Here is a 72,089-nt window from a genome sequence, read left to right as displayed (position 1 = left end):
TCTTTGGAAAGTTGGAAGACAACAATGTTTACAACTAGGAATTCAAAGCAACAATTGAAAAGAAGAAAACGTTCAAGTTATGTCATGGAGATAACTTGTGACACAGGAAAGGTGGCAGGACAGGTCTACCCGGACTTCCGTCTAGTCGGGAATGGCGTAGCCTCCCAGTTTTGGAGTTGGGCGTTCGGCCCCATGTACAGCATCCCAGCAGTGTTTGTGCCTTCACCTGGTTGAACCATGTGGACCTCGTAGAGCATCTCTCTCATTGCCCCACATATCTCCTCGATTTCCTCAGCTGTGAAGACCTCATCATCTTCTTCTTCAGTGTACCTCGGCCTGATGAAGGTTGCATATAAATCCGGCAGTGGTTGAGGTAACTTCCAACCCTCATTTCTCCTTTTCTTTGCCCATTCTTCGTCTGCTGGAGTAGGTTTGAAACCTAGTCCAAAAGGTTTCTTGATGACTGGCAAAGTAATGGGTTCTGTTATTCCCTGAAGGGTTCGTCCAAGTCCCTTCCCTGGCCTAAATCCGTGTCGGATCATCTCTTTGGCCACCATAACCGAAGCGTTAGACAAGAAAGGCTGGGGGCAGGGTATTCCCTCTTCGTGCTGCTTTGCCAGTACAATCTCGAAAGCTTGATAGACCGTATGTTCGCTTCCTTCTCTCGATTCAAGGTACGGGATGGATGGATCCCGATAAATGGCATGCTCATCTTCCCCGTGGACCACGATCTCTCGGTCTTCGTACTCGAACTTCACCATCTGGTGAAGAGTGGAAGGAACGGCTCCTGCCGCATGGATCCAAGGTCTGCCAAGGAGAAAGTTGTAGGATGTGTCCATGTTGATCACCTGGAAGGTTACTCGAAATTCGACTGGTCCTATGACTAATAACAGGTCTATTTCTCCCATGGTATCTCTCTTGATGCCGTCGAAAGCTCTTACGCAGACATTGTTGGGTCGGATTCTTCCTGTCCCAATTTCCATTCTTTGTAGTGTGGAGAGCGGGCAAATGTCAACACCTGATCCCCCGTCCAACATTACCCGCTTGACATAGTAGTCCTCGCATTTAACTGTTAAATGCAAGGCCTTGTTGTGTGCTGCTCCTTCCGGGGGTAAATCGTTTTTGCTGAAAGAGATTTGGTTGACAGCGAAGAATCTTTCTGTCATCCGCTCTAGTTGTTCCACCGAGGTTTCAACTGGTACATATGCTTCATTCAGGGTTTTCAATAGGATCTTTTGATGCTCAGTCGACCTCATCAATAATGACAGCATGGATACTTGCTCAGGGTACTTGCGCAGCTGATCTATCACTTCGTAATCCGGCATCTTCATTTGTTGGAAGAACACTTCCGCTTCTTCAACACTCACATGCTTCTTTGGAGGGAAGCGCCTTTGTGTGGCGTTGTTCAGTTCTTGGGTATTTGAGTACCCTACATTGAAAGTATTTCCTGGAAGTTCTCCCATGACCTTTTTACCTTTGTACATTACCAAAGTCTTTTGATAATTCCACGGTACTGTGGACGGGTTGGTCATTGGCTTTTGTGGCACGCGTCCGATAACCACTGGCTCATTCAGCCGAGGTGGTTGAATCGTCCCCCGGACCACATAGGCCCCTTTCGGCACGTACATAGGTTTTGCCTTTTTGATCCCGAAGTTCTGCGTCTTTTCGGCTTGACCTCGTGGTATGTAAAGAACTCCACCCTTTGCTGGTACCACTTTCTTCTCCACCTTCTTTTCAGGCTTGCTCTTTACAGCCTTGGCCTCCTCCCCCTTTTCTGATTTCTGGTTTATTTCTGGCCTCTTCCCCGTGTCGACAATGGCAATTATGGCTTTCAAAGCAGGGTCGAACTCTTTGTCTTCACAAATCATGCCGATCAGCGGCCTATTATTGTGAGCGGGCAATGGATTGTTAGTCACATTTGGGATCTCTTCGTCCCTTAGCACTATTTTCCCCTGCTCTATCAAATTCTCAACCACTCTTTTCAATGACCAGCAGTCGTTTGTATCATGTCCCTCGGCTCCTGAATGATAGGCGCATCTGACTCCAGCTTTGTAAGAAGGCGATGTTGGGTTTTGCCTCGTTTGGGGAATTGGTTGCAAGAAACCCAACTGGACTAGCTTAGGGAACAAAGTAGAGTATTGTTCACCGATGGGCGTAAAAGTCTGCCGTCGATGTGGCTCCTGGGGGCGGTAGTTATTCTGCGGGGGTTGTGGGTTATAGTGGTTGCGGTAAAGAGGCTGATTTCTGGGAGGTGGAGCTGGGCCTCGGTTGGCTTGTTGTAGTGGATGGTTATAAGGTTGGGCATTCATGACCATACAAGGCTGATGAGCATATGCCAAATTTGAGTGGGGGTAATAGTGTTGTGGGGCTCTTTCCGGAAAATGGGGCCTGGGATGACGATACTCCCTTGCTTCAGAGGCTGCCATAGTCGTTTCTTCCTTCTTCTTCCCCCTCGTCGTTCCTCCAGACCCGCTTTGGACGGCCTGGGAAGTTGCCCTTATGGCTGCTTGACTCAGAATCCTACCCGTTTTCAACCCATTTTCCGCCATCTCTCCAATCTTGATCGCTTCCGCGAATGGCTTACCCATGGCCGACATCATGTTTTGGAAATAGTCAGACTCTTGAGCCTGGAGAAAGGTAGTGACCATTTCCACTTCATCCATGGGAGGCTTTACTCTCGACGCCTGTTCACGCCACTTAATAGCATATTCTCTAAAGCTTTCCGAAGGTTTCTTCTTCAAATTCGACAGAGAGTTTCGGTCTGGTGCAATGTCGATGTTATACTGGAATTGTTTTACAAAATCTCTGGCGAGATCATCCCATATATGCCATCGGGACATTTCCTGATCCATATACCATTCCGAAGCTATCCCTACTAGACTTTCCCCAAAATATGCCATTAGCAGTTCTTCTTTTCCGCCGGCTCCCCGCAATTGGTTGCAGTATTTCTTAAGATGTGCAATGGGGTCACCGTGCCCATCGTATTTCTCGAACTTTGGGGTCTTGAAACCCGTTGGCAGGTGCACGTGAGGGAACATGCACAGGTCGGCGTAAGAGACGCTCTTTTGTCCACTTAATCCTTGCATATTCTTCAAACTTTGTTCAAGGCTTCTCATTCTCTTGGCAATCTCATTTTGTTCTGCAATTCTGGGGTTCTGATCCTGCCCGGGTGCAAGCTCGCACTGAGGTAGTAGAGGATTAGTGTTGGTAGCGAACCTGGTTGGTTCCATTGAGAATGATGGTGCTTGGAATGTAAAAGAGGATGAGTCAAAGCTTGGCTTGTATGTGGTAGGTTGTGCCGTAACCGGGCAAGGCGATGCAGTAAAGACGTTCATGCTTGCATCGGTGGCCGACATTCGGGGATGAGGCTCAGAAGGTGATCCAGCAGAGAAGGCGGAGGTAGCTGGGTACCCAAATGGGGTAGCAGGATAATTTATGGGGACATTAGACGTTCCACTTGACCTGGAGAATAATTCAGGGAATCCGGGGACGACACTTGGCGGCTCTTTCCCATTATTCCAATCGTCCAGCATTTCCAGCATGCGGAGCCGTAGGATTCTATTTTCCTCCGCAGTTGCGGATTCAGGTGTGAGGACGGCTGAGATTGAGCTCTCCTCAGAAACAGGGATCGTTTGCAATGGAATTTCTGAAGACATTTCCACACTTCCTTTTGACCTGGTGAAGTAAGTGTGAGTACTGCTTCTGGCCCTAACAACAGGTAGTTGAACACTTCTCCTTGACCTCGTGAAATATGAGTGCGAGGCTAGACTTTCACCAAACCAACCGTTCTTTCAAAAACCCTGGAGAAATGCTCAATGACAAACGCACGGTTAATTTGTAGCAAATAACAGATAGTTAATCTCACGTTGGGCATGATGCACCTATACAGTTAAGTGGATTACTATATGTTTGCTACGAGAGCATGCGTCATTCCGACATTTTTATTAGTTTTCTTTTTTCTTCCTTTTCTTTTTCTTTTTCTCATTTGTTTTTCTTTTATGTTTTTTTTTATTTTGCAGTAAAAGAAATGCGACCGGATCCGATGAGGATTGCCTACGTATCACGATGCCTACGTGAATCAGATCATTACATAGTTCGAAAAACACAGATGATCGTAAAAGAAACAAACTCTTTATTGTTGAAATGCTCTATTACAAACTACATTTTGCAAAAGAAAAAGCGAACTTTGAAAATAAACCTAGATTCAAAATAGACTAAAAATCACCCTGATGGGAAAAATGAGCAGAAGATGCTAAGATACAGATTTGACCTATGAACGCATTATGGTTTTGAAAATTGGTGTCCGCGGGGCATCGTTCGGCCTCACCGCGGTCCTAGGCGTGAGATCCCTCTCAAGTTGCTCTAGCTCGTGCATAGTCTGCTTGACATAAACCATTACTGCCGAGAGGAGGGTAACACTGGACATGTTCTCACATCGTAGACATCGTCTGGTGATGGCATGGGCAATGACCTTGATCCTATCTCTGGTTTGCTTCTTCTCTACAAACAGGCGTTTTATCTGATCGATGCATATCTTGAAGGCTTGAGCATCTTGTACATGCTGATGCTTCAGTCGCCGTACTTCCAACTTCATCTGGGCTATTGAGTCGTACCAGTATCTGCTCTCGATTTGGAAATCCTTGGCTTGATTAGCTGCTTTGATCTCAAGTGCAGCCATCTCTTTCTTTATTTTAGCAACAGTTTTTTCGTGGTCGTCTTCCAATTGATTCAAGTATCGACGATGCTTATCTGCTCTTGTATCCCATTGTGATTTGAGCTCTGCTATGACGTTTTCAGATTTCTCCAAACCATCTTGCCATTCTCTGATCTCGCTTTTTAACCTTTTTATCAGCTGCTCGTCTGATCGACGCCTTGGTTGTCTATCCACATCCACCCTTATTTGTTTGATTTGGGCTCTGAGCATCTCATTTTCTTGAATTAACCTGTTCCGCTCTCCCAGATTGGTAGCAACTTGCACGTTGTGTTCATATTTCAAGTTTTCCACTTGTTGCTTTAACCTGCTGATTTCGGCGCAATAGCCTCTTTCTTTTGCTAACCAATCCCACTGCTTTTGTGATGATTCGGTAAAATTCCGGATGTGGGGTCTCTTAGCTGGCCTTTCATGCTCAAGTTCCCTTCTGTACCATGCAAGGTAACCTGACGCCGTTTCTCCTTTGGCTCGATCCCGCACGCAAGTATCTGACTTCAAATATTGACCCTCATTCCAGATTTGGCGAATCTTTGCTTCTGGGAACTGTCCGTTAGGACTTATCTCAACTGCTTGAGTGCTTAGATCTTCCTCATGGGGTATTGTCTGGCATCTTCCGAACTGTCTTAAAACTCGGCAGGGTGCATAAGGTTGAATGCTCTTAAGCCCCATCAGTAAGAAATGAACTTTAGCTGCGGACATATATAGGATCTCATCAATGGGCAACCATCCCAACGTCCATTGTATTCGGCTGGCGGTAAGAGATTGAAAGAACGAGGTCCATGCCAGGACTCCTTTGGGCAAACTGATCTCTTTGGTTCTCATGTAAGATTCTTCTATGCGGGTCTTTTCCGGGGAACCATGGCTCAAAATCTCGGAATGATGGCGGAGGTGCTCGGTCATCCATATCTGTAGGAGCAAGTTACAACCTTCGAAGAAATTTCCCCCGGCTTTACAAGCTGTGAGATCTCGAAAGATGTCGGATACCACCATAGGCGCGAGAGTACTGACACTTTGCGTGAGTAAAGTGCTGACGACCCCAGATATCTTCAAATCAATGTTTCCATCTTTCCTTGGAAATACCAGAAGGCCCAGGAACATCATCATGAATGCTACCCGTCTGTGCTTGTCCCACTTCTGACGAACTCCCTTGCTGCACAGTTTGTTGATTGGATTATTGAATCCCCCCTCATGACCGTACCTATCATATATGAAGCATGGAGTACAAAATCCGGCCGCTAGATCCGGGTTGTGGACTGTTCTAGGTATTTTCAATGAGTCTAGGAACCGATGTACCGTGACGACTCTCGGGGCGACCAAGTATTTTTCCCTCAACGGAAGTTCAGTATTCCCGATGTATCCGGCCATTTCTTCCAAAGTCGGGGTGAGCTCAAAATCAGAGAAATGGAAAACATTGTGCGCCGGGTCCCAATAGGTAACCAAAGCTCTTATGATATCTCCCCGAGGCTGGATTTCCAACAGACCCACAAGACCTTTCAGATATTTCTTAACCTCATTTTGTCCTTCAACACCTAGATCATTCCACCATAGCCGTAACTTGACAGGGATTTTGGTCATTATTGAAAAATGTTCATTTTGCATCGTGCTCATCCTGCACATTTATTAAGGTGATTTTAACAAAGATGACTGACTCAAAAAATATTTTTACAGAGGGGATCAAGTTTTGAACGCGGCCTTTAAACACTTCGGGGACGAAGATTTTAAGGCTGCGTGGGTCAACGGGACAAAATGCTAAACAAGACCCAAAGGTGGCTGTTTATGCAAAGTCAGCCTTCTGGCGTCCCTTTCGGGAACATTCGGCTATTTATGACAAAACAACGTCGCCTGATTTATTTTCGACTCTCTTTTTTTTTTAGTTTGAAACGCATTTTTTTATATTTTGGCTATTTTAGCAAAATGGGGGTTGAACCCGACGAGGGTTGCCTACGTATCTCACATCCGGTGAGAATCAAACCGGCGTAGTTCGGGCATATCGTGAATAGAGAAAATCAAATAAACCTAGAAATCAAGAATAAGTATTTTTTTATTATTTTTATTTTTTTTTAAAAAAAGATAAAGACTAAAGAAAAATATATTTTTTTTGGCAATATTTGGACTATTAGTCTGAATTTAAAAAGGGGTACTACAAAGAAACAACACATTTTTGAATTAGGAATTTTCCATTTTTTTTTATTATTATTTTTTTTTAAAGTAAATACCTTTTTTTTTTTTGATTTTGGACATGAAATAAAAAAAATTTTTTTTTTAATAATTCAAACTAAAAAGACCAATTTTGTTTTTATTCTCTTTTTTTTAGAAAAAATTCCGGCGAGGTTTTGACAATACTTGGACATTGGTTTTATTTTTTCAAAATAAGTAATTATCTCCCTACACTGCTATTTTCCCCCTCTTTTTTTAGGAACCGGTCGACATGCGGAACCGAAGCAAATAAATGCACAACACAGATAGGAATGCAGCATGATGGTCTTTTCATTTCAGGTTGCCTGTCCTAGACGGACCCAACCCCTGTGTTGAGTCCCCTAAGTCAAATGCAACATGATGCAAATAAGCGTTCCTACTAGGGATCCGGCATGAAGTCGAGTTATTCTAGGTTCGTAACCTGGGTATTTGTTCTAGACTGTGTACCCGAGCGGACAACTCGAGTCGAGGAGGGGGCTACGTACCGGGGACCCGCGAGATCGTCTGGCTTTATAACTTGTCCGGCCTCTTTCTTATTTAAGGTATTGACACTAACAGAATAGGGAGTCTCGACCAGCGAGCTTCTCCCAGAGGTAAGAAAAGAAGGGTTTCGACACAGTTTATATACAGTTCAGATAATATCAAAACGGTAAAAACAACATTTAGCACGTTATGCACAACATGTAATAAAGATCAGATAATAAAGCCAAATATAACAACTATTCTAAGCTCGAATTCTTGAACCCTGAACCAGTGGTTCTGGGTTACAATCCCCAGCAGAGTCGCCAGAGCTGTCACACCTCCTTTTTGCGCGCCCGGCCCCGAAGGGTTAAATGCGCGGGTGGAGTTTTTTCCAATTTAAGTGACAATATTCGAAATGGGATTATTTATTTAATTCAGAGTCGCCACTTGGGAAAGGTTTGGTTTTTGGTGTCCCAAGTCACCGGTTTATCTTGAATCCCAAATCGAGGAAATTTTTGACTTTTCCAAATGAAGTCTGCGAACCAGAAATTCTAAGTAAGGAATTCTGTTGACCCGAGGGAAGGTGTTAGGCACCCTCGAATCCCGTGGTTCTAGCACGGTCGCTTAAATTGTTATAATGGCTAAATATCTGATTTAAATACATGTTGTGACTTATGTGCTTTTATTAAGTTTAAACCGCTTTTATTATTATCATTTATTTTTATAGAATTGCAACGTCGTGAAAATGCATCTCGAACCACGTCACAATCAATGCACCCGTAGTTGTTAACACATTTCGACTCCGTTGAGATTTGAATTTGGGTCACATAAATGCGCACCCGAATTTAAGAATGTAATTTAATTAAGCCGCGCCTAAAGAGTCTAACGCGTTATTATTTTCTGAGAAGGCCATGAGGTTCGCTAAACGGCCTAGCCCGAATTCTAAATATTGTGATTAGTTGTTGAAGGCCCCCGCAATTTGCATTTTTTTTTCTTTTATTTGGCGAGGCTCGTCTCATTATTTTAAAGAAATGGATAAAACCTATAATGACTACATTTCTTATTGTTTTCGTTTCCAGAAATAGAAGAAGGAAAGATGTATGCTAATTGAAATATATGTTTTGACCAAAAATGGATTACTATCAATTTCTAATCACTTATAAAATGAAAAGACGCCATACCTTATGAAATATTTTTGGTTGAACAAAGAAGCTATATGGAGGTGGATGGAATGCAATACTTAATCCGAACATTTTCCCGAATCGAGCTTAACTAGACTTATTTAAGCTAGGTTAAGGAAATTGAATGCTAGGCATTGTTACTAATGGGGATTCGAACATGTACCTATATGTTGCCTAACGGTCCTGATAAATGGAAAGAAAATAACACAGAACATTATTGTGTAGGTGGAAATATTCTATCCTATACATGTCATTAGTTGACGGGAATCCAGTCGAAAGTTCTATGCCAATTATCCACACCTTCTATATATTATACCATTACATCTTGTACTTAGCAAACAACTAGAAACCACGATGCAAAAAGCTAAACTTGATTAAGTATTGTCTAACTAATCTTTCACTACTGAATCACACTAATCAATTTATACAACAGAAATCAGTATATCACAAGCAGTACAAAACAGACATCTGAATCTTCTTCAAGAACTTCTTTCATTTCATGCTTTTGAACTGTTACAGTTAACACCAAAGTTGGATTTGAAATGTGTACCTGGAAAACACTGAATACTGAAATGCAAAGAAGAAGTGAAGCAGAAAGGTCAGCAGCAGCAGGAAACCAAATAGCAGCAGCAACAGCAGGTAACCAAATAGAAAGCAAAATCCTAGTGCAAGATGCAGCTGGAACCAATGAAAGATGACAGAGTGTGGCAAGTTCCCAGTAATATGAATCAGAATTTAGGCGAAACAGATCTGGGGATGCACTGATGCTACACACAACTAAAAATCTCAAACAGAACTCAAAAGAAATCGATATGGAACAGGGAAATCCGGCCAGATGAGAATCAAGACAAAGAGGAAAGATGCAGTTCCTCTTTCCTGTGTTATCCTCCCTCTATCTATTTCTGTCTGTGTGTATATATCTGTATGTATTTCCACTCTCTCTTTCAAAAATTCCTCACAGTGTGTGTCTTTTCTCTTCTCAAATCTTCAGGGTTCTCTAGCCTCTAATCCTCCAGGTCCCCTCCAATTCTGTCCCCTTATATCTCTCAATGTGCCCCTCTTTTTCGTGTGTGTGTTTTTCTTTTTCAGCTCTCAAAGTCCAGTGTGTATCTCCCTCTCTGTATATCTATCTCCTCTCCGTATATCCTCTCAATGTGCCCCTTTTATCAGCCTTCACATTACTCCTTTTAACAGCCTGTTTAGAATATCACAGTACCCCTCCCATGTGCCCTTTTTCATTTTCAGATTCCAATTAGTTATTTAAGTATATAACCTCCATCAACATTCCCTGGCAGACTTAACTTTTAAAAGGTTTAATACTTTTTAAACTTAAAGCAAGGTATGGGCAGTAGAATATATCTGACAGCATATGCTGTCAAATTGTTTAAAACTTAACAAAGACCTTTATGCAGGCCACAGGCTGTGCACAAAGCACATGAGGTGCACCAATGCACATGCTGTGCACGAGTGCACATGCCTTCCAATTCAGAATTTAAACCAAACATCCCTTTTTTACATTACTGATCAATTCAACAGCTATAAGTAAACAAAAACTGGTTCTTAATTGACTCAACACATGCTTAGCAGAAGTAAGTCGATTTGTTATTGTTCAGATAGCTGAAACTAATTGACGACGCCTGTCGACTCGACTATATTAGCATTAACATACACAATCGTAGCCAAAAATCAGACATTTAAAAACATGGGACACATGACTCGACTGATACTGATTAAACAGAATTATACTTCGAGGAATCAGTTAGTCAGTACAAATTTGGAATACAACCAATGCACATGCCTTATCAGAATAGGAGGGGGGGATTCAGACAAACACAGAGGTTCAAGTAAAATGGACAAACAAAAGTTGATAAAATTAAAACAAATATGAACAGACTTTTAAAACAAATCACACGGACTAAAACAAATAAAGGAAAGAAAGCAGACTCACCTTAAAACTTGAAAAGTTAAAAGTTTGAACTCGGATTTGGACAGACCTTTCTTAAGGCTGAACGGACTTTAATCGAAGTGTTTCTCAGATGAGAAACACTTCGATTAAGGTCCATTAGACCTTAATCTCTTTGGCTCGGACGGACATGGGCCAGTGATGAAGAACTACAAAGTTCCAAAACTCAGATCCGGGATTCATGCTTCCCTGGTTAGATTCGGACCAAACCAAGTATGGTTTGGTCACGAGGGGGGTCTGGGGAGTGTCTGGTGTGAAGCTGGGGTTAAACTGTGTAGATCGAGTTTTGACTCGAATCTTCAAATGAAGATTCGAGAAGGTGGGGAGGGATTCGAACTACATGGTTAACAGATCCATGTTCAGGAAGGCAATGGGATTCTAGGGTGTTAAGGGGAAGGTCACCGGCGTTCATGCCGCCGGTTTTCATGGTGGGGGATGCAGGGGCGGCTAGGGTTTGAAGGGAAGGGTTTGTGGAGACGAAGGCTGGGGTTCGGATAGGGGGGCAGGGTAGGATTATGGGCTTATATAGTTAGTGGGTGGACGGATCTCGACCGTTAGATCAATTTAGATCTACGGTCTGGATCTGATGGTTAAGTGGGACGGTGTCGTTTCAAGTGTTGAGGGTTTGGGTTCGGTCCGGGTGTAAACGGGTCGGGTTCCTCAGTGGGTTGTGGGGAAGTGATCTTGGCCGTTGATCAATCTGAGATCAACGGCCCAGACCACACTGGATTGAAACGACGTCGTTTGGACTCTCTAAGCATCAGCTGGACTTGGACCGGGCAGGCCTGGTTTGGACGCTGTTTGTTTTGGGCCAATTTTAACAAATTGGCCCAATCCGGAAGATGATTATTTCTTTTTCTTTTCTTCTTTTTTTTATTTATTTTATTTTAAAAACAAAACTAAGCAAAAAAAATCAAATTAAAAATTAAATACACGCTCAATACAATTATTCACACACACTACAATATTTCAAAACAGGTAAAATCAAACAAATCAAAATCACGGACGAAGATGCCTAATTATGATTTCTTTTTTTTAACGACCGGATTACGGTTCGAAGTACGCCTGACACACACATTTTGTATTTTAAATAAATAAATAAGAAAAAATAAAAATGGGCAAAAGTCACAAATAAATCAACAAAGTGCCGCACAGAAATCCGAAAATCGTACAGCAGGGCCAATTATTATTATTTTTATTTCTTTTTGGAGCGATTGTCGTGCGAAACAAAAATCACGTGCTCACACTTAGCCATCCGAAATGACCCCGAGGCCCCCGGGACCTCAACCAAAAGCAACAACACCTGCTAAAACACCATCCAAACTTGTTCCAATCATCAAAACACCTCAAACAACACCAAAACCATCAAATTACATCGAATTCAAGCCTAAGTTCTTTTAAAACTTCCGAAACACACATTTGGTCAAAAATTCAATCAAATCACCTCCGAATGACTTGAAATTTTACACACACATCCCAAATCACATAACGAAGCTACATCAACTCTCGAAATTCCATTCAGACCCTCGAATCAAAATCTCACCTATCAACCGGCTTTCGCCAAAATACTAACTTCGCCAAATTAAGCTTATTTCTACACCGGACCTCCAAAACCACTTCCGATCACACTCCTAAGTCAAAAATCACCTTTCGAAGCTAATCGAACCATTGGAACTCACATCCGAGCCCTCTAACTCATAAGTCAACATCCGGTTGACTTTTCCAACTTAAGTCTTCTTAAAAGAGACTAAGTATCTCATTTCTTACCAAAACCACGCCAAACGCAAACCAACCGACTCGACCACATAAAATATGGATAACGAAGCATAAAGAAGCGGAAATGGGGAAAACGGAGCGGTAACTCATGAGACGACTGGTCGGGTCGTCACAGTAAGAGAAATATTTCTATCATTAGATTATAACGCAATTTATGCAAATTGCATGATAGAATTAAAAAGATATCTTAGCTATAAGATTTGAATATGTTGATCAATTAAATAAAAGGTTGATTGCAAAATTTTATAGTAAAAAGAAAATATTTTTCTGTTTTTGACTCAGCAGACAATGATACCAATAATTACTATCAAGAAGAATACTTAAATACTTTAATATTTTAATACCAAATGGCCTTCTATGATACATGTTTGTTGTCAAGTTTATTGTTTCTTACGTATATTAGTGCCACCATATATATATATAATAGACTAAGTTTAAATTGATCTTCCATTGTATATAGGTTGTTTTGAAGAAAAATATGCCCGTCATACTACTGAAAACCTTAGATACGCCGAATAGCTTATGTAATAGCACACATATGGTACATAGAAGTTTTGACAATAACGTCATATATGATACTGGTCAATGTGCTTCTAAGTATATTCTTATCCCTGAATTCAACTTTCGTCTTTCGAAACTAACGAATTTCCTTTTTAAATTTGTTTAAAATAATTTTTAGCATGTTCATATTTTGCAAATATAACAAAAAAAGCACATGGACAAACATCCTAAATATTGGACTATATACACCGCAATATATTTTCTTGCACGAACAACTGTATGTTGCACTTTCAAGAGGGATATCAAGATCGACAACAAGAGTTTTGGTTAAGACAGAAACATAAACAAAAAAATATTGTCCACAAAGAAGTGTTCGTTAAGATACCATCACATTAAATACTTTCAAATTATAATACATAATTATCTAACTAACATGATAAAATTAATCATTTGTGTAAGTTTGATGATGTCCTTTTATTTTAAAGTCATGTATTATGCTAATATAATAATATTTTTCGATATTTAGATGATTGTTATATTATTATACATAAACTTTTTTTATTAATTAAATTTTATTGTTCTTTCATATAAATAAATATTTAAATTATCACGTGTCATTATTAATGAATTTTCCATAATTAACGTACTTACTCGATACTTCCACTTGTATTGCTTTCTTGATCTGCTGAACCAAGGATTCTTGAAACGGAAAAGGGTCAAATATGTCCTTATACTATTGAAAAAGGTCTAATATTACCCTCCGTTATACTATCAGTCCAAATATATCCCTAACGTCATACTATCGGTCCAAATATATCCCTGACATCATGAAAGTGGTACAAACCTACCCTTCCTCCGTTAACTGCCTCCCCTATGAACACATTTTATTGTTACCTCAGAATAGCAAAATCAGAATTTTCTCGGTTCACATTGTTTCATATTATCTTTAGTTGTTAGCATTTCTTTTGATATAGTTTGTTTGTATATCTATGATATGTGATTTTCTTCAAATGAAAGGGAAAGAAAGGTTGTGGGGAAGGGATGAAAATGGGAGTATGATAGTGAGATAGCAATGAAATGTTGTCATAGGGAGACAGTTAACGGAGAAAAGGTAGGTTTGTACCACTTTTATAATGTCAGAGATATATTTGGACTGATAGTATAACGTAGGACAATATTAGACCTTTTTTAATAGTATAAGGACATATTTGACCCTTTTCCGGGAATTCAATTAGATTCGACCAAGGAAAAGAAAAACGAACAGATGCCTCTATGAGCTGAAGGCTAAATAAACACTGTGTTTCAAGGGCAAATTTGTAAAGGTATGTCTGAGGTCTGACCGGACCGACTCAGACAAAATCAAAACAAAGGAGAATTTATTTCTTTTAGTGTTATACTGGTCGCAAAAGGGAATCAAAATCTAGGGCTCTGTAAATGTGAAAGTGGAGGGCTCGACGTCTATGGCCAGAAGTTTGAGTAACCAATCCATGGAGAAAATATCAGACAGGCTTTCAGGACTTGATAACCTCTATTTCCCACGCGCTCAGCAATCATCCGCCTCCACTGCCTCCCAACGGAAATCCCTTCTTCTCGACCTTCTCACGCGCGACGTGCCGCTTTTTTTAGGTACTCTTCCCATGTCTATATACTCCATTAATATGCACTTTTGCTCGCCATATGTGTGTATTCTATGTGGCTGATAATATGCAGTTAACTTTAACTTCGTGGCCTAGCCAGAAATCTGCTTAAGTGGCTTTTAGTTCATACATTGTGATGGAGCATTTTTTTCTTTCTATGTAGTCTATACAATAGCCTTAATTTCGAAATTTCTCTTGGGATAATTACAAGTTTGAAGTAAATAGGATAATTTAGATTTTAGAACCCCTCCCCTCTAATCCAGCACTTTCAATTATCAAAGGAGACAACTTTGCTTATTTGAAATTAGAGAATTTCTTGTTGAAGTATGCTTTTCCTAGAATAAATCTTAGTAATGGCATTAGACCTTTACCCATATGGATGTTTACGTTTGTTAGCAGCGGCGGAGCCAAAATTTGATGCTTAGAGGTTCAGGATTCTAGCCTTTTTGAGTTGCGAGGTTCTAAATTTATATTTTTATACATATTAAATGGATTTTTAAAAACAAATCCCGAGTTTGGACCAAGGCTACTGTATTGGGAAAAAATTGAGTCTGAATATTGAAGATGACGTGTCATGACACGTGGACTGGTCAAAAGGTCAAAACGTAATAAATAGCCAAGAGGCACGGGCGACAACAGATATGGGGAGAAGAAAGCAACATAGGTGTGGACCGTTACTCAAATGGCACGAGTCTCGTACCTATTCGAGTCATTTAAAGACCGAAGATCGGAAGAAGTTGAAGATACGAATCTGATGATGTAAAAGAGTCTAAATACAACATTAAATATCAAATACGTTAGAAAATTTGAATTAAATAGAAATGATTGTGTAACGTTTCTTCTAATATTATTTATTGCTCATAATTGCCCCATTAAGACAAAGGCATTACACTTTCTCCTAGAATCAACTATAAAAAGAGAAGGACTCAACATCTGTAAGAACACGAAATATTATTGAGATTACACTGAAATACAAAACTACTTATTACTTTATTATTCTCAGAAATCTTCTATTATTTTCGTCTCCAAATTATCAGTAACCCAAATTTCTCTTTATTTCTAGCTTTGACCAAAGACTCAGATTTTTGGTTAAACAAATTGGTTCTGTTACCGGGAATCTGATAATCTATTCTTTTTACGTTACATTCTACCTGTTGTTATCATCATGTCAAACAACAACGAAAGCATTCATGAAAATCAAGCACATCAAGTGGATGGAGATCAACGTGATGATCTTTCCCCTCAAGGTTCTCCACGTGGATCTCGTGAGGGCACTCCTAATGATCAATCTGAGCATGTTGATGGAAAAGATGAGGTTTTACAGAAAATAATTGACGCACGGGTTGACAAAGCTTTAGAAGCTCTAATCCGTCGATTACCTGCTGCACCGTCAACACCAAATGACAACACGTTGGAAAATCCCCGTTCTGGGCTGATTAATTCGGGTAATGGAGCAACCCCCAGTGATTCACAGGAGGGGGAACCAGGTAATTCAACTACTTCTCATTGGCAAAATTTAGTACTAACCTTGCAGAAACAGCTTAAGGAACAAAACGAACGCATAGAGCAAATCCCCGGAGTTCCACCTGTGATTAGAGGAGTGGATATGGACAAATATTCACAACAACCTTGGAAGCCAAATGCTGCTCCCCTTCCAATTCCTAAAAAGTTCAAAATACCCGACATCCCAAAATACGATGGTACTACAGATCCACGTGACCACGTGACTGCATTTACAACAGGCGTGAAAGGCAATGACTTGACCAAACAAGAAATTGAATCAGTACTGGTCAAGAAATTTGGAGAAACACTAACCAAGGGCGCATTAACCTGGTATTCTCTTTTACCTGAAAATTCTATAAATTCTTTTGCTGAGCTTGCAGATTCTTTTATTAAAGCACACTCGAGAGCTCAAAAGGTTGAGAAAAGAATGGAGGATATTTTCAAAATCAAACAAGGGGACTCCGAGTTGCTCAGAGATTTTGTTCATAGATTCCAACGTGAAAGAATGACTTTGCCTCGCGTTCCTGATAATTGGGCTGCAATAGCTTTTGCAAGCAACTTAAATGACAAAAGTTCAGAAGCCACGAGAAGGCTTAAGGAAAGTCTTTGTGAATTTCCTGCAACTACTTGGAATGATGTTTATAACAGGTACAGTACGAAGCTGCGAATCGAGGAAGATACCGTTCCCCAATTTCATCATGAAGAAAGGAGCAGTTCCATGAGATCAGAGATCGAAAAGAGATCAGGTAAGAATAGGTATGATCCATATATGGGACCTGCAGGGAAAGACTCACGGTCAAAGCAGGATAGTCAACGGTATGATCAAAAATCGAGGAACAGGGAATCTGGTTCTTCATCAAGGTTCAGAAACGACCGAAACAGACAAGAGTCATGAGATGATGACAGAAGTTTAAAGGCAAGGTTTGGTGGATATAACTTTAATGTCACTACCTCCGAGCTCGTAGCTGTTTTGAGGAGCATGGGAGATAAGGTACGATGGCCAAAAGAGATGCGGTCAAATCCAAATAGATTGGTGCGAATTCCACAATGATCACGGGCATTAAACTTCAGAATGTAGATTCTTACAAAGTGAAGTGGATCATCTATTGAAACAAGGGTATCTCACTGAGTTATTTAGTGAGAAAGGTAAGCAAGCCTATATGAAAAATAGGCAAGAACCACCAAAGCCCCCTTCACCCAAGAGAACCGTGAATGTTATAAGTGGGGGAGAAGATATTCACGGTGTAACATATACGGCTTCCAACAAGGTTTCTAAAGTAACGATAACACACGGGAAACGGGTACGGCAGGATTTAGAAAACGAAAGTATTTCTTTCGATGATGCAGATACCGAAGGAGTAATGACCCCACATAACGACGCACTGGTAATATCTTTACTTGTACATGATACTAATGTAAAACGAGTTTTGATTGATCCGGGAAGTTCCGTAAATATTATACTATTAAGTGTATTACGTGAAATGCAAACTGAAGACAAAATGATACCTAAGGCGCATACCTTGTCCGAGTTCGACAATTCAAGTGTGGTAACAAAAGGAGAGGTAATTCTAACAACTTTTGCTGCAGGTGTTGTTAAAGAAACTAAATTTCAGGTAGTAGATATGGAAATGGCTTACAATATGATCATGGGGAGACCTTGGATCCATGATATGGATGCTGTCCCATCAACTCTGCATCAAGTTATTAAATTCCCATCACCGTGGGGAATTTGCCAAATTCGTGGGGATCAGCAGACACCCGAGAGTATCAACGCTGTAACAGATACGAGCACCGTAAATAAAGAAAAATAGTAATTACAGGAAACAGTTGAAGGTATCAAGGATCAAACCTCAACTGAACAAGAAAAGACAGATTTAGACTCGAGACCTAATACAATTCAAGAACCTGAAGAGAATGAAAATATCAAAACAACAATCGAAGAGCTCGAGGCTGTGATATTATTTGAGCAATGGTCTGAACGGAAGGTTTATGTTGGAGTCAATTTAAGCTCAGACATGCGAGGTATGTTGATTGAATTTTTAAAAGCTAACGTGGACTGTTTTGCTTGGTCCCATGCTGATATGACAGGGATACCACCGGATGTGATGACTCACAAACTAAATGAAGACCCATCCTTCACACCAGTAAAGCAAAAGAAAAGAAAGCAAGGAGCTTTCAAAAATCAGGTGATTCAAGATGAGGTCCAAAAGCTATTGAAAATTGGGTCAATCCGCGAGGTAAAGTATCCTAATTGGTTAGCAAACACAGTTGTTGTACCTAAGAAAAACGGTAAGTGGCGGGTTTGCGTGGATTATACAGATCTTAACAAAGCCTGCCCAAAAGATTCTTTCCCTTTACCGCATATAGATCAGTTAATTGATGCAGCTGCAGGACATGAACTTGAGTTTTTAGATGCATATTCGGGGTACAACCAAATTAAAATGGACCCCAGTGATGAAGAAAAAACTTCTTTCATCACAGACAGGGGGACTTACTGATATAAAGTAATGCTCTTTGGTCTCAAAAATGCTGGAGCAACCTATCAAAGGTTGGACACCAAAATGTTCCAAGAATATTTAGGAAAAACCATGGAGGTATATATAGACGATATGCTCATCAAAACCCAGCATTCTCATGATCATATTTCTCATTTATCTGTTACATTTGAAATTTTACGAAAATTTAATATGAAACTCAATCCAGAAAAATGTGCATTTGGGGTTGTCTCAGGCAAATTTTTGGGTTTTCTCGTTTCTAACCGTGGTATTGAGGTAAATCCTTCTCAGATCAAAGCAATAGAGGAGATCCCTGATATCCTTACGAGTAAAAAAGAAGTCCAAAGGCTAACGGAAAGAATTGCAGCCTTGGGGAGATTTATTCCCAAATCTTCAGAAAAATGTTTTAAATTTTTCTCCGCACTCAAAAAGCAAGATCATTTTGAATGGAACGAAGATTGCCAACAAGCCCTTAGAAATTTAAAAGTTTACTTGTCAAATCCACCACTATTGGCAAAACCAAAGGAAGGAGAAAAGCTACTCATCTATTTGGCCGTGTCAGAAGTTGCGGTAAGTGCTGTCTTAGTCCGTGAGGACCAAGGTAAACAATCTCCTATCTATTATGTAAGCAATTCTTTACTAGATACTGAAACACGATATCCACAACTAGAAAAATTAGCATTAGCTTTGATCATGGCATCTAGAAAATTAAGACCTTATTTTCAATGTCATCCCATTGTTGTAGTTACTGCTTTTCCATTACGAAACATTTTGCATAAACATGAATTGTCAGGGAGGTTAGCAAAATGAGCTATAGAATTAAGTGAATACGAAATCATTTATCAACCTAGGACTGCTATAAAATCTCAAGTATTAGCCGATTTCGTAGCTGATTTTAGCCAGGGGATGCATTTAGAAGCAGAAAAAGAATTACAAGTTTTTAATGGTGCAAACCCGAGGACTTGGATTTTATTCATTGATGGTTCGTCTAATGTAAAAGGAGCAGACCTAGGGATAGTTCTCATACCACCTACGGGTGAGACTATTAGACAGACTATAAAATGTCATTCTATAACTAACAATGAAGCAGAGTATGAGACTGTAATTGCAGGTCTAGAATTGGCACGAGAACTCGGCATAACACAGATTATAATCAAGAGTGATTCTCAACTCGTGGTCAATCAAATGCTGGGGACTTATACAGCCAGGGAGACATGAATGCAAGAATATCTCGAAAAGGTACGGGAACTAATAAAGCAATTCCAAACTTGGAAGGTAATGCAGATCCCAAGAGATGAGAATGTGGAGGCAGATGCTTTAGCTAATCTCACATCTGCAGCAGACGTAGCAAACGCTTCAGTCGTACATTTATTTCATTCCGTTCTCGAACCTGATAAGAATGAGGTAAATTTTAATCATTTAACGTGGGATTGGAGAAACGAAATTATTGCTTTTTTACAGCGCGGAACCGTGCGTGATGACAAAAGAAAAGCTTATGCACTTCGCAAAAAAGCTGCTCGTTATTGTTTACATCAAGGAAATCTTTATCGAAAGATGTTCGGTGGACCATTAGCAAGGTGTCTCGGACCTTCCCAAACAGAATATGTGATGAGGGAAGTACATGAAGGACATTGTGGAAATCACGCAGGAGGAAGGTCGCTAGTAAAAACGCTGATTCGAGCAGGGTATTATTGGCCTAAAATGGAAGAAGAAGCAAACGGTTTCGTGTCCAAGTGTGATAAATGTCAAAGATACGGCAATAATATGCATAGACCAGCTGAGCTACTGCATCTTGTCATAGCTCTGTGGCCCTTCATGAAATGGGGAATGGATATCGTAGGTCCATTACCACAAGCAAAAGGTCAAGTGAAGTTTCTACTTGTACTTACTGATTATTTCACTAAATGGGTAGAAGCAGAAGCATTTAAACAGGTACGAGAGAAGGAAGTTAAAGACTTCATTTGGAGAAATATAATATGCCGTTTTGGAGCACCAAAGGAAATCGTGTGTGACAATGGTCCGCAATTCATAGGAGCTCAAATCACAGAATTTTTTCAAAGTTGGCAAATTAAAAGGATAACATCTACACCATACCATCCAGTGGGTAATGGACAAGCGGAATCCACAAACAAGGTCATTATCAACAACTTGAAGAAAAGGTTACAGGATTCAAAAGGTAATTGGCCTGAGGTATTACCTGGAGTATTATGGGCTTATCGTACAACGACAAAAACAAGCATGGGAGAAACACCATTTTCAATGGTTTATGGTGTGGAGGCCTTAATTCCAGTTGAAATAGGAGAACCAAGCACACGGTACGTTCAAGCAACGGAGGAATCAAATGATGAAGAGATGCGGGTGAACCTTGATTTGCTCGAAGGAAGAAGAGAAACTGCATTAATAAGGATGGCAGCACAAAAGCAAGTAATTGAACGGTATTATAACAGGAAAGCACGCCTCAGATTCTTTAAAATTGGGGACTTCGTGCTTAAAAAGGTTTTCCAATCTACAAAAGCTGCTAATTCAGGAAAGCTAAGTCCAACATGGGAAGGACCCTACAGAGTTCGTGACATTGCGGGAAAATGAGCATACGAGTTGGAGACAATGGATGGCAAGGTTCTACCCTCACATAGGAATGCTGTCCACCTAAAGAGATATTATTTCTGAGAAAGTACCTACGATCAGGTATCGCTATATTAGAATTTTTCTTTGAATTGTTAAAATTTTACTAACGATTTTAGATGCTAGGCAAAAACCCTAACTCGTGCCAAATGATGAGTCACGACCTGCACGGCAAAATGGAATATTCTAAAATTGCCAGCCCAGGGTTACAAATTAATCTGATGGAAATATACACGGGTTAGACAGTCTTCATCTCTAATCGCACCTCCGAGTCCCGTATATTTTTCTGTTTCAGGAAAAGGACCAAAATTGAGAGAAACAAACAAGTGCTCGAGGCTTCATACTTCACCGCTCAAACACTTGGGGGACTACATATACACAGATACGTGTACGTGCAAAAAACGAAAATCGAACGAAAATCGAACAAGATTGAGCAAGATTTAAGAGAAAAATCAAGCTACAAAGTGACAAGTGTTGAGCAAAAGTTATGGAGTTTTCAGCATTCATCATAGTGTTCTTTCCCATTAGAACAAAGGGAGATTTATATCATCATAGTGTTTTTTCCCATGAGAACACAGATTCACCTCTCAAACTCATGAGAACAACGGAGTCACCTCTCAAACCCTTCTTAATGCATGAAGATAAGGTCATGACTATGTACTGAAACGGGTTATGAGGAAAAACCTTGTTGAATAATATTTATTTTGTAAAAATCTGTTAAGAGAAAAACAGTTACGAGAAAGTTATAGATGTATTTTAATACATGTAATATTCAAAAGCTTGTCCAAGTCCATGAATAAAAATTTGTCAAAGTTGTTTCAAACAAAACATGTGTATTCCTATTTCTTTCATCGTATTGTAACACCATTATGAAGGTGAGACGTCTTCTTCATTAAGTGTCGATATATATAAAAGGGCCCTCTTTTATAAACATCATGTTAATAAGTCATGAGAAGAATCATAAAGCATTTTCAAAGGATAAAAATGCGAAACTATTCTATAAGTCCTAAATAGATAAGGAAAAGGCAAGAATAGAACACATTGAAGTACTAACAAACTTCTTGATATAATTAAAAAGACTAAGTAGAAACTTAAGTCAACAAAAAGTTTATACAAGTGCCCCATTATGATAACTGGGGACTTTCACCAAAAAATCCCTTAAAAAATACCTAAGGGATAAAACCATCATCCAACAAAGAAAGTAAAAACAAAGTCTGGAAATTTAACTGGTCACTGAAGGGGTTGGCACATCAGAAGTTGCAATATTAATTTCACTTTCAGAAACAGCCACAGGCACGGTGGCAACTTCTGAAGAAGCAGCAACATGAGCGGTTTCAGCTGGGCTTGAAGTGTTAGGTTCAACGAGGGAGCAAGAGTCATGAAAGTTTCAGCTTCCATAGACTGAGTCGTAGAAATTTCACCCTCGGGAGCTGGAATTGCAACATCTTCAACTTCAACTGCCACAACAACGGCTTCGTCATTTACAGGTTCCTTAGCCACGGGAGCTTCAATTGCCGGAGAAGGAAAGTCAAGTGGTTGTTGGGTTCTTTCAATGGTTTCTAAAACTTTGGCCAACTCTGAGTTTAAGTCAAAGTTTTCTTGACTGGCCTCCATTAAAGCATCACGACGAGAGTTTAAGAAAGCCCAACTCACCTCTAAATCAAACTTCTCCTCAAGAAGTTCATACTCACTTTCCCACATAGCAAGATCATTCTTTAACACTTGATGTTCAGCTAAATGAGAATCAAGGGAAGCTTCAAGGGAGGCATGGGAACTCTCTAAGGCACGTACTTTGTCAGAGGAGATCCTTAAATCAGCTTGAACTTGAGTCAAGTTCTGCACTAATTCTCCTGCATATTCTTCTTTCTTGTCCAAGAGTGCCTTAAGTTCTCTGATTTCTTCACTTGACTTTGATAACTGTTCTGAAAAGCAACATTTAAGGCACTCCTTTGTCTTTTTCAAATTGACTTGAAGAAGCTTTGGCAACTGCTAACTCAGAAGTCAAACCTCGCTTTTGCTGCTCCAGGTGATTTCTACTCTCTTGCAATTCTTCTATAGTTCCCTGAGCATTCTCAAACTGCTCTTTCCAATTAGCTGCTTCTAGCTGGGCTCCCTTGGTTATTTCCTCAGCCTCGTGGATAGACTTTTCAGACTCACGAGTTTTCTTTTCCAGAAAGGAAATTCTTACCATCAATTCTGTACCAATGAGGTTAGCCTACAGTGACAACTCATAGAAATAAGAATTTAGAGATTAAAAATAAACTTGTTAGTAAGTAAAGAAAAAATACCTTCAAAGTAGAATGAACTATGTCATTCATCAGAGTTAAGCAACTGTGACTGCTCATCTTCTTCTTCTCAATATCTCCCATCAAAAGCCCAAGCCAGGCATCTGCTCCACCAGACTTCCTTAAAAGACTGTTATTAGCAGGAACATCAAGTGTAACGCTCCTCATAGCCAAGCTTCTGTTACTGGAACCCTCCTCTGCATGTTGAACAGAGGAAGGGGGAGCTATAGAAGGAGGAGCGGTAGAAGAAGTGAAAATAACAGGAGTCAAAAGACTCGAAGCAGGTAAGGGAGCAGAGACAGGCAAGGGAGCAGGAACATATAGAATGGGCAAGGAAGCACTTGAAACCAACAGAGGAAGAAAAAAGAACTTCATCTAAAACTGGACCTAGTTCTCCACTTTCAAAACCACCAATGAAGAGACGTTGAATAGACTCATTGGTGTCCATCGGAGTGGTTTCATCATCAGAAGGAATGTGAACAGGTTCGGTAAGAGAGGCACGGACAGGGGTAACTTCAGCTTCATCCTCGGAAACGATGCGTCTCCTAACTCTTGGTCTAGCTATCAAAGAGGTGTCTTCATCTTCATCATCCTCTTCTACAACTTTCCTCTTCGATAACGTAGCTTGAGTTCTCTCCAAAGAGAGTGAAGTACCAAAAGAGGCTCGAAGGGCAATAGCTACTTCAGATGTCATTCATCGAATAGCAAATCCTTACAAAAAGAAGGATAAAAAAGTTAGAAACAAGAAAGGACTTAACATACGAAAAAGCATAAAGAGATGCATACCGTGAGTTTTCACTTTCCAACCATGTAAATTGGAAATGGATTTCCAAGTTCTCGCCTCCATAGGCACGACTTTCAAGATTGAATCTACCCAACCACGGAAATTAAGAATGGGTTCCACATCTCTCATAGTTGCTACAGAAAAGCAAAAAGAGACGAAATTAGAAAAGAAATTGAAATTCTTAAAGATAGGTACGGTAAGTAAAAAAAAACTTACGTGCAAAGTTCCACTTCTCAGGGAAGGGGATATTTGTTTCATCTACCAAATCAACTGTGCGTACAGCAACATAACGAGTGTACCACCCACGATCATTGTCATCTTCAGGGCTTACCAAGACCCTTTTACTTCTTGCAGTTAAAGTAAAAACCCCATGGCGGAATAATTTGGGATGGTAAAGATGAATAAGGTGGGGAAAGGTAAAGCTAACATTGGCTTTTACGGACAAATACCTCAAACAAGCCACTACCCTCCATACAAAAGGGGCCAATTTGTCCCAAACAAATTTTGAAAAAACGACAGAAATCAAGTATAACTGGGTCAATAGCAGGAATAAATCCCAAAGTGAAGGGGTAAGTATAAACAAAAGAAAATCCAATCCTAAAAGAAGATATTCTCTGGTTTGGATTAGGGATCACTATACGAAGATCACTTCTCAAGTTGCAATCTTTTCGAACAATAGAAACCAAAGGTTCAGTGATTAGAGAAGGAAAAGTGTCAGCTTTCTCTAAATTAACAACTTGTTCACGAAGAGATTTTCTATCATTCTCAAAGGATAAGTCATTGGGTACTATTGAATCCTGTAACCTTTTCTTCAAGTTGTTGATAATGACCTTGTTTGTGGATTCCGCTTGTCCATTACCCACTGGATGGTATGGTGTAGATGTTATCCTTTTAATTTGCCAACTTTGAAAAAATTCTGTGATTTGAGCTCCTATGAATTGCGGACCATTGTCACACACGATTTCCTTTGGTGCTCCAAAACGGCATATTATATTTCTCCAAATGAAGTCTTTAACTTCCTTCTCTCGTACCTGTTTAAATGCTCCTACTTCTACCCTTTTAGTGAAATAATCTGTAAGTACAAGTAGAAATTTCACTTGACCTTTTGCTTGTGGCAATGGACCTACGATATCCATTCCCCATTTCATAAAGGGCCACGGGGCTATAACAGGGTGCAGTAACTCAGCTGGTCTATGCATATTATTGCCGTATCTTTGACATTTATCACACTTGGACACGAAACCGTTTGCTTCTTCTTCCATTTTAGGCCAATAATACCCTGCTCGAATCAGCGTTTTTACCAGCGACCTTCCTCCTGCGTGATTTCCACAATGTCCTTCATGTACTTCCCTCATCACATATTCTGTTTGGGAAGGTCCGAGACACCTTGCTAATGGTCCACCGAACATCTTTCGATAAAGATTTCCTTGATGTAAACAATAACGAGCAGCTTTTTTGCGAAGTGCATAAGCTTTTCTTTTGTCATCAGGCACGATTCCGCGCTGTAAAAAAGCAATAATTTTGTTTCTCCAATCCCATGTTAAATGATTAAAATTTACCTCGTTCTTATCAGGTTCGAGAACGGAATGAAATAAATGTACGACTGAAGCGTTTGCTATGTCTGCTGCAGATGCGAGATTAGCTAAAGCATCTGCCCCCACATTCTCATCTCTTGGGATCTGCATTACCTTCCAAGTTTGGAATTGCTTTATTAGTTCTCGTACCTTTTCGAGATATTCTTGCATTCGTGTCTCCCTGGCTGTATAAGTCCCCAGCATTTGATTGACCACGAGTTGAGAATCACTCTTGATTATAATCTGTGTTATGCCGAGTTCTCGTGCCAATTCTAGACCTGCAATTACAGCCTCATGCTCTGCTTCATTGTTAGTTATAGAATGACATTTTATAGTCTGTCTAATAGTCTCACCCGTAGGTGGTATGAGAATATCCCTAGGCCTGCTCCTTTTACATTAGACGAACCATCAGTGAATAAAATCCAAGTCCCCGGGTTTGCACCATTAAAAACTTGTAATTCTTTTTCTGCTTCTAAATGCATCCCCGGGCTAAAATCAGCTACGAAATCGGCTAATACTTGAGATTTTATAGCAGTCCTAGGTTGATAAATGATTTCGTATTTACTTAATTCTATAGCCCATTTTGCTAAGCTCCCTGACAATTCATGTTTATGCAAAATGTTTCGTAATGGAAAAGCAGTAACTACAACAATAGGATGACATTGAAAATAAGGTCTTAATTTTCTAGATGCCATGATCAAAGCTAATGCTAATTTTTCTAGTTGTGGATGTCGTGTTTCAGCATCTAGTAAAGACTTGCTTACATAATAGATAGGAGATTGTTTACCTTGGTCCTCACGGACTAAAACAGCACTTACCGCAACTTCTGACACGGCCAAATAAATGAGTAGCTTTTCTCCTTCCTTTGGTTTTGCCAATAGTGGTGGATTTGACAAGTAAGCTTTTAAATTTCTAAGGGCTTGTTGGCAATCTTCGTTCCATTCAAAATGATCTTGCTTTTTGAGTGCGGAGAAAAATTTAAAACATTTTTCTGAAGATTTGGGAATAAATCTCCCCAAGGCTGCAATTCTTCCCATTAGCCTTTGGACTTCTTTTTTACTCGTAAGGATATCAGAGATCTCCTCTATTGCTTTGATCTGAGAAGGATTTACCTCGATACCACGGTTAGAAACGAGAAAACCCAAAAATTTGCCTGAGGCAACCCCAAATGCACATTTTTCTGGATTGAGTTTCATATTAAATTTTCGTAAAATTTCAAATGTAACAAATAAATGAGAAATATGATCATGAGAATGCTGGGTTTTGACAAGCATATCGTCTATATATACCTCCAATGGTTTTTCCTAAATGTTTTTGGAACATTTTGGTGACCAACCTTTGATAGGTTGCTCCAGCATTTTTGAGACCAAAGAGCATTACTTTATATCAGTAAGTCCCCCTGTCTGTGATGAAAGAAGTTTTTTCTTCATCACTGGGGTCCATTTTAATTTGGTTGTACCCCGAATATGCATCTAAAAACTCAAGTTCATGTCCTGCAGCTGCATCAATTAACTGATCTATATGCGGTAAAGGGAAAGAATCTTTTGGGCAGGCTTTGTTAAGATCTGTATAATCCACGCAAACCCGCCACTTACCGTTTTTCTTAGGTACAACAACTGTGTTTGCTAACCAATTAGGATACTTTACCTCGCGGATTGACCCAATTTTCAATAGCTTTTGGACCTCATCTTGAATCACCTGATTTTTGAAAGTTCCTTACTTTCTTTTCTTTTGTTTTACTGGTGTGAAGGATGGGTCTTCATTTAGTTTGTGAGTCATCACATCCGGTGGTATCCCTGTCATATCAGCATGGGACCAAGCAAAACAGTCCACGTTAGCTTTTAAAAATTCAATCAACATACCTTGCATGTCTGAGCTTAAATTGGCTCCAACATAAACCTTCCGTTCAGGCCATTGCTCAAATAATATCACAGCCTCGAGCTCTTCAATTGTTGTTTTGATATTTTCATTCTCTTCAGGTTCTTGAATTGTATCAGGTCTCGAGTCTAAATCTGTCCTTTCTTGTTCAGTTGAGGTTTGATCCTTAATACCTTCAACAGTTTCCTGTAATTGCTATTTTTCTTTATTTACGGTGCTCGTATCTGTTACAGCGTTGATACTCCTGGCTGTCTGCTGATCCCCACGAATTTGGCAAATTCCCCACGGTGATGGGAATTTAATAACTTGATGTAGAGTTGATGGGACAACATCCATATTAGGGATCCAAGGTCTCCCCATGATCATATTGTAAGCTATTTCCATATCTACTACCTGAAATTTAGTTTCTTTAACAACACCTGCAGCAAAAGTTGTTAGAATTACCTCTCCTTTTGTTACCACACTTGAATTGTCAAATCCGGACAAGGTATGCGCCTTAGGTATCATTTTGTCTTCAGCTTGCATTTCACGTAATACCCTTAATAGTATAATATTTACGGAACTTCCTGGATCAGTCAAAACTCGTTTTACATTAGTATCATGTACAAGTAAAGATATTACCAGTGCGTCGTTATGTGGGGTCATTACTCCCTCGGTATCTGCATCATCGAAAGAAATACTTTCGTTTTCTAAAACCTGCCGTACCCGTTTCCCGTGTGTTATCGTTACTTTAGAAACCTTGTTGGAAGCCGTATATGTTACACCGTGAATATCTTCTCCCCCACTTATAACATTCACGGTTCTCTTGGGTGAAGGGGGCTTTGGTGGCTCTGGCCTATTTTTCATATAGGCTTGCTTACCTTTCTCACTAAATAACTCAGTGAGATACCCTTGTTTCAATTGATGATCCACTTCACTTTGTAAGAATCTACATTCTGAAGTTTTATGCCCGTGATCATTGTGGAATTCGCACCAATGGTCTGGATTGCGTCTATTTGGATTTGACCGCATCTCTTTTGGCCATCGTACCTTATCTCCCATGCTCCTCAAAACAGCTACGAGCTCGGAGGTAGTGACATTAAAGATATCCACCGAACCTTGCCTTTAAACTTCTGTCATCATCTCGTGACTCTTGTCTGTTTCGGTCATTTCTGAACCTTGATGAAGAACCAGATTCCATGTTCCTCGATTTTTGATCATACCGTTGACTATCCTGCTTTGACCGTGAGTCTTTCCATGCAGGTCCCATATATGGATCATACCTATTCTTACCTGATCTCTTTTCGATCTCTGATCTCCTGGAACTGCTCCTTTCTTCATGATGAAATTGGGGAACAGTATCTTCCTCGATTCGCAGCTTCGTATTGTACCTGTTATAAACATCATTCCAAGTAGTTGCAGGAAATTACGTGGATCTGTAGTACCATCGTATTTTGGGATGTCGGGTATTTTGAACTTTTTAGGAATTGGAAGGGGAGCAGCACTTGGCTTCCAAGGTTGTGAATATTTGTCCATATCCACTCCTCTAATCATAGGTGGTACTCCGGGGATTTGCTCTATGCGTTCGTTTTGTTCCTTAAGCTGTTTCTTCAAGGTTAGTACTAAATTTTGCCAATGAGAAGTAGTTGAATTACCTGGTTCCCCCTCCTGTGAATCACTGGGGGTTGCTCCATTACCCGAATTAATCAGCCCAGAACGGGGATTTTCCAACGTGTTGTCATTTGGTGTTGACGGTGCAGCAGGTAATCGACGGATTAGAGCTTCTAAAGCTTTGTCAACCCGTGCGTCAATTATTTTCTGTAAAACCTCATCTCTTCCATCAACATGCTCAGATTGATCATTAGGAGTGCCCTCACGAGATCCACATGGAGAACCTTGAGGGGAAAGATCATCACGTTGATCTCCATCCACTTGATGTGCTTGATTTTCATGAATGTTTTCGTTGTTGTTTGACATGATGATAACAACAGGTATGATGTAACGTAAAAAGAATAGATTTTTAGATCCCCGGCAGCGGAACCAATTTGTTTAACCAAAAATCTGAGTCTTTGGTCAAAGCTAGAAATAAAGAGAAATTTGGGTCACTGATAATCTGGAGACGAAAATAATAGAAGATTTCTGAGAATAATAAAGTAATAAGTAGTTTTGTATTTCAGTGTAATCTCAATAATATTTCGTGTTCTTACAGATGTTGAGTCCTTCTCTTTTTATAGTTGATTCTAGGAGAAGATGTAATGCCTTTGTCTTAATGAGGCAATTATGAGCAATAAATAACATTAGAAGAAACGTTACACAATCATTTCTATTTAATTCAAATTTTCTAACGTATTTGATATTTAATGCTGTATTTAGACTCTTTTACGTCATCAGATTCGTATCTTCAACTTCTTCCGATCTTCGGTCTTTAAATGACTCGAATAGGTACGAGACTCGTGCCATTTGAGTAACGGTCCACACCTATGTTGCTTTCTTCTTCCCATATCTGTTGTCGCCCGTGCCTCTTGGCTATTTATTGCGTTTTGACCTTTTGACCAGTCCACGTGTCATGACACGTCATCTTCAATATTCAGACTCAGTTTTTTCCCAATACAACATTATTTTTCTGAATAAAGAACATTATAAACACCATTAACATGTATTTCTAAATATATCTTTTTTTATTCTTGGAATCTCAGAACGTTATGGATCGCAGTTAACATCAGATGATCTTAATGAATTTGAAGCGTTAAAAAATGATTATGAAACCAATTGGCATCTGAATCATCTGCGAAGTGTTATTAGCCCAACACAAGAAGATTTGAAGTCCAGGTCAGTTAAGATTAAGAACAGACGGCGAGCATATCTAGACAAATTAGTAAACGATGGACAGTACTTTTCAGAGGACGCAATGAGGGAACGAGATCCATATTTGCACCATGAGTATGTTGGGAAGTTCCAAGATCCAAGTGGGAGGAGCATGGCAAGGCCAGGGGAACGATGGTCTGAGACTCTGATGAGGCGGTCAGAAGAGGCAATGCTTGTTAAAAAAATTAGGGATGAGCAGCAGAGACGAGGTGTGGCTCAAAGTGATTGGGTAGGATTTGACAATCAGGAACTTGAAAAGGTGGAGGAAGAGGAGGAGGAAGAAGAAGAAAGCGAGGAGGAAGAAGAAGAAGAAGACGAGGAGCAGGAGCAATACGAAGGTGAAAGGGGCATCTCAGCTAATAGACAAGAGGTAGTTGCTGTACCTTTTCTCTTTTTATAGATAGTATACCAAAATATTTGTCCTGCCTGCCTGCTTGTTAATTTTAGTTGAAATGCTAACGTGCAGGTTAGTTTTTGGAGGGTGTTTGGCTAAGTTTATAAGCGGATGAAACTGGTTTAAGCATCTTTTGGATTATCTACATGTTTGGTAAACATCCAAGGTGCTTATAAGCCAAAATCAGCCAAAAGTCATAAGTTGGTCACCCCTAACTTATGGCTTTTGAGCTTACAAGCTCTTTTAGTTTGTCCATGACTTTTGCTATTTTATCCTTAATAATATTTTATAATTCGCTATATTTTGTGGAAACTTTAGGGGTATTTTAGTTGTTTTAACAAAAAAACAACTTATCAGCATTTTTAAACCAAACATGTCGACTGCTTATTACAACACTTCTAGCTGAACATGTAGCTGCTTATTTTTAAAATCAATTTCAACACTTAAAAATGCTTTTCAGCATTTCAAGCTTATTAGCTATCTACAATCGACTGAACCAAACGGGCTCTTAGTAGGTATTCGTAATTGTCTCGTGTCTGGTTATTATAGTGCAATTACATCGAGGAAATGATGGGGTTCTGGTTATTTAGTGTACGTGATGCATTTTAAGATATAGACAATCATGTAACTCTGAACAAAGCTAATTCAAGAGTAACCTTAGACAGTGGCTATTCGGAATGAAAGAAAATAAATTGGTTATGTTTTATCGAATGTGGAAAATTATTTTTATATTTTTGTAATGGTTGAGTAGGAATGGGAAGATTGGTTGGAGGTACTTTTAATGTGTAGGGGTTACAGCATAAGGAGTTGCTCTTGTAGTACTTTGCCTAAAGTTTAGAAAGTTTTAGCTAATGATGCCCAAGTTTTTGCAACTTCTGACCCACTTATCTTTGCAATTTGCCCTAAGAGTTAACAAACTCTTGAGAGCTATGAAGTTATGCTTCTTAATTGCAAGTTCGAAAGTCCTACAAGGCTGCCTCTTAAGTAGTGCCAACTTGGGGTGGGTGGTGGGTGGGGGGGGGGAGGTACTATTTGTAGCTGTCTAACTTAAAGCGCTGTCTTTCCATTGAAATTGAGAAGTAGAAGTGTGTGTTGAAAAAAGTGTATGATTTTTAGGTCACTTCAGCTGAAAAGTTGATGTTTTAAGAGCTTATCTTATGGTGGAAATCTTCTATGAGCTCTCCCAGATATCTGCTTGTTGTAAAAAGCAGAGTGGAGGTCGTCTTTGAACCTTTTGGTTTCTAGTGTGTGTGCTTTTGCTTGCTCCAATTCGAGTTCCTACGTACCTTCATTGATTTAAGGCCTCCTTCAGTGAATTAAGTCTGTCTCTTGCTTAACATGGGGGCCAAAGGAATGCCAGGAGATCCTTACATGTTATCTTTTTCAAGGATTTTATGTTGGTTTCATCCCTCTCCTTTCTCTGTGCTGTTGCCTTCATATTCCTGGAGGCTAAGTGTTCAAGTATATCTTGTATGTTGGCACATTCGGTTTATTCTGAAGCTTTTTAGAAGCTCAACTTATAATCATGTCTAGGCTTTGTTGTGTATGCTTACCTGTCAATAGGGCGCCTCACAATTTTCATTCTCAAATCACGACCATTATTTTCTTGTTTATTGACTCGTTCTAGTTTTAGCGAAGCTGTGTAGAAGCTCAAGTTAGAGATATATTTTGGTTTCGTTGCCTGCAATAGTACTCTCACAACTTTTATTCTCAAAATATCGTAGATCATTTTTTTGTTTAGCCTGTTACCCTTACTTTTCCTACTTATCAGTGAATGATCCATTCCTTTTCCTATCAAATTTGAAGGTTCACATAAACAATCTTGATGCTTCTAATGACACGCCATCTGAAACGAGAAGACCTGCTGTGATGGAAACTTTGTCAATGGAGGAGATGCAAGAACGAATGGACCAGTTCGCTTACATCATGCAGCGAAAGTTTTTATTGGGAGAAGATAGTCTGGATTACTCAAAAATTGACGAGGATGAGACCTTGGATGATCATTGGATGAAAGAAGAAAATTATGATGCTGAAGAAAAGTACTTTGATGATGATGGCTGAGCTTAAATGCTGACATGACGCAGGGTGTGATTTTTGTTTTTGACATTACAAGTTTCTACCATGTATATGTCGTTAGCACAGTGGCGAAGCCAGAAATATTTCCAAGGGTGTTCAAACTTGAAAGAAGTAGAAAAAAAATTCCGACAAAGGGTGTTCAATATAGGTTTTATGTCTAAAATCAATATTTTACTTATATACACAGTGTAATTTTTCAGTCCCGTTGCTAAAGGTGGCTTCGCCCATGCGTTAGCATTTTATGCAGATATGCCTAGGTTTTGTGGTTGAAGGCAGATTTTGCAAGGGTTGTCGATGGCTAGGTTTTGGTCTTGATTTCTGGGAGTAGCTAGTAAGTTTATACTACAATTCAAGCCTGTCAAAAAAGAATTTATATTACAATTCTGCAGCCACACTAGAGTGAAAGAGATGCTGAAATGCTAACTTAGCAGCCACACAAGAGAAGGATAGAGATTCTTGTCCAGATAAGTGACATTGTGCTCAAGTCGAAGGATTCGGATTTACTTTAATAGCAAGGAATCTATGCCAATTGATAAAGTAGAAAACTCAGGGATTTTGAGAAGCTTCCTTGTTTTGGATTGATTTTATTGGTCTCTGTACAATAACTGACCTTATTGGACATTTGTTGCTCGGGAGTAGGGACTCTGCATGTTGATGTAGAGTAAGTGTCTACTACTCCAATTCCATACAAAGATTTGAACATCTAATATCTTAGGTCTGAATTAACAAGGGGTATCAATTTGAAAATGTCGGAGATGACAGATCAAGTTCCAGAGGTTTTTTTTTTTGGTGCTAAGTTCCAGAGTTAATTTCTTTTGTCTGCTCAAGTATTGGTGGGTAAAATTACTCGGTCTGAATTAACAAGGGGTATCAATTTGAAAATGTCGGAGATCACAGATCAAGTTCCAGAGGTTTTTTTTTTTGGTGCTAAGTTCCAGAGTTAATTTCTTTTGTCTGCTCAAGTGTTGGTGGGTAAAATTACTCACGAGTGAGAAGTAGCAAATGGCATGGACATTACCATTATGAAAAAATCTGCATGATTATTAAATCAACTTTAATCACTAGTGCTTTCTTATTCATCAATGAAATAAAATAGAAAGACAATCAATTTAATACCTGAAATTACAACAATAGGTTACAATTTTACCAAATTGACATGCACAAAAAATGTTCAAATTACTACAGAGTCCCTTGTGAAGTCAGCAGTGACAAAAAATACACGTATACAATCGCACCAAGATAAAATCTCCAAGCGACAATATACTAGCATTACCCATCCGAAAAAATCGTCTAAGCTCTTCCCGCCGGTATATTATCACCTTCTCCGGTCACAATTCCCTCATTTTCTCTCTGCAAAAATCACCGATACGCGTAAATTAGAGAGAGTAATGGGATAACACTCTCCCTTCATCAAAAAGCCCAATTTCTCTCTCCTCGTTCGTTTTCTCCGACAACGAAACCCTAGGGTTCGAGTGATTTCAAGTGTTGTGAAAGCTGAGGAGAGAGAGATGTACAAAGAAAGGAGAGGTGGCGGTGGATCGAAGGCGGAGATGGGACATGTAGTAGGTGATAGGAAGAGATTAAATGAAGCGTTGGATAAGCACTTGGAGCGGTCCTCTCCCTCTACCTCCACTACTACTGTTAGGTGTGCTAACGGAAAGGATAATCGCTTTTCCATTTCCAAATCAAAGGACCAGCTCAGGAACTCTGCTGCTCCACCTCCTGATAATAAGTGTTCTGATGGTATATATACTCACACAGACACGCACTATACTCCTTCCATTCCTATTTTATACTAATGTTAATTGACTTGCACAGAGTTTAAAATGCTAATTTAACTCATACACACGCAAACACACATGTATGCACGTAGTTTTTTAGATAGTATTAGTGATAGTGGAAAAATATATAATTTTCTTTTGAAAATGGAAGAACAATATTAGAGTGATGGTTGAAAAGTTCAATAGGGAAAATATCACGACAAAGTTTTAACATTTGCATAGTTTAAGGAATTTGAATTCTTGAAAGTTGTGAAAGTTTGTATGGAAATGGAGTAATGTTAAACATTTTAGACATCTCAAAGTTGAATTAAAACATCTTTATATAAGTTGGAACAAAGTCTTGAGCACACCTCGACTAATTCCATCGCATACCTGCTACCTTCCACTAGCACAGATATCGGGTAACTGTACCCACTAAGGTTTGGGCAAATAGGAAGAGATCACTGAGATTTGAACATGAGGCCTCATGGTTCTCCCCCACTTTATTAACGACTAGGCCACACCTTGGCTGTGGTTGTTGTTGCTTTTCTTTTTTCAATGTGTGATGTTTGTTAGTCTCTAGTGCACAATTTGAAATTTAGTTTAATGGTTATAGGTTTCAATTGGAAAGAGTATTGATAATCAGAATCACATTTTTAAGGCATGATGTAAACTTGAGGAGTTTACAAGTGTTAAGCTTTTTCTGCATTGGGGTACTGATGAAGAATGTGGCGACATTAAAGCTTCATTGGTCGTATGTTGATTCTGGTGCTAGTCTTGTTGTTATTATAGTTTCAGGGTAACACATGTCTTTTTAATCTTTTTAAGGTCTGAACTCTCTGAATGACAAGAAAATAAAAAAGGTGAGAGTTGATTGAAATGGCATAAGCTTTTCTGGAGTTCAATTGGTAGAAGCATTAATTCACCATGTTAGAGACTTGGTTAAAATAAAAGGATGGTTTTATTGCAGTATCACCTATCCATTTGTTATGTATGGATGAAATTTTTAATGGTAGTTTTACATAGATGATATGCATGTATTAAGTGAAACAAATCCGGCGAATATTCAAGGATGAAAAATATTTGGAGGCGTAGGAGATTCGTTTAGCTATAGTCAGTGTAACAACTCCAGCGAAGCTTTATGTTTTTTTGCTCTTTTTCCTTCTTTTGACATTTCTTAGTGTGGTGGATCATGGATGGGCATCTGTCAGTCGAATGAGACTACGTCATGCCAGTCATTTTATATCTAATTGCTTTCTTTTAAGGTTTCGTGATTCATTATACTAGAGGGTTACAATTAAGGCCCTGATGTAGGACATATACCAAAAAAAAAGTCCCTGATATAGGACCCTCGTGTTTAGTGATTGACTGATTGTTATGGCATTTACCCTTAGAATTTTCCAAGTTCAAGAGAATGGTCACTCTGAGAGCTAAATAGTTGGTAACATGCAGTGACTGTTTATTAATGAGCATTTGAGAGGATCACATGTCTGCTTTTTTTGCTCCTGATTTCCTGGCCGTCTTCCCAGCCTAATTCTTTTTGGTCATATGCTCAAAAGAAAAAAGGACGTCAAACGAACCTCGTCTCCTCTACCCAGTTTCCACTAGTCAAACGACTCCAGATGCAAAGGTATTGTTTCTAATTTTTAAACATATACTAAATTGAGAAATGCATCTCCAAAGTACAGCACTTCCAAAAAGAGATTGAGAGCGTGCTAGTAAGTACTCGTACCCAATAACCTAAAAGGTGCTAGGGTCAATTCTCATCCATGTTCCTCCCGTTCCCTTCTAGTGTTGCTTTTTATCTTCTTGAGCCGAGGGTCTATCGGAAACAACCTCTCTACCTCCCCAAGGGTAGGGGTAGGCCTGCATACACACTACCCTTCCAAGATCCTACTTGTGGGACTCCACTGGGTTTGTCGTTGATGTTGTTGTTGTTGTTGTTGTTGTTGTTGTTGGTCCTCCCATTCCCATCCATGCTCTCAGCTAAACAAGAAAAGAACAACAATAATAAATTATAATGAAAAATGATAAAATCATACACAAGTAGAACATCTTAAATTGGCTTATTCCTCATGAGAGAACTCTTGAAATCAAAACTAATCCTTCTTTTAGTATTTAAAGTTGGTAAATATAAAATCTAAAGAAAATTTTAATAATTTGAAACTTTTAATTGGCTGGTTTGACCAGTCAATCCATCAACTAGGTTTTGATACAAATTAGTTGGGATCAGGCGAACGAATCATCTGTAGTTTTGATAATGCGACTTTCAAGTAAAAATTTTTATGTTCGATAGCAAGTGTGAAAACTTTGAGCCGAGCTGTTTAAGTTGGACTGCCATAAGTGTGAGCGAACAAATCATCTGTAGTTTTGATAATGCGACTTTCAAGTAAAATTTTTTATGTTCGATAGCAAGTGTGAAAACTTTGAGCCGAGCTGTTTAAGTTGGACTGCCATAAGTGTGAGTTATTCAGATAATCAGACCTTTTGATTGTCAGTTTATGATCTTGTTGCTAGAAAATTAATTGTAATCCATAAGCTATTAGGATAAGGGGATCATAATTTATAATATAAGTTTCGTTGAGCAGGTAAAATTGATCTTTCCAAAACCTTCATGTTAAAGTTTGTGCTTGTGTTTCCGTTTTGCAGCAGAATCTGAAACGGACAGTGAGGCATCAGACATTAGTGGTTCTGAAGGAGAAGACACTTCATGGATCTCATGGTACTGCGGCCTACGTGGGAATGAGTTCTTCTGTGAAGTTGATGATGATTACATCCAAGATGACTTTAACCTGTGCGGTCTAAGCAGCCTTGTTCCGTATTATGACTACGCACTTGATCTGATTCTAGATGTTGAATCTTCTCATGGTGAGTTTTGTGTTTCCAGATTGGAGCATTTCTTTCTGCTCTATGCGATGATTTGCACGTCTGAATACACGCTACAGTTTCTCTTGCTGTCATGATTGTCCATTAATTGATTGGCCTGATTCGTTTCTCTCTCTCTTCACTTAGTTAGCAATTGTAGTTAATGAAAATTAGACAGACCATATTACTAATGGTTTGGCATTTAGAGAGATTTGTTTTCCGTTATGGATCTAACAATTATGTTAGCTGATCCCTACCAAAAAAGTAATTATGTCAGCTGATATTTGATACTCTCTTAGGTGGAATGTCTTAATAATTTGTCTTACGTGCATATATTGTAATCTGCATTTGATAAGATGATTGTTGAATTAGTTTGCCATTTGTATTATTCTTGTTGTACTAGTATGCATCCGTACGGCTCTTATGCATTGCTAGTTTGAAGCAAATCATGTCTTCTACTTGAGAGTTTCAAACGACACAAGAGGAACAGAATCTGCATTTAAATTCTCTGAGAAGTAAATGTTGCATTGGTGACTGGTCAAATTAAAATAGCTCCCGAGCATGATGTACTGAAAATGAGGACTGGTTTGCTGAGTTAGCTTCCAATATAATTTTGTAATCTAGTGATAAACTTGCCAAATGAACTAACCTACAGTCAAAGAAACATAACATTGGATTTTTAATAAGAATTTATTGAAAGTAAAACATCTTATTTTGGATATGAAGTGCTGTTTAGAGTGGACTCTGTAATCTGTATTTTTCTTGTATCTTAGAGGAGACCTTTGGCCTTCTATAGTTACAACTACTGTAAATTTGAAGATTTTTCTCTATATAAGATTATACTAGCAACTTGATGCGAGAAGCATTTCTCCATGCCATAATAGAAGTCAGGTTTACACCAATAGGATTTAGAAAGGTCTAAGCCTGTTATCTTGTGATAGTTTCTCAAAGGTCCTATGATCGATGAGAATGCCTGAAATGTGTAGGTGATATGTTTACAGAAGAACAGAATGAACTAGTTGAATCAGCAGCAGAGATGCTTTATGGTCTAATTCATGCTCGCTACATATTGACAACAAAGGGACTCGCTGCCATGGTAAGAACTTTTTGTATCATTGAAAAATATATGCTCTAATAGCTATAATAATTGAACATATCTGGTCTTTTCAGTTGGAGAAGTACAAGAATGCTGAGTTTGGGAGATGTCCAAGAGTTTATTGCTGTGGACAACCATGCCTCCCTGTTGGTCAGTCAGACATTCCTCGACAAAGCAGGGTGAATATATACTGTCCTCGATGTGAAGATGTGTATACACCTCGGTCAAGATATCATGAGAGTATCCTTTTTGTTCAACTTTGTTATTACTTAATGCAACATAGTTTAGTGCAAACAATATGTTGAATTAGTAGATTTACTAGTCTGCTTTCTTTCTCCGGGTATGAACTTCTCCCTTGAGGAAGGCCCCTGTTGTGTCAATTCAACCAAGAGGGTATAGTTACTATAATTAATAAGAAGCATAGTAAAGTCTGTGTAGAATAATAGAATCTCTTATTAGCTTATGAAGGAAGGGAGCAAGTGTAGCTTTGGAACCAGCAAGGAGGCATTAGGGAAAACCTAGATTCAAGGTCGGAAGTATTGGAACAAGACTCGAAAACGGAACCCTTTCTCTAGCGGCCTCTTGGCTTCTTTCTTTATGATCAGTCCAGGCCAGTAGCTGCTCCTGGCTCTCGGACAGTTAGAGCACCGACAGATAGAGCGAAGAGTCCATAAGGAGAAGAGCCAAGGCTTGTCGTAGATAAGAGTTGTATACGATAAGTTTGAGTCTTATCTCTTATTCGCGAGAATTTCTTCTCTCCGGTCTTGTCTCCTCACTAAGTGGCTGCACACACCTGTTTTAAAGATGGAGTCAAGCACGAGACGGGTATTTACTTGTTCCGGGAAATTTGGGATGTTAAATCCACCTTAGAGTTAGCAGCCAGCATTTTTAGTCATGTTAGCTTTTATGGGGTCTCTTAGTCCCATTGGGGGTTTATATACACTAGAAAATATAGAGAATCTAGTTCTTTATTATTCTATTTTTTTTTTAATTTTTGTATACTATTGACCTAAGATGAGCTTAAATGGAATCACATATCAGTGAGGATTCTCATAGCTTACCCCAACTTGACACATTTGAAGAGGGAATCAATCTGTGAACACTGTTGAATCTGTCGACACATTTGGACATTTACTACCAAGTAATGCAGTGATGATATTATTATTCTATTTTCCATTTTAGCATCTATAACAATGTTGCTTAAGCATTTCCTTTACTGTGCCAAAGACATTGATGGAGCTTATTTAGGAACTACGTTCCCGCACCTATTCTTGATGACATACGGACACCTCAAGCCACAGAAGATTTCTCAGAGCTATGTTCCCAGAGTGTTTGGTTTCAAGGTCCACAAGCCGTGATCCTGGTAGTGACCTACTGGCAATTGTATCCATATTAATGTGCTAGGAGAGGTAATACTTTTAATAGCACATCTAGAATTATTAAGGTTCTGTTGTAGGTTCTCTATTCTCCTACAGGCTTTCGAAGATACTGTAACGAGTTAACTTGAGCTACTTATGTATGGAGATACTTTCCATGCTAAAATTTGTGGTGTCAGAATCTCAGACTGCATTACATACTTTTTTGTTGTCCGAGTTTTATGTCAATGTACAACCATGCATCATAACTTCCATTTTCCACAGATTTCGTAGGCGGCACGTACTTTTAGGAGTGACAAACGGGCGGGTCGGATATGGTTCGGGTCGAAAACGTATAATGAAAAAACGGATCAATTAACCAACCCGACCCATATTTAATACGGATAAAAACGGGTTAACCGGCGGATAATATGAGTTACCCATATTATCCATGACTTCTTGTATATGATCACTTTTGAGAGAATTTTTAGTCGCCTTAACTTGAGGAATCCCCAATTTGAGGCTTTACAAATGTAAAAGTTAGACTCATTGATTATCCATTTAGAATGGTTCTTATTCATATTTGACCCGTTTTTAAAGAGTTCATTATCCAACCCATTTTTTAGTGGATAATATGGGTGGTTAACTGTTTTCTTTAAACCATTTTGCCCCCACGTACGATGGACCTTTTTCAGCCTATGGTTTCACCTTTAGTCTGTGATTTATGTCAAAAGGAGTCCTTCAAATATAATTTTCATCACTATCACACTGCGCTCTTGAATAGTCGTTATGATGTGTCTATAAAAGCCTTTTCTTTGATTTTCCTCGACTTCTGCTTAACATTATTTTTACAGGGTGAAAGGGGGTCTTGTGTGCTGAAATAGTAATTTTTCATATTGTGGCCGAGTCGGTCATAAAAATTACAGTCTCAAAGACTTTGGTTTAATGGCAAATGTATAACAGCTCAGGATGTGTGATAGGTGCACATAGCAAATTGAACGCCGACCTCACTGTTACACTGAGTTTGGTACTTCAAATAGAGAAGGGTAAAGGGCAGACTCATTGTCCATTAATCTTAAAAGCTTAAAATAAAGGTAAAAATATTAGTCGCCTAACCAATTGTTACAAATTCTTGTGCATACTAGTAAAATAAACTTATGGTTCAAGTTCAACCCGTAAAAAGCCTTTTCGCTCAAACCTGTGTTAAAGAGAAGAAAATCAATATGCAAGAGACGTTGGCTTTCTTTGTAGATCAGTCACGTTTTGTGGTTATCATCTTAGAAACTGGATGATATTGGTCGAAATTGGATATTATTATAACTTTTTTTTTAATTCATCTTACTCTACGGGCTAACTAACTCGGATATTATCTATTAGTCATTAAATGTCAATCACCTGAACTTAGATGATCAAGAATTTATGATGTTAAATCATAAGTTTTATGTCTCCGATCATGTGGTTAACTTTTGCATGCTAGTAAACTCACATTCCAGTAAAGAATCAGTGCATCAAATTTGAAGCCACATCTTGTTCATCACTAGAAAGGCTGCTGCCCAACACACGTGAATGTAACACAAACCGGTTACCAAGTTTGACCATAATTAATGCATCCAGATAACTCTAAACTTGACTGCAACAAGAGGCAATAATGACAGCAATCATCTCAGATTAAACTAGGTTTTTTCCCTACAGTATACTGAGCTGGTTCACAGCCATCAAAATTTCACGAGGAAAAACAACTCTGATCTTGAAACAGCAACGTTGGGCATAAAAGGTAAAACGTGCTCAACTCTCAGTCTGCTCCCTCAGTCTGCGAATTGTGCTCCTAACTGTCACAGCACTTGCAGTGCTGTTGCAAAGGAAATAAGAATTAGTTAACAATCACAAAAAGTGAAACTTGGTGTTACTGCTAAGAGAAAAAAAGAAATTATTTGACAACAACAAAAGGGGAAACTATGAACACATTCAAAGAGTAATTACTTCAATGTATATGCGCCACCAGCTTTTACTTTGCCACAATCTTTGCAGCCCCATATCCCCACTGCCTTTCTCTTCACAGCATACTGAACATAAAAATAAGAATCCGGCAAGCACAACAAGCACAATTTTAAAGCAGACTAATGCTCCGTAAAGAACAGAAATGCAGAATTGCAGCATAAATATGGTAAATATCACATTCCTAAACCAGAAAACCATACCTTTCCGCAAAACTCACAGAAGTACTTGCTATGCTGGCTAACCTCCATCTTCTTAATCTGCTTCCGCAGACTAGCACCATAACGGGTGCCTGAAAATAGAGAGCAAATCAAGTCAGGAGGACAACTTTATCAAAAATTAAAAGCACATAAAATTTCAACATCACAAGACATGCTAATCATTATCCTACATCACAGGAAGATGTAAAACTATAGCATTCCATAAAAGTTCTCATCATTTTAGCCACAAGAAAATGGGAACTAAAACAAGTTCAGAAGAGCACAAGTTGTCCTTAAATTTACCAAACGGGCCCAGCAGCTATAGAATCAGAAGCATAAACAGTCAAGCATAGCCCTTAATAAAGTTACACTTAGAAATGCATGAATTTTCATAAAGACAAAGGAGACCATAAGAAGGAAAATAAGAGGTAATAAGTAGCCATATACATACCATACTTCCCAACTATTCCAGCCTTCTTTGTCCTCTTAGTCTGCAACAAAGATAAGTATATCAACTTCATAACTTGGCTTTGAAATGGATAACTTTGAAAAGAGCTTGACTGAACAGAGTTCTATCTACACTAGCTCAACAAGGTCTAGATCTAGGTCTTCCATCCAGTTGTAGCCATAGTGAATCCATACAAACTACAGGGTAGCTGGCCTCTATGTCAGTTTTTTTTAATAAGGTAATTAGGATATCATTAATAGGCATCAAGAAGATGCAGAGATTGCAAAAGAAGGAAGATGTCAGCTCTAATAAAAAAAAAACTATCATAAGACTAAGGAGCTGACAAAATCCAAAAAAATATCAGAATATTTACCAGTGAATGATTCACACAACTAAAAGATTAACCAAACACTTAGCCTCTATGTCAGCTTTTCAATCATAAACAAATTGCTAAACTGCAATAATTGACTTCTCACAATGCAAGCCATTTAACAGCAGCCTCAGTTGGATAAACTATTCGAGAAGACATGGTAATAATGCAAAAGAATCAATATCTTGCACATGTTACTATTTACAGTATCTCAATAGATTCTTCAGCCTGACACTGCTAGTGCTATATAAAACATAGTTGATAAAAAAGGAAATCTCACTTAGCTTAGCAAAGAGCCAATAAAAAATTACACCTTATCAATGTGGATCTCGTTTTATTTTGTGAAATAACAATAATATGAACTGCATGTACATGGCGCTACTTACACTGGCTCAACTAGGTCAAAATCTAGCTCTTCTATCGAATTGTTACAAAGTGATCCATGAAAAATACAGAGTGGCTAGCCTCTATGTCAATATTTCAATCATAAGATAGATGCTGAACTGCAATATCTAACCTCCCAATGCAAGCGATCTACCCAGCTGCCTCATTGGGATGTACTATTGTCTATTGAGAAGAAATGGCAGCAATCCAAAAGAATTGATGTCACCCACACGTTACTGTTTACAGTATAATCATTTAAACTTAATTCCAGCAAAGCCAATTTTCTGATGAAAGTTAAGAGACAATTTTAGCATACCCTAATGTGTCATATTCAAAGCAGCGATTTGCTTATTGAACTCATTTCATAAAATATAACTGAACAATTATAATTTTTTTTGAAGGAAAATATATTTATACTAAGTTCATAACCATATCGACAAATAATTATGGCGCTGTGGCATTCTGCAGTCACTAACTTAAAATCCGTCTATCCAAACAGAACTATGATAACCCTTCTGAACAAGCTCTCAGTAACTCATAACACAACTATACTCGCTCAAAATAAGGGCGGAGAAGTCACAAAAAGAAATGAACACCAAAATAAACACCCAAAATTCATGCATAATACAAAAATAGCGTACCATATTCGCTGTGAATGGAGGTTCCCGAACTTGTGAGAGGGAGCAGCTGTTGCTGAAAGGCGATGACAGAAGACAACCCTAGCCATCTCTTTTGTTCGCCGTCTTATACCTTCAGCAAAGTAATCAGTTTCGCACTTCCGTTAGACCATTTGTGGATCGGGTAAGGATTGGCCCATTTGGGTGATGTTCAGATTGAGGGAGAAATTAAAAAATAGCCAGATTTACAAGTGGTCATTCAAAAATAGCCATAATTTCAAAAGTAATCGAAATTTAGCCAACAAATACTATTCAAAAGTAAAGATATACTTTTGAAAGTAAAGATAAATCCAAACGAAAATACTATTCAAAATCCGAAAAAATACTCCAGCATAATATACTGGAGTTTCAGTATAATATACCGGTCCAGCATAATATACTGGAGTTTGGAGCACCAATGCTCCAATCTCCAGTATATTATACTGGAACTACTGGAGTTCCAGTATAATATACCGGTCCAACATAATATACTGGAGTTTGGAGCACCGGTGCTCCAATCTCCAGTATATTATACTGGAGCCAACAAAGTATACCGGTCCAGCATAATATGATGGAAGTTCATACATAGGTGCATCGAACTCTAGTATAATATGCTGGACCGGTCTTTGTTGCATCAAAATAGTGGCTATTTTTCAATGACTTGACAAATGCTGGCTATTTTTGAATGACCAGTCCGAAAACTGGTTAGACCGTGCTATTTTAACTTAGATTGACCCAAATCGTTTTGGGCCTCCGAGCATATAAAGGTTGATTTGCAAGAATGGCCTTGGAAGTAGGTTATCTTGAACTTTAATTTTAACAAGTGTTACCTCTTTCTTACCCCGTGAAAATCACTTTTGATTTTTGACCTTAAAAGTTTGCTCATGGGACAAGCGGCGGTCAAGAAATTAATATCATCCATTTTCAAAATCATTAGGTATAATTTGCTGAGCTTAAAATTATATTTTTGGGCCTCCCAAAAAAATAATATCCGATAAATGAATTTGTTTTGTATATTAAGTATAAACTAGTATTAGAGTACGCGCTTTGCGCGTGTACCTTGCCTCAATAAATATTAAAGTTCATAAAAAAAGTCATATAAATATTATTTTAAGAATTATGTTTGAGTTATATAATAAAGTCAAAAGAAGAAAGTGTAAAATCATGAAAATGATGCTTAATGTTGATCCTATTTAATTAACTTAATAAAGAAAGAAGCTCTACCTCATGAAAGTCCTTAAAATCTTAAATGTTACTTCTACTAAAAATAAATTATTAATTATAATACGATTTCTATTCAACATGAACGACACTTATGAAGGATAAAAGTTAATCAACATTTCATGTTAATATTTCATATTTTTATGATATATTGTGTCAATATATATAGATAGATTAGACTCATCTATCGAAAAGTTTTTAGTGCGAACATTGGTCCTTAAATCATATCCCATCAAAATTATGGTGCAATTTAATTATCTGGATTCAAAATTTTAAATGTTAATATAATTTATTAATACATAATTATAGTTGAGGGAATAGTTTGATTTTCTAATGCTACAAAATTGAATATGTCGACCAACTTCAACTTTGTGACAATTAACTTCATATAAATTACTCTACAAAGTTTTAGATTGTTAGGTGCCTTGAATATTTTATTTTTAGTTAGGTTTATTTCCAAAACTTTATATTTATCTTATACTTTCAGATTATTTATTTTCAAAATTAACATATAAAACAGAAATGTGTAGGTAATTTTCAAAATTTATTCTTTGAAACTACACTAATTAATACTTCCAAATCTAAAATCCTCGTTGTTTTCAATCAATAACCTTTTTTTTTGGCTTTCTTTGTACTTTTAAGCTTTATAAATGTTTAGGTAAATATACCCATATTTATAATAAAATATATTATATGTCTACTTAACGTGAGAGGGTTCAAATTTTTGGAGTTAAAGAATAATTATTTTACCCAGTAAAGAATGTATCTATATATATCTTAAATTTATTTGCTTTTAAATTCCTAAATATTAGGAATTTATATGTAGTTCAAATAAGGAAATACTTAATAGCTAAAATTGTATTTATTTTAAAATCCTAAATATTACTAAGTAATAGTTAAATGACGATATTGTCTAATGTAAACTTACTTTTAAAAGGGTAAAAAGAAGAACGATATTTTGCTAAGGGTTGTCGTGCTTTTAATATAGTATGGATAAATAAATATATATACATATATATATATATATATATATATATATATATATATATATATATATATATATATATAAATTTATATATAAAAAATCACTATTATTTGGTGAACTACGTTTGACCTGATTCCTCTAATTATCCGCCAAAAATAAAAAAATTCCAATCGTCTAATTACTTGTTTAGAAACTTCTTTCTTTAAGATGAAGATTTTGACTGTGGAATCAAATTTTTGTAAATGCCAAAATTCTTTCCACACGATAGCAACCTCGTCACTTGCTGAGTAGATATTATTAGCTTACATCCAAAGTACATACATAAACTTAAAAATATGTATTTTCCTTAAGAAAAGATTTTCTAAAGAGTTTCTTGTCACATAATCACAAGTTCACAACAACAGAAAATCCTTCACCTGCATAAAGTATAAGCATACAATAAGCAAAATTAGACAATTTTTCTGAACTTATAATTTATTGCACTGAAGTACCTAACCTCTATCTTCATGTAACAGAAAGTACAAGTCCATATTTTTATTACTAATAAAAGACAATTTTTCTAATCAGCATGTTCGTCATCATTATCACATCCTCGCTGCTCATCTTTTAATAACGAAATTTTTTATGCCCCTCAAACTTATACTAACACTCTACTAACCACGAATTTTGGACGGTCTATGAGGAATTTAGCCATAACAACATATATATATATATATATATATATATATATATATATATATGCTACAATAAAATGAGTGGTATAATGCTGCCGCACCACGACACAAATAAATGACAAAGTACGAGAAGGGAGACTAGGTAACAACTTCCTAATATAAAGTTTTAGAGCGAACCTGTGCAATAATAACAACTATTAATTAATTTGTTCAACTTGCAGTTTTAAATTCATATGCATCATGGGTCATACTTCACTTATTGGTGCTCAAAATCTAGTTTGTTCATTTCTAAAAGGATCTTTACTTAGGTGTTTGCAGACTTTTAAATAATAAAATAAGTATTTTAAAGTATAAAATTAATTTTTTAAACTTTAAAGTTTTAAATTTCAATTTTGAATTTAAAATTTGAAATTAAAATTAAGTGGCTACATAAAATTATTTAATAAGACCAATATGTAAGGATTAAACTTCAAATGCTTTCATTTAAAAAAATATGTAAGGATCAAACTTCAAAGACTTTCATTTCATATTTCATTGCATAATAATACTTCAAATTAACTTGTTTTATAAACTAACTCATTAAGCTTAAATAAGTCTAACAAATTCAAAATATCCCAAATTATCTCAAATCAACTTAAATATGAATTCCTGGAGGACGCACAAGACAACTCTTGTTATGCCTCCTTAAACCAGTTGTGCTCTCCCACTTTCGATAAACATTAAAGACTCGATCACCGTTCTTGCACTCTACTTTGCGAACTTCTTCATTTTCTTCTACCACCTCAAAGTGTTCCCAAATATGTGAATGCACTCTAGAAGCATGGGGCATGATTTAACGTGAACCTAACAAAAATGGTAACCACTTCGCTTGATAATTGTTATTTTGTAGTGGTTACCGTAAATAATTGATAAAACTTGAAATATCAATTAATTGAGAACTTGAAAGTAATAAGCAATTCAATAATCAAAAGGGAATTGAGAGAGAATTAAAGTAGAAGAAGAGAGTAAGTTGTGGAAAAAAATAAAGAAGAAGGGTGTAACGACCCGACCGGTCGTTTCGAGAGTTATAACCCCGTTTCCCCATTTCTGCTTCTTTTTATGTTCTTCATCTATATTATGATATGTCGGGTCAGTTGGCTCGGGTCTGGAGTGGTTTCGAAGAGGATTTGAGACACTCAGTCTCTTTATGAGAAGCTTAAGTTGGAAAAGTCAATCGGATGTTGACTTATGTGTAAACGATCCCGGATTTGAATTTGATAGTTCTGTTAGCTCCGTTAGGTGATTTTGGACTTAAGAGCATGTCCGAAATATGTTTTGGAGGTCCGCAGTAGAATTAGGCTTGAATTGGCGAAAATTAGAGCGATTTCGGTCGGTAGTGGAAAATTTGATATCGGGGTCGGAATGGATTTTCGAAAGTTGGAATAGGTTCATGTGTGATGTGTTATAAAATTTGAGGTCATTCATACGTGATTTGGTAGGTTTCGGCATCGTTTGCGGAATTTAAAAGTTTAGAAGTTCTTAGACTTGAATCCTAGGGTAATTTGGTGTTTTGATGTTGTTTTGAGTGATTCGAAGGCTCGACTAAGTTCGTATGGGGTTATATAACTTGTTGGTATGTTTGGTTGAGGTCTCGGAGGCCTCGGGTATGTTTCGGGTGATTAACGGAACAAGTTTGGAAATTGGAGGAGTTGCTGAAGTTGGAACTCAGCTATCATAATCGCACGTACGGATGTCTCATCGCAGGTGCAAGCCCGCAGAAGCGAGCGGGGGATTGCAGATGCGAGATTGGAGGAGCTGGGCAGAAGGCGCATGTGCGATGAAGTTCCCGCACTTGCGATGGTTGCAGAAGCGGAAAAGAAGGCGCAGGTGCGTGTATTGGTCCGCATGTGCGATGTCAATTCTGCACCTGTGATGATCACAGATGCGGTCTAGAGGCACAGAAGCGGTCAAGGATTTTAAGTGATTTTCCGCGGATGCGGAGATTTTTGCGCAGAAGCGGCACCACAGGTGCGCATATTGAGTCGTAGGTGCGAAAAGCCTGCACAAAACCTATAAATAGAAGACTACACAAATTTTTCTTCATTTCTACCATCTTGAACACGAACTTTGGAGCTTTTGGGAGTGATTATGAAAGGGATTCAAGGATATTCACTGAGGTAAGTTTCTTGAGCTCTATTATCATTAGCTATGGTGTTCTTCCGTTGATTTCTCACCCAATTAGTGGAGTTTTGAAGTAGAAATTGGGGGTTAGGGCTTGGAATTTTGGAGAGTGGATTTTGGGGATTTTATGGAGCAATTGATGTCAATTTTTGATGAAATTTGTATGGTTAGACTCGTGAGTGAATGAGCGTTTGGGTTTTGTGACTTTTGTCAAATTCGAGGCGTGGGCCTCGGGGTCGGGTTTGAGCCAATTTCGGTATTTGGGTCCAATTTAGTAGTTTTGTTTTGAGGAATTGGTTCCTTGGCATATATTGATTGTGTTGTATTACTTTTAGCTAGATTCAGGACGTTTGGAGGCTGGTTCGGGAGGTAAACGCATCGCGGAGTAGGGTTTTGCTCGGATTGAGGTAAGTAAAAGTTATAAATCTGGTCCTGAGGGTATGAAACTCCGGATATCGTGTCGTATTACTATTTTGGAGGTGACACATGCTAGATGACGGGTGTGTAGGCACGCACCGTAGGAATTGTGACATGGTCCATCCCGTGAGACTGTAGAATCTATTAGCCTACTGTTTACTATGTGTTCCCTGTGTGTTTATGGATATTGATTGCACTTCATGTTAGAAATCCTGTTTAGGCCTTGTGATATCACTGTTGAGACCCGTGAGGTCGTGTACTTGATGAATTAACTGTTGTTAGTTGTTTTGTTCTCAGTCATAATATTACTTGCGTATTTTTACCTCCATCCCCTCCTATTTATCATTAATACATGTTATTATCTTTGTTTTGGCGGAATTATATGTTTTTCTGATAGCCCGAGGGACTGGAGAGGTTGGTGACTGAGATAGGGCCTGAGTGCCGAGTTGTGAGCTATGTGAGTGTGTGTGTGTGTGTGTGTGTGTGTGTGTGTGTGTGTGTGTGTGTGTGTGTGTGTATATATATATATATATATATATATATATATATATATATATATATATATATATATATATATATATATATATATATATATATATATATTTATGATCAGGTTGCACACCGCAACGAGTCTTCGGGCTGATTATTTATATTGGATCAGTTTGTATGCTACAACGAGCCTTATGGTTGTTTATATATTTAATCGGGCTGCAAGCCGCAATGATATAGCTTTTGGGCTGAAGGAGCCCCTCAGGATTTTGCACACCCCAGTGAGCGCAAATACCTATTGAGTATGATTATTGAGGGCTGAGAGCCGAGTGTTTAAGCTGTTGAGATGAGCAGAGTGACTGTTGCCTTGAGAGGCTGTACTTGCTTTCAGTTAATTGTTGCACTTAAATGTTATTTGTCCTTGTTGTACAAATTTCTGGAAGACTTGATATCTAATTTACTTGAGCACAAACTGATGTGTACTAAACTATTGAATTTGAAAGTATGATTGTTCTTATTTGAAAGATATTGAGATAACTGTATTTGCATAGCTCGTCACTACTTCTCAGTACCTTATTTGTTTCTGTTACTTACTGAGTTGGAAGTACTCACGTTACTCCCTGCACCTTGTGTGTAGATCTAGGTGAGACTGGTTACAGGTATCGTTGAACTCATGCATGGTTGACTGCTCGGAGATCTACGAGGTAGCTGCCAGCGTCTGCAGCCCTTGGCTCTCCTTCCATTGTTGTCTTTCTTTCTATTTTTGTGGCATTTGACGGATTATTGTAAACTTTGATTCTAGACCAGTTGTAGATGCTCATGACTTAGTGACACCCCGATGTCGGGCTATCTTTTCGCATTTTGTATTTGAGTTGAACTCTTTTATGAAGTTTTTTTAGTATGAAAAAGCTTTAACTTATCTTTTAATGAAATATTGAAGTGTTTTAAAAGTGTGTCGGCTTGCCTAGTACCACTATAGGCGCCATCCCGATAGGATTTAGTTTTGGGTTGTGACAAGTTGGTATCAGAGCCTAGGTTACATAGGTCTCACGAGTCATGAGAAGGTTTAGTAGAGTCTTGTGGATCGGTACAGAGACGTCGATACTTATCTTTGAGAGACTGTAGAACCCTTAGGAAACTTTACATTCTTGAACTCTTGTCGTGCGAATCTGTTGATTTTGGTAACTAAACTTCTGTTATTCTATTCTCTCACAGATGGTGAGCACACGTGCTACCGTCAGGATGGACAACCACCAATACACCCAGTTGGGGCCGCGAGAGGCCGATGTCATGATAGAGGTCATGGTAGGGGCAGGGGTGTAGCCCGCACAATAGCTATGACAGCATATGCAAATCCACTGGTTGCCCCGGTACAAGATCAGGTCCCCAGTTGTGGATGCACCAGCGGGACCAGCTCAGGCACCAGTTGTGCCCTTTGTGATTCCAGGTCTTTAGGAGACCTTAGCTCAAATTCTAACCGTGTCCACCGTTCTTGCTTAGGTGGTCTCTGTTTCTGCTACAGCAGCCACTTCCCAGGCTGGAAGAGGCACTCAGACTCTCGCCGCCCTGATAAGTAGGGATTTTGACCGCTTATTTGCTCTCTTTTACTTGCGTTTTAGCTCAAAAATGCTTAAAGGTATTTCCGAAAACTAACAGAATGTGCTTACTTGCAAAAATATTAGGAAACGAGCCAAAGAAGTCAAGATCAACTCATAAAGGAGACAAAAGTGAACAAGAACCAAAACAGGGCAAAAAGGGCTAACAGTGCGGACCGCATAATTCTAGTGCGGCCGCAGAAAGAGTTCAGAGAGTATGTTTTGGCCAGTTCAGGGAGTGCGGACTGTACTGAAATTGTGAGGCCGTAGGAGGTCAAGGGACCGCAGGATTGAGATTCAAAGAGCTGGAAAATTAAGGAGTGCGGACCGCATTACTTTTATGTTGTTGTAACCATTTTTATACGGACCGCAGAAGACCTCAAGTTCCAAGCCCAAGTTCCCAAGAGTGCGGACCGCAACACTTTTGTGTGGCCGCAGAACTCCATTGTGCGGACCACACCAGAATTATGTGGCCGCACAACCTTCGTAGGAGCATTTTTTTCAGATATTTTCAGCTTAGTATAGATAGTACTTTTAGTCATTTTTAGGTTAAGTTTAGTTAGCAAAGGTGCACCCGAGCATTTTTCTTTGCTTCTTTGAGTAATTTTGTATTAGATTGACTTCTTAACACTAGATTTTCTTTGTTTAATCAATGATTATACATTCTATCTTAATTTCTTCTTGCATTTCTTTATTTTTCATGAGCAGCTAAATCTTTAGCTAGGGTTGTGGCTAAACCCTAGTGTGGGTACTTAATGAGTATTTAATTTTAGGGCTTGTTTGTGATTGGGTTAGTGATATTTAGCCTTGTTTATGCTTAAATCCTAGAATGGTTGCAAACATTGATTCATGCCTTTTTGACCTAGTCTTTGCTTGAGAAAGAGAGACTAGGTTTAGGAAAACTTGGCTAATAAGGAATTGGTCAAGAAATTGATAGCCTCAATTAAAGGGTCAAATCTAGAGATAATAAGACCCGACTTGAGCATATCACTTGATTTGTGCAATACCCATTTGTGCTTGAGAAAGCCAAATTGGGCAAAATTACTCAAACTACTGAGAGGCATAGAGTGAGCAATTGTGTGTGATTGCTATACCACGACCCCGATAAATCAAACTTGCCCTATAGTTTACAACCCGTTAGGTAGCCACCTAGGTGCAAGTCACGACCTTAGATTCCTTTATCATTTGAAAAACAACCAAAATGAAAAACATTGTCTTCTAGTTTATTACTTGCAATCATTAGTTAAAAGTAGAAATAGAAACAACCAATGAATATGTAAAAGTGCAATCTAAGGCACATCATACATTTACTCTAGTTATATACCTAATCCAAATTCTAAGTCCCTGTGGATTCGATCCCGACTCGTGTTGGGTTTATTATTGCTTCAACCGCCTCACTACCTAATTGTGGTGTGAGTTTTGACGAGATCAATTTTTGGCGCTGTTGCCAGGGACTTAAAGAGATTTAGATATATATCTAGGTTTTTATATGTTTTCTCTTTCTTTCCTTCCAAGTCACTAATTTTTTGTTTGAATTGATTTTAGGTACAAAAATAGCTCTCAACAACGATCCCATTGGAAATGTGCCATTGGGGGAGGACGTGGAAGATGATGCAATGGATGAGGTTCCTATTGAACCTCAAGCTAATAGACGAGGCCGCTCGCCTCACGATAATGTGCATGTCCCTCCCCCACCGATAATTTCCAAATGAGGGTTATGCAAGTGCTATAGTCCCGCTCCGCATTAGGGCAGACAACTTCCAAATTACCAACGTGATGCTTACACTCTTGAACAATGGTATTTCTTCATCGATACTTGTTGGGGGAGAAAGCAAACAAATGTTTCTGAGGACGTTCTGAGGTTGAGGTTATTTCCCTTTTCTTTACAGGGAAAAGTATTGGACTGGTTAGAGAGGTTGCCCAACCATTCCATCACCACTTGGGATGTGTTGGCAGAAAAGTTCATTTCCAAATTCTTCTCTCCGAGACATATGGCAACGCTTTGGGATGAGATTCTTGCTTTCAAGCAAGAACCCAATGAGCCATTGCATGAGATTTGGAAAAGATATCATACCATGGTTAAAGAGTGCCCGAACAATAATATGACTGATGACATGATCTAATAGACCTTCTACAGGGGGATCAACACAACTAATCAATGTATGGTTAATCAACTCGCCGGAGGGAAGTTCATGAACACGCCATATGTGAAGCTTGTAAAATTCTTGATGAGATGGCGTATACCTCTTTGGCGGGGCAAACTAGAGCCAATGTACCAAAAAGGTGACCCTAATGTTATTCACCTACACAAGGAGCCACGTGATCATGGGCAAGCTATTGCCAAGTTGACTTCTACCATGAACCAATTGGCCAAGGTTCAGCTTCAACAAGTTCAAGGGCCAGAACAAGTGCATGCAATGGAAAGTGTGAATATTATGGTAAACAAAAGATGGAAACAAGGTCACAAATGCAAAACCATCCGGAACAATTCATGCAAGATGATAGTGGTTATGATCAAGGTGATTCATTCAATGAGCAAGATGAAGAAGTTCAATATTTCAACAATTATCAAGGTCAAAGAATCAATGCTCAAGGGCAAAACCAACAACAATGGAGATCATAAGGGAACTAAGGTAATTGGAACAACCAAAACCACCAAGGCAGTTAGAGTGGTGGCAATTCTAATCAAAGCAATTGGAACAATCAAGGAAATCAAGTCAATTAGAGTAATCAAGGCAATTGGGGTAACAACAACCAAGGCAATTGGGGAGGTAATAATCAAGGAGGGTGGAACAACAACAACAACCGGGGGCCGGGTTTTCAAAGGCCTCCGATGTTCCAACAACCAAGCAATCCACCTCCATATCCTTCCCAAGGCCCGAGATCTTCTTCCAATGAGATGGGTAGAATTGAAAACATGTTTAAATAGATGATGGAGAAGAATGCCGACTCCGATACTCAAATAGCCTCGCACGACACTTATATTCGGAATTTGGAGGTTTAATTAGGCCAAATCTCACAAGCGTTGAACACTCGTCTTAAGGGGGCACTACCTAGTGATACGGTGGTGAACCCGAAGGGTGGGAATAATATGGGACATGCTATGGCCGTGACTACTAGAAGTGGTAAAGGCGGAGATGTAACCACCTCAAATCAAAGAAGGATTATGGATGAATATGTTGTGGTTCAAGAGGATGATATCCAAAGAAATATGGTTCAAGCTAATGAAGAAGTGAGAATTGACATAGATGAAAGTGTGGAGGAGACGCAAGAAGAGGTAAACCCGTCTAGGGAACACATAATTGACATGCCAGAACCAGTAGTGCCAAAGGCTAAGGCACCAATGCCAAGGCTCCCTCCTTCATACCCTCAAAGGCTTTCAAATCAAAATAGTGAGAACCAATTCAAAAAGTTTATTGATATGATGAAGAGTTTGTCCATAAATGTGCCATTGGTTGAGGCATTAGAACAAATGCCCAGATATGCAAAATTTATAAAGGATTTGGTAACCAAGAAAAGATCAATGAATTGTGAGACCATCAAGATAATTCATCAAGTGAGTGCTATTGTGCACTCAATGGCTCCAAAGTTGGAAGATCCAGGCACTTTCACAATCCCTTGCACTATTGGGAGTGCCGATTTTGCGAAAGAATTATGTAATCTCGGTGCAAGTATCAACTTGATGCCCTACTCTGTGTTCAAAACTCTAGGAATCGGGCAACCAAGACCAACATCCACGAGGTTGCAAATGGAAGATCGGACAATAAAAAGGTCTTTGAGCATTATTGATGATGTATTCGTTAGAGTTGATAAGTTCATCCTCCCGGCGGACTTCGTTATTATTGATTGTGAGTTGGACTATGAGGTGCCTATCATTTTGGGTAGACCTTTACTTGCTACGGGGAAGGCTTTTGTTGATATGGAGGCCGGTGAGCTCACTTTTTGGGTGGGTGACGAAAAGGTAGTCTTCCATGTGTGCAAATCAATGAGGCAACCGAATAGTAATGAAGTTTGTTCATTTGTGGATTTGGTGACCGACGTGATAGTTGATGATGCTAGTGCAACAATGAATGTTGAGGACAAATTGGAAGCAGTTTTGCTCAATCTTGATGATGATAAGGAGAGTGATGGCTATGTGGAGTGTGTAAATGCATTGCAAGGCATGGGTTCGTACACTTATGAGCCCCGAAAGCTATCTTTGGATCTAAAAAACCGGAAGACTCATCCAATAAAGCCCTCAATCAAGAAGCCTCCTACCTTGGAGTTAAAGCCATTGCCCCCGCACCTCAGGTATGAATTCCTTGGCCCTTCTTCTACTTTGCCGGTTATTCTTTCTTCGTTCTTAACTAACATGCAGGTAAAGTCCACATTGGAGGTACTACAAAGGAGGAAAAGAGCAATCGGTTGGACTTTGGCGGATATCCGGGGCATAAGTCCCTCCTTTTGAATGCACAAGATTATCTTGGAAGAGGGTTCCAAACACTCCGTTGAACATCAAAGAAGATTAAATGAAGCAATGCAAGAGGTGGTGAAGACGGATATAATCAAGTGGTTAGATATCAGGGGTGTCTACCCCATTTCCGATAGCTCGTAGACCTCTCCGATGCAATGTGTCCCAAATAAAAGGGGGCATGATTGTGGTAACAAATGAGAAGAATGAATTGATCCCAAAAAGGACCGTTACCAGGTGGAGAGTGTGCATGGACTATAGGAAGCTCAATAAAGTTACTCGGAAAGATCATTTCCCGCTTTCATTTCTTGACCAAATGCTTGATAGGTTGGCCGGACGTGCTTTTTATTGCTTCCTTGATGGATACTATGGCTATAACCAAATTCTTATTGCTCCCAAGGACCAAAAGAAGACCACTTTCACATGTACTTATGGTACTTTCTCATTTTCAAGGATGCCTTTTGGGTTGTGTAATGCATCGACAACTTCTCAACAGTGTATGATGGCTATTTTCACCGACATGGTGGAGGACATTCTTGAGGTCTTTATGGATGATTTTTCTGTGGTTGGGAATTCGTTTTAAGATTGTTTGAAAATTTTGGATAGGGTATTGGCTAGATGTGAGGAGACAAATTTGGTGTTGATTTGGGAGAAGTGTCACTTCATGGTCGAGGAAGGCATTGTCCTCGGCCATAAAATTTCAAAACATGGTATTGAGGTTGACCAAGCCAAAATTGAGGTGATCTCCAAACTCCCTCTCCTACATCCGTGAAGAGAGTGAGGAGCTTCTTGGGTCATGTGGGTTTCTATCGCTGATACATCAAGGACTTTTCCAAGGTGGTGAACCCATTGTGCAAACTTTTGGAGAAGGATGCCAAGTTCCATTTCAATGAAGATTATATAAAGGCATTCGAGTTGCTTAAGTTCAAGGTGACTACTACTCCTATTATCACCACACTAGATTAGAGCTTACCTTTTGATCTCATGTGTGATGCTAGTGATGTTGCGGTTGGAGCTGTGTTGGGACAAAGAATCAACAAAATTTCCATCCAATATACTATGGTAGCAAGACCATGAATGATGCCCAAGTCAACTACACAGTGATTGAAAAGGAGTTACTTGCTATTGTTTTTGCCATGGAGAAGTTCCAGCCATATTTGATGGGTACTAAGGTAATTGGTCACACCGACCATACGACACTTCGGTATTTGATGAGCAAGAAAGATTCTAAGGCAAGGTTGATGCAGTGGGTGCTTCTTTTGCAAGAGTTTGATCTAGAGGCTCAAGACCACAAGGGTAGTGAGAATCAAGTGGCGGACCACTTGTCCCATTTGGAGGAGGAGGGGAGGCTAAATGATGGCCTTGAGATAAATGATTCCTTTCCCGACGAATAATTGTTAACCATTTCAATGACCGGGATGCCATGGTTCGCGCATCTAGCCAATTATCTTATGAGCGGCATTGTACTAAATGAGTTCTCTTCAAACCAAAGAAAGAATCTCAAACAGGATGGCTTGAATTATTATTTGGATGAGCCGTATCTTTTTCGGATATGTACCGATGGTGTGATTCGGCGATGTATACCGAAAGAAGAACAAATGGAAATTATTGAAGCTTGCCACTCTTCACCGTATGGTGGTCATCATGGTGGAGCTAGAATGGCTACAAAGGTTTTGACTTGTGGATTCTATTGGCCTACCCTCTACAGGGACGCTAGTGAACTTGTCAACCGTTGTGATGAATACCAAAGGGCCGGTGCGGTGGGATTTTAGAAAAGAGTGAGATGCCCCTTACAACTAGTTTAGAGATTGATATCTTTGATTTTGGGGTATTGATTTCATGGGACCGTTTGTAAGCTCTTGTGGAAACAATTACATTTCGGTGGCTTTCTTGAAAAAGAACATCTTTACAAGGTTTGGTACTCTGACGGCCATTATTAGTGATCGGGGTTTGCATTTTTGCAACCGGGCTTTTGATGCTTTGCTCATAAAGTTTGGTGTCACTCATAAAATCTCAACCCCCTACCATCCTCAAGCAAGCGGACAGGTTGAAGTCTCCAACCGGGAGATCAAGAGTATTTTGTCAAAGACTGTGAATGCCAACCGAACAGATTGGTCAAGAAAACTTGATGATGCTCTTTGGGCTTATAGGACGACCAACAAGATGTAGATTGGGATGTATCCACATCGATTGGTGTTTGGGAAGGCATGTCATCTTCCGGTAGAACTTGAGCATAAGGCCATGTGGGCGTTGAAAAAGTTGAATCTTGAGTGGGATGTCGCTGAAACCTAAGAGTGGTACATTTGAATGAGTTTGATGAATTCCGGTATCATGCCTACACAAGTTCGTTGCTTTACAAGGAGAAGATGAAGTACCTCCATGACAAGTATATCCACAACAAGGAGTTCAAAGAAGGTGGTTTGGTGCCATTGTTCAATTCCTGGTTAAGGATGTTCCGAGAAAGCTGAAATCAAAATAGAGTGGGCCCTTTGAAGTAGTGAATGTAACCCCCTTTGGTGCTCTAGATTTGAAAAATAAGAATGGTGAGTTTTTTAGAGTCAATGGGCACCGGGTTAAACATTATCTTGGCAAGGTTGATGATGGCCACATTGTGGTGGTTCTTCATTTTAAGTGATTGGTAATTTGCGTCGTGCCACGATGTTAAATCAAGTGCTTTTTGGGAGGCAACCCATGCATTTTTCTTTCTTTTGTTTTTCTCCTTTAGATTAGATAGGCTTTGTTTTGTACTAACCAGTTTTGAAGTGTATGCAGGAATGGGTGTGCATTGTAGGGACTGTGCATGAAAAAATTGGCTAAGTGTCAAATGCATAGTCTCTGAAGTTGGCCTGTCAAAATTGCTTAAGGAATTGCGGCCGCGCATATTTTTGTGCGGTCTGCACTAATGCTGTGGCTGCACTCATTTTTGTGCGGTCCGCAGCCAGTCGTCTCAAGGGCAGGTAAGGAGTGCGGACCGCATTAAAATTATGTGGCCGCACTCAGGTCAAACTGTGGGTCTGACGGGTCAATAATATAAATAGATCTTTTCTCCTCATTTTACAACTTTACGACCCTGAACTCTTATCACCCAAAACTACTACAGTGCACCCCATTTGTTCTCAATATTCTATCATTTCATCGACTTAGATTCTCACCTGCATCTTCATTACTGGTATGTTAATTTCTTCATTAGATTCTTCATCTTGTTTGATTTTGTTCTTAGATTTAGGGTTACTTACATGCCTAAAAATGTCTATGTTTAGTTGTTTTTACTTAGAATCATGTGGGTAGTTTCTTAAAACGTTAATTGGGATCTGGGTAAGTAGCTAATGATGTTTGATTCGTAAAATATGACCACTTGAGACCAAAATTGCATGAACCCTAGGTCAGTGCCAGTCAAATTTGAATTGTGCGGCCGCACACATTTTTGTACGGTCCACAGTGGAGGCTATGCGGCCGCACTCATTTTTGTACGGTCCATAAACCTTTGAGTTAGGCAAATGGTGAGCTTGACTTATGCGGTTGCACCCAAAATTGTGCGGTCCGCAATGACCTCGTACGGCCACACTCATTTTTGTGCGGTCCGCAGTGATGAACTACAGAGACCCCATCAGTCTGAACCTAGGGCTCTATGGCTGCACTCATTTCTGTGCGGTCTGCAATGGGCACTCTGTGACCGCACTCAATTTTGTGTGGTCTGCAATGGGCAGTCTGCGGCTGCACTCACTTTTGTACGGTCCGCACTGCCCCTTTTGAGAATGTTTTTTCTGCAACTTCTACTCATGTTCATGCATACATTATAAGCTTCAAGTGTAAATGATTTCTAGTTCCTATGTGTTGGAGATAATGGTCCGTTCATGTGGTAGAGGATATACACCACAAAGGAGGGAAGAACCCTCTCGAGGCCGGGGTCGAGGCAAAAGCAATCTACTTCTAGCAACCCAAAAGGTTATCAGCAAGAAAACAACAGCCAATAGAGCCCCTGACACCTCAGAGACCAGTAAGTACATCCCATCTGGGGAAGCTTCTGAGGATAACTTCGTGCAAGCATAGTCGAAAGCCCAATCACAACACTTCCAATAGAGATTTCATTTGGTCAATAAGTCTTCTTCAGGTGCCAGTTCATCTGAAGGTTCGGAAGAGGGAAGCCAAGACTCTGAGCCCTCTTCCTCACATGCCCCCCTGCTCCAATAAACTTAGATGATGATGATGTTTCAGATGATGGGAGAAGGAACGATATAGTAGTGCCGGGTTTAGAAAGATCAAGGAGGCCAGAGATATGTGAGGACAGATTTGTTAGTGCCAATGCCTTCGCCAAGTTCAGGGAACGGTGGCCATAGAGGTCGCTCACTCTTGAGTGACAGTTCTTAATAAAAGACCTGAACAAGCACAACCCTAATGTCCTTAGACAATTTCAAGAGCAAAAAGGTTGGAAATGGTTCACCTCCAGTGTCCTAGATGCAAATGAGTACCTAGTCAAGGATTTCTATGCAAATGTTTCTCACATCAAGCAGGGAACTAAGGTGAGAAAAGTGCGGAATCTGAAAATCCGCTTTGACTCCTGTGCACTAAACAAATATGTGGGGTTTGATGAAGTGAAGGCAGTGCAGTATTTGGAGAGTCTAGCCATGGGTGATGCAGCTCGTCCATGGTTGGCTGAGATTCTAGCAATCCCAGGGTCAACATCTCTGTGGTTCACAACAGGGTTTTTTCTGGGCCACCCTAAACTTTGAAGCAAAAGAGTGGCAAACGTTTGTGAATAGCCGCATTGACCCATGCATCAATGAAAACATGCTCCCATTGATTCAAGGGTAAAGCTACTACCTCCACTGGCCAATCTGAAGAGCCAGTGGTAGTGGTTACTGATGCAGCTGTTGAGCCTTCCACAACAGTCGGTACTTCCACCGGGACAGCAACCATGCCACCATCTTCATCCTCTAGTCCACCAGCTTCTGCTAGATTAGCAGTTCCATTAACAATGCCAGCTTTATCTACCTATCCTCAGACTGCGCTGCAAGTCTCCTAGATATTGGTAAGTCTCAACAACTGGATGCAGGCAGCTACTACAAAGCTGACTAATATATCCAGTGCTGTTGCAGCACAGTCCTCAGCCCCAGCAGAGCCACAGGTACCTCCGTCAGTGGAGGAATGTTTAACCTAAAAAATAGTTTTCAAGGTCAAAGCAATAATTTTATATGATGGGCCACAAGTAACCGATTTAATCTGAAAGATATAAAATTTTGTTAATACAACGTGATAGAGAAGTGGAAAATAACTTCTATGACAAATAATATAATAAAAATAAAGCAGAGAAGAAAAAATTCTTATTAAATGATCCTTGATAGGATAATGAGCCGAAGAGAGCTTGAAACGCCGAACTATGGCTAACTTGGGAGTAAGATGCTATGAATATTACAACGTATAAAATTGTAGAGAAGAAAATTAGATCCCCGAGATGGTGGTAAAAGTATGTCTATTTATATGGCTAAATCTAAGTAACTAGTCTCCTTGAATTATGGGTCCATTATGAGCAGTTACTCAATCCATCCATTACTTTTGGAAGACTTGTAACAACTGTGTAAATGCTGGAATTCCGTAACTGATAAGTTAATTCCGTAACTGATGAGTCAATCTCGTGCCTGTTGAGTCAATCTTGTAATTGATTGCCTTGTTGAGACAGTTACAATCATTTATTGCATTTATTAATAATTGATTTGCAACTAATGGTGTAATGATGGTAAATCCCATATTATCCGGGATTAATTAATTCCTTCCTCATATGTAATTATGAGATATTCTCTCGCACCTGATCCGGGCTATTTCATGATGATCAATTCTGAGGCTAACAGGCACGGTACGAGTATGTTCGGTCCCGGGGGTGTTTCACATATCATTTTTACATGTCATTCTTCACTTTTCTTCAAACTCTGCTGACACGTGTTGCCATTTAATAGACCCACATGGCGAGTCTAATTTTTACTAATACAGATAGTCCCCCCACTTTCTTGTTACTCACTATGATGTGACCGGAAAGTGGAAGATTTTATCTTTTCATCCTTGCCTCTGCCTCATTAAAAACCTTGCCGGAAAAACCCAATAGGGACAAAAACTGGACGAAGGAAAAAAGAGTGCAGAACTTAGAAATTCAGATGATAACTCAACCGCTTATGTTCCTTTCGTCAATAATCGGTTGATTTATCCCTGTCTTGTTTCGGGGTTTGAAGACAAATCTTTGCCTTATGTTTGCAAAGTTTGATATATATATATATATATATATATATATATATATATATATATATATATATATATATATATATCGGCTTTATTTTCTGCCTATTTTAATGTTGGGGTTTTTGTTTCACCCTTTAACTTTGCATTAAAAATGCTTCAATGCTCCATGACTTTTTTGAATAAGCACGAATTATAAAAGAGTTCCCTTTTATGAACGACACTTAATGAAGAAGACGTCTCAACTTCACAATGGTGTAAACATACGAAAGAAGAGATAGAAACACACATGTTTCTTTGAACAACTTTGTGGAAAGATTTGTATCATTCTATCTTTCGACTTATATAATACTTTTTGTGTATTTAAGTATCATCTATAACTCTTTCGTAATTGTTTTTTTTACAACATATTTGTAAAAAATTCAAGGGTATATCTTGCAACCCATGATTAAATATTGCCTTTAACCTAAACATTCGTAAGATTTTGAAATTTACATCCACAAGTGTAGTTTTCACAGGTTTTTGAATCAGGCTTGTGTTTTTGGCTCGTGACTTTACTCTTAACTTTCGATTAGATGGGTAGACCTTAGGCTTGACTTGAATTTTGATTTTTATAGTCTTCTTTGCCTTCCATATATATAGTCCCCCGAGTGTTAGAGCTTTGAAGTATGAAATCTCGAGCATTTGATTATTCCTTCCATGTGGTCCATTTCCTGAAAAGAAAAAACATACAGGACTTGGAGGTATATATTTAGATGATGACTGCTTAACCATTTTTTTTATCAAAAAGGGTTGTAACCTAGACCGGGAATAATACAATGTTCCTCGTGTCTTTCGGGTCTAATATCATCATTTGGTATTTTAGAAAATTTATCCGAGTACTAACTTTTCTTGGCACTCTAGAAAATTATTTGAGTGCTCATACTTAGTCTTCTAGACTTAAAATATATGTTTGGATGCATCGTTACTTGTGCGATGTCTAAAGTTGCACCTTTGGGTGTCTAACTTTTAAATAAAAAAGACCATTTTATATACTTTAAACGCTATGAATAGGACGTCTCCTTTTCATTCGGGTGTAAAATAGGATCGATTGATCCGAGTAGACTTTTAGACTGAGGGATTATTAATCCCGGTAGGATTTACAAGAGTATTGACCCCATTAAAATTTACGGGAGTATTGATCTTGGTAAGACATTGAGTTTGAGGGAGTATTGATCCCAAATAAATGTACATCTTAGTAGATTTATCCTGAAGAGACATTTAATCTGATTGCATTTTGAATCTAAATTGGAGTATATGAACATACTTCCAAGTAGAGAGGGACACATGTCCGAAATAATATTTGAGATTTACGGGATAATCGATCTGAGTCATAATACAATTAGCCATTAAGAAAGGCTTATATATTTAGCTTGAATGGTCGTTGTTGAACCGAATATAAGTCGCGTGTTTGTTCAAAGTGAACTTTATTCTGGTGGCTTATTTGCCTATATTTATCTTGACTTAGATGTAACACTCTCATTTTTTATCGTGGGATTCTTGACTCTGACATGGAGTTCTCGATCATTTTTGTGTACGTGTAGTATACGTATTTTTGAAGAACTCATTCAACACTGTTTGAAGTTTTTATGCTTGATATGAGTAATACAACTAATTGAGTTGAGCGGGTAAATAATGTCGGTATACTCTTAGGAATTCTATCTCCCAAGGCAATCAATTGTTTGTATCACTTCTTATAATGTCAGGTTAAATTGACTAATCTTCAAGTAGAAGTAATATCCCTAGTGTTTGAGTTTTAGGTATGAGAACTCAAACATTGGAATCATAATTTGACAATCCATGGTCTAATAGTCCCCGGTAGGATAGTTAGTTTGGATATTGATGGACTTTCAAATGGTCCAGTTCCAACATAGGGACGGTATCAAAGCTCTTTTATCAAATATTTTGTACTCTGGCCGGGAACTACGGAGGTTCCAAAATGTTGTCGAGGATCATGTCATATCTTGATTTGAGCTATTCATACTCACTTTGATGAGTTTTTGATTTAAAGCCTTATTACCGGAGTAATTTTTACTGCTTTCTTTATAAATTTCTCACATCATATATTTTGTTTGTTTGGTCCATACGACATTTTAGCTTTTGGAGCCTTGAATATTCTCAAATATAATTCTCCTTCAACAAGACAGGTAGTACGGGATGAGACGCACTCAGAGTTATCGAGAGCATGCTTGTCTTTGGGTAAAGTCCCATTTTACAAGTAATAAATGAATTTATTATGCCAATTCCAAATTAAATTAGTCAGGCTTACCTCATTTTCATTCTAATTGATAATACATCAGGGGTCGCCTAAATAAGAGATGGCTCGATCCCGAGACTGTTTGATCCGGGAACGATATTTCTCAATAAGTGTCCGGAGTTGCTTTCGGAGTCAGTGATATCAGCAGTAGATCCGAGACTAGCACATCCAGTTCGATTTTCTTGGGCTGCATAGTTTTCTTAGATTTGATCAATCGTTAAATCAATATTTTTGCTCTGAGTCCCCCAGCTAATTCAAGCCCTGTAGCATATGCTTCATACTCGGCTTTGTTATTAGTAATAAAATAACTTTTATGAATTATCTAACTGCTTTCCCTGATAGGCATTAAGCATTGTCCCTAACTCGAATATTTTAGTACTTATGGACCTAATTGTGTAGAAGGTCCATATCCCAAGAATTATCCCAGAAATAATGTGTACTATTTTTTTTAGCTTCGGGTAATGTGTTCAAGCTAAGATTAATCATGAAATCTGCTAAAATTTGTGATTTTATAATCATACGTGGCTGATAAATAATATCATATTCACTTAGTTTGACTACTCATTTAGCTAGCTTTCCTGACAATTCATGTTTATGCAAAATATTGCGTAATGAAAATATAGTGACTAAGGGAATTGAATGACATTGAAATAAAGCCTTAGATTTAGGGCAACTACAATTAATGCCAACTTATCAAAATGTAGATATGTAGTTTCCGTATCTAAGAGCATTTTATAATAGATAGGAGAATGTGTACCTTTATCTTCTTGAATTAAAATTGCATTTACCGAGACATCCGAGATAATTTGGTGTACCGGCAATCATCTTTCTCCTCGGAATTTTGAAAGTAATGATGTGTTGTTGTTAGATAGCAAGTTCGAATGATTTGACTTTTCAAACTAAACCGATCTTTCAAAATTCTGTAACTTTATCTTTTATTATTTGACTCTAGTTTCTGTGAACACGTGATTTTTGCCCTATGAGAACTATTCCCAAAAATTCAAAATAAAATGGTTTTGTGTTGTTTGTGATTTATTTGTATTTTTGTCTGTGCATGTTTATTTCTACTTTAATTAAGAAAAATACAAAAATATGTGTTGCATGTGCATTTAGGATTTAATTTTACAATTTAGGAATTAATTAAACAATCAAGTTTGTTTTACAAAATGAAAAAATCACAAAAATATGTACTTTGCATTTTTTGCATTTAATGTCCGAATTGTGTGATTTTATCTTTATTTGATGTTCAATTTCGTGTGATAATTATTATTAAGAGTTAATATTTTTAGTTAATTGTCGATTTTATAATTTAATTAGGATTTTTAGTTTTTTTGTTGAAAAGGAAAATTGGAAAGGAAAAAAAAAGAATAAGAAGAGGAAAGTTCAGTTGGGCCAATTTGGCCAAGCCCAAATCCAAAACACAGCCAAACCTGACCAAAAAAATAGCCCATACCCGCCCCAAATCCAGTCCACCTGCGACCAATCCAAACGACATCGTTTTAAGTCAGTCAATCTCAACCATTCGTTTGATTGGATCGAACGGTCCAGATCAGCTCCTCCAATACCCGACCCATTCCCATCCAAGACCGATCCGGTCTCGAGGTAAGTGAAGCGACGTCGTTCCTATTAAGGAATGGATCCAAGCCGTTGATACGACTTGATCAAACGGCCAGGATCTAATTACCTCCCCCGTATATAAGTTCAACATCTTACCCCACACCCCCTAAGCCATATCCTCATTCCTATCTCGTCTCTCTCAGAGACTAAACCAAACAAACCTCCCCTGAAACCCTAGCCGCCCTGAAACCCCTTCGCCTGAAAGCCGGCGGCAACGATGCCGTTGGCCATGAAACTAACACCCCTAGAGCACCTAACCACCCTCCCCACGAATCCCTTATCCGTTTTGCTCGAATCAGCCTGTAGCTTCTCGAATCTTCAATCGAAGATTCGAGCAAAACTTGAAACTACCCCAACCGGCCCCAAACTCATACCAGACATCTCCCTGACCTCCCTCGTCACCAAACCACCGTTGGTTTGGTTAGAATCAGACAAAAAACGTTCGAACCCCAAATCAAACCCCCAAGAACCCTAGAAAACCAAAGGTTGAAGTCTGTCCAAATTAAAGGATGATTTGGGGGTCTAATCGACCTTAGTCGAAGTGTTCTCAGTTGAGAACACTCGATTAAGGTCCGTTCGACCTCAAAGAGTCCGAGTCAGAGTCCAAGTCAGGATCGTCTAGTTTCCGAGTTCTTGAGGTATTTTTCCTTTCCTGTGTGTTCCATTTGTATTTGTTTATATCTGTTTATTTGTTTAGTTTAGTTTTATTGATTTTTCAATTCTTTTTTGTCGATTGATTCTGTCCTTCTTCAATGACCTTTTATTTGGTCGAACTTTTTCTGGTCATGGTCAAGTATATGATAAACTATATAATCGATTTGAATGAGTTTCGTCGATTAGTTAAGTTTTATTATAAATCCCTATTTCTATCAATACGACTCGAACCACCTGTGTGCCTGTTTGATTCTGATTTGCTACTGATTGTATGTGTTGTAATTCGTGTAGTCAATTGGATAAGTGTCGTCGATTTGTTTTACATGCTTGAATGTTAGAATAACCTGATAATAATTTGATTCATACTGCTTCAATTCTGATTGAATCATTGTTTGAATTTGGTTGTGAATTGGTTATAGCTACAGTACTTTAGTGATCAGTTAGAAATCAGTTGTTAAGGTTATAACTTATAGAGTTCTACCATCAGATTAAGAGGTTTAGGGCAGGGCAGTAATGTCAGGGACTTCAGGAGGGTATTTTGGGATTGAAAGGTTTGAAATTGGTTTAAGTTGAATGTTCTGACAGTAGGGTACTAAAGTACCATTAAACTAATGAATTGTTTAAATGCTAATGGGGAACAAAACATAATGGTGGGGGAAGGTTGAAAGGAAATGGATTAAGAAATAGGTGCCCATACCTATTTGAATTTAAATAAAGGGAAGGACAAGGGATAATGGGAAAAACATACTCTAGTAGGGAACAAGTGAATTAAAAGGAGAGTAAAACATGTAGTAGTGGGGAGAAATACTTTCCTAATTAGCTAAGTGCTCCTTAGAGATGGAAAAGGGCTGAGGTTTGGATATATAGGGGGGCTAAAAATCATAGATTGGGGGGATTCTGGAAATCTGAAGGGGCTTTTGAATCTGAAAAAGATCACTGTTTGAGAGTTTAAAAAGGGTTGGCTTTTGAAAACACCACTCTTTCAAGAAGTAACACGTTTGTAAATCAATGGAAAAGGGTCCTAAAATCAGTCTAGGATTGATGTTAAGTCAGTTCTTGTTTCTTCTTTAGCTTGGGAGAATCAGTTTTAAAAGGAAAAAAGGTTAAACATTCATGGAGTTTATTACTGTGCCATTGGGGTCTAGAGTTGTTGCTGATTTGATTTTGAGTAAGCTGGGTCAATTGTAGCTGTTTGGTTTCCTTCCTGAAGTTGAAACTAGTGTGTTGTCTAGTTAAAGTTGACTCTTGGACTGCTTTATACTACTCTTTTTGTTTGAAGTTGGTTTCAAATTAGGTTTATTTTGGGTGTTGTTATTGCTGTGTTGGTTTGTGTTGGTACTGTTTCATTGAGTTGCTGGAATCCTGTTGGTTTTCAAATCTGTCACTGGGTGTTCTGTTTACTGGTTGTTGCTGGTTATTGTTGTTGTTGCTGTGTTACATACTACTCTGCTGATCTTCTTTTTTTTGTATTCCAATACCAGGTACCCTACCTTGAACCACATTGATGTAAGCTTGTTGAAGTTTGAAATGAAATGTTCGAACACATTTATTGTTCAACTGAGAGCTGTCTGCATTTTAATTGATAGTATTTTAGATATTTTCCTCTTATATAGATGGTAGTTATGTGTATAATCAAAACTGTTTCTTAAGGTGGGTTATCTGTTAAACATTGTATAACATTGAACTGTTAAATTGAACCCTTGGAATGACATGAAATGTAGTCAGTTCAATAGGTTTGTGAAATGGGATTGTTGAATCAGTTTGGAGGAACTCGATTGTCATAAGTAATAGATGGATCTAGATTAATGCCAGATTAAAAGGGTAATGAACTTGTAATAGGATTTCAATTCATGAGCTGATCTAGTAATATTCATCCTACTCGCTAGTAATTTTATCATTAATCATGCTAGTGTATTAGGATGTATTCGTTTGAATAACAGTTTCTGAATTCGATAGTATGCAAAACCTGAATTGTTGTTGGTAGATTAGTGTTGAAATCAGTTAAAAGTCAGGAAAAGAAAGACTCATTTACATTAAATCGGTTCATTAAAACCCATAGTTCGTAATAGATAATGGGTATGATAAATTGGTTTAGGAATTTTGGAGTTCATATCTGTCAATTAAAATGAAGGTATGCATTGTTGTTGAGGTACATCATCGTTAAGTTATTGGTTCGAACAACAAAAGCTGGGACATTGCATGCTTGTAATTAATTAGGCCTTTTTTTTCTCTATCTTTAGAGACAAAAGTAAATAGAGAACCATAGTCGCTTTAGGATATCCTTAAAATAAACGAGGCGTGCCTAGCCTAATACGTTGCAAACTGCGGGGCCCTCAATAGGTGTTTATGATAAACACTTAGGTTTCGGGGTATGCCGTCTTAGCAAATTCCGCGACATTCTCAAAATAATAACGCGTTAGCATCTTTAGGCGCGTATTTAATAATGTTACCTCCCTAAACTCGAGTGCACATTTATGTGACCCAAATCCAAATCTCCACGAATTTGGAACGTATCAAAATTGCGGGTACATTTATGTGGCAGTTTGAGATGCATTCTCACGACGTCATAATCTCTTTAAAAATAATAAATAATAGAAGTGGCTGATTAGCCCTTTTAAAAATAAGTGAGGCGTGCCTCGCCGAATAAATTACAAATTACGGGGCCCTCAACAGATAGTTATTTCAAATGCTTAGATTTCGAGACAGGCCACATAGCGAACTGTACGACTTTTCTCAAAATAACAGCGCGTTAGTATCTTTAGGCGCGTATTTAATAATGTTATCTTCCTAAACTCGGGTGCACATTTATGTGACCCAAATCCAAATCTCAACGAAGTTGGAACGTATCGAAAATTGCGGGTACATTTATGTGGCGCAATTCGAGATGCATTCTCACGACGTTGCAATTCTTTAAATAATAAATGATAAAAGCGGTTCAAGGTTAAAATTGGTACATAGGTTCAAAATGTATTAAAATCAGATAAATAAGCCAAATATGACAGTTGAGCGACCGTGCTAGAACCACGGAACTCGGGAATGCCTAACACCTTCTCTCGGGTTAACAGAATTCCTTATCCGGATTTCTAGTACGCAGACTGTAATACAGAGTCAATCTTTTCCTCGATTCGGGATTCAACCGGTGACTTGGGACACCATAAATCTCCCAAGTAGCGACTCTGAATTAAATAATAAATCCCGTTTCGATTATCCTTTAATTGGAAAAACTCCCTTTACGCCCCCTGCGGCGCGGGTAAAAAGGAGGTGTGACAGCTCTGACTACTCTACTGGGGAACGAACCCAGAATCTCTGGTTCAGGGTTTAGAATTCGAGCTTAGATAAATTATTATATTTGGCTTTATCTGATTTTATTACATGTATGGGCCTAATGTACTAAGTGATGCTTTTACCGCTTTGATATTATCTGAACTGCATATAAACTGTGCCGAAACCCTTCTCTTCTTACCTCCGGGGATGTGCTTACTGGTTGAGACTCCCTATTCTGTTAGTGTCATACCCTGAAATAAGAAAGAGGCCGGACAAGTTACAAAGCCGGACGATCTCGCGGGTCCCCGGTACGTAGCCCCCTCCTCGACTCGAGTTGTCCGCTCGGGTACACAGTCTAGAACAAATACCCAGGTTACGAACCTAGAATAACTCAGCTTCATGCCGGATCCCTAGTAGGAACGTTTGTTTGCATCATGTGCATTTGACTTTGGAGGCTCAACACCGGGGTTGGGTCTGTCTAGGACAGGTGTACCAAAATGACAAAAGACCATCCTGATGCATCCAACTTGCTACCTGTGCATTTGTTTGCTTCGGACTTGCATGCTGACCGACTTTTGAATACTTTGAGGAAAGAGAGATAGAGGTAGTTAATCGCCTGTTTTGAAAAAAATCAATGTCCAAATAGCGTCGAAACTCTGTCGAACTTTTGAGAAAATGAAAAAAGGGGGTTTTGTTTATGAAAAATGGTTTTATTTTCCATTGAAAAGAGTCTTGTTTTCAAAAGAAGTTTGTTTATCTACCCGTACTACGCCGGTTTGATTCTCACAGGGTGCGGGATACGTAGGCAACCCTCATCGGGTCCAACCTCCCCTTTACAAAAATGTCAAAATTTTAATTTTTGTCATAAATAAGTCGGGTGACGCCGTTTTTGTCAAAATAGCCGAATGTTCCCAAAAGGGACGCCGGAAGGCTGACTTTGTATAAACGGCCACTCATAGTCATTTTTTGGATTTTTGACCGGTTGACTCACCCAGCCTCAAAATCTTCGTTCCCGAAGTGATGAAAGGCCGTGTTCGGAACCGGATCTTTCTTTTAATCTGTGAAAAATTTAAAAAAAATAGCCAATTAGTTGAGTCAAATAAATTTTATTTTTTGTTTAATCACCTTAATAAACATGCAGGATGAGCACGATGCAAAATGAACCTTTTTCAATAATGACTAAAATCCCCTTCAAGTTGCGGCTATGGTGGGATGATTTAGGTGGTGAAGGGCAAGATGAGGTCAAGAAATATCTAAAAGGTCTTACGGGTTTATTGGAAATCCAGCCTCGGGGGGATATCATAAGAGCTTTGGTCACCTACTGGGACCCGACACACAATGTCTTCCGCTTCTCCGATTTTGAACTCACTCCGACTTTGGAGGAAATAGCCGGGTACATCGGAAATGCTGAAGTTCCGTTGAGGCAAAAATACTTGGTTGCTCCAAGAGCTGTCATTGTGCATCAGTTTTTAGATTCGTTAAAGATACCCAGGACGGTCCATAACCCAGATTTGGCCGCAGGTTTTTGTAATCCGCGCTTCATATACGACAGATACGGTCATGTCGGAGGATTCAACAACCCGAGTAACAAGTTATGCAGCAAAAGTAACCATCAGAAATGGGACGAGCATAGACGAGTGGCTTTTATGATAACCTTTTTGGGCCTTTTGGTATTTCCAAGGAAAGACGGAAACATTGATCTGAAAATAGTCGGGGTCGTCAGTACCTTGCTCACTCAAGATGAAAGCACTCTTGCGCCTATGATAGTATCTGATATCTTCTGAGCTCTCACAACCTGCAAAGCCAGAGGGAACTTTTTTGAGGGTGTAACTTGTTGCTACAAATATGGATGACTGAGCATCTCTGCCACCGTTCCCAGCTCTTGAGTTATGGTTCCTCAAAGAAAACTTGCATAGAAGAGTTCTACATAAGAATCAAGGGGGTCAGTCTACCCGAGGGAATTACGGCATGGACATCATTCTTTCGGATCCTCACCGCCAGCCAAATACAGTGGACACTAGGATGGTTGCC

General features: G+C 38.8%; 3 protein-coding genes across 6 annotated transcripts; 2 read left to right on the top strand and 1 right to left on the bottom strand.

The window, feature by feature from the left end:
- Positions 1-14,143: 14,143 nt before the first annotated feature.
- Positions 14,144-33,125, top strand: LOC107814279 (uncharacterized). The gene is made up of 3 exons (XM_075219242.1): positions 14,144-14,416; positions 30,244-30,782; positions 32,613-33,125. Exons 1-3 carry the CDS (start codon positions 14,251-14,253, stop codon positions 32,865-32,867), a joined length of 960 nt encoding a protein of 319 aa, XP_075075343.1. The 5' UTR covers positions 14,144-14,250; the 3' UTR covers positions 32,868-33,125.
- Positions 33,126-34,122: 997 nt separating this feature from the next.
- On the top strand, positions 34,123-40,179 carry LOC107814282 (casein kinase II subunit beta-3). Of its 4 annotated transcripts, none has more exons than XM_075219243.1 (5): positions 34,123-34,625; positions 37,295-37,510; positions 38,509-38,603; positions 38,678-38,843; positions 39,831-40,179. In XM_075219243.1, exons 1-5 carry the CDS (start codon positions 34,391-34,393, stop codon positions 39,959-39,961), a joined length of 843 nt encoding a protein of 280 aa, XP_075075344.1. In that variant the 5' UTR covers positions 34,123-34,390; the 3' UTR covers positions 39,962-40,179. The 4 variants fall into 4 exon arrangements, with proteins under 4 accessions (XP_075075344.1, XP_016495150.1, XP_016495149.1 ...); XM_016639664.2 differs by having other exon boundaries at positions 38,494-38,603; XM_016639663.2 differs by having other exon boundaries at positions 34,128-34,625; positions 37,292-37,510; positions 38,494-38,603.
- Positions 40,180-41,445: 1,266 nt separating this feature from the next.
- On the bottom strand, positions 41,446-44,137 carry LOC107814281 (large ribosomal subunit protein eL43). The gene is made up of 5 exons (XM_016639662.2): positions 43,997-44,137; positions 42,605-42,644; positions 42,157-42,245; positions 41,939-42,021; positions 41,446-41,807 (listed from the first exon to the last, which is right to left on the bottom strand). The coding sequence occupies exons 1-5, from the start codon at positions 43,997-43,999 to the stop codon at positions 41,744-41,746; spliced, it is 279 nt and encodes a 92-aa protein (XP_016495148.1). The 5' UTR covers positions 44,000-44,137; the 3' UTR covers positions 41,446-41,743.
- Between the last annotated feature and the right edge of the window lie 27,952 nt (positions 44,138-72,089).

The sequence above is a fragment of the Nicotiana tabacum genome, chromosome 8 (assembly GCF_000715075.1).
Source record: "Nicotiana tabacum cultivar K326 chromosome 8, ASM71507v2, whole genome shotgun sequence".
NCBI lineage: Eukaryota > Viridiplantae > Streptophyta > Magnoliopsida > Solanales > Solanaceae > Nicotiana > Nicotiana tabacum.
The sequence above is the reverse complement of the archived record's forward strand: the minus strand, read 5'-3'. Positions and strand labels throughout refer to the sequence as shown.

Excerpts from the sequence above, each read along its gene's own strand:
- LOC107814281 (XM_016639662.2), bottom strand. Across the intron at positions 42,022-42,156 it reads TCTGTGAGTTTTGCGGAAAG|TATGCTGTGAAGAGAAAGGC; the intron begins GTATGGTTTTCT and ends TTTTATGTTCAG. Across the intron at positions 41,808-41,938 it reads GGTGGCGCATATACATTGAA|CACTGCAAGTGCTGTGACAG; the intron begins GTAATTACTCTT and ends CCTTTGCAACAG.
- LOC107814282 (XM_016639663.2), top strand. The coding sequence starts at position 34,391 with ATGTACAAAGAAAGGAGAGGTGGCGGTGGATCGAAGGCGGAGATGGGA. Across the intron at positions 34,626-37,291 it reads TGATAATAAGTGTTCTGATG|CAGAATCTGAAACGGACAGT; the intron begins GTATATATACTC and ends TCCGTTTTGCAG. Across the intron at positions 38,604-38,677 it reads CAAAGGGACTCGCTGCCATG|TTGGAGAAGTACAAGAATGC; the intron begins GTAAGAACTTTT and ends TGGTCTTTTCAG.
- LOC107814279 (XM_075219242.1), top strand. The coding sequence starts at position 14,251 with ATGGCCAGAAGTTTGAGTAACCAATCCATGGAGAAAATATCAGACAGG. Across the intron at positions 14,417-30,243 it reads CGACGTGCCGCTTTTTTTAG|AACGTTATGGATCGCAGTTA; the intron begins GTACTCTTCCCA and ends TTGGAATCTCAG. Across the intron at positions 30,783-32,612 it reads TCTCAGCTAATAGACAAGAG|GTTCACATAAACAATCTTGA; the intron begins GTAGTTGCTGTA and ends TCAAATTTGAAG.